Source organism: Erpetoichthys calabaricus, chromosome 14 (genome assembly GCF_900747795.2).
Source record: "Erpetoichthys calabaricus chromosome 14, fErpCal1.3, whole genome shotgun sequence".
Classification (NCBI taxonomy): domain Eukaryota; kingdom Metazoa; phylum Chordata; class Cladistia; order Polypteriformes; family Polypteridae; genus Erpetoichthys; species Erpetoichthys calabaricus.
Window position 1 is genome coordinate 18,546,726 of NC_041407.2, and position 72,089 is coordinate 18,618,814.

Sequence of the window (72,089 nt, forward strand, 5' to 3'; positions counted from 1 at the left end):
GGGCTCTGTGATGAAGTGATGCTGGCTGTTTCTGACTTGTGCTCAATGCTGACAGGTAAGGCTACTGAGTTATCAACCTTACTAACTGACAATTAATAGCTTAGTTCATATGTTCATATGTGATAGAATGTAAACGGTACCAAGTCAAGTCAAGTTTAGGAGCATGCACTGGTACAGCACATTGCTGCACCCACTACACGACGAAACAACTCGGGATACCGGTTTACAACCCCCAGGCAAACACGCAGTCCAGTTCCACCCTCCGGACATAACCCTCTATGTGCCGCAGCCAGGTGTTACGTGGGCAACCCCTTGGCCTGGTCCAGCCACTCGGGTCCCCAACAATGAGGATCTTACGAGCCGGATCACCTTCGGGGAAATGCGCCACATGGCCGTAGTGCCGTAACTGACGCTCCCTCACAATGCAGGTAATGTGCCTTATACGGGACTCCATGAGCAACACAAAGTCAAACCAACGGTACCCAAGGATTCTCCGAAGAGACGCAGTACCGAAGGAGTCCAGTCTTCGTCTCAAGTCACTGGATAGCATCCATATCTCGCAACCATATAGCAAACAGTAAGCACCAGGACTCTAAAGACGTGGACTTTTGTCCTTAATGCAGAGATATCAGGAGTGCCACACACCCCTTTCCAGTGACCTCATGACCTCCTGTGCTATCCCAATCCGTCTATTGACTTCATAGAAAGAGTCACCAGAGACATGAATGTCACTGCCAAGGTAAGTAAACCTCTCAATGAGGTCAACACTCTCTCCGCAGACAGACACCCTGCTGATGGCCGTGCCCAAGAGGTCATTTATGGCCGGGATCTTGGTTTTTATCAAGACCCCTCACTCAGTCTCTCGAGATCCCCGATCAGAGCCTCCATTGACTCCGCAAAGATCACAGCATCATCAGCAAAGTCAAAATCCATGAATCTTTCTTCACCAACAGATGCCCCACAGCCTCTGGACCCCACGACCCTGCCCAACACCCAGTCCATATAAGCATTGGACATAGTAGGAGCAGAACAGACCCCTGACAAACCCCAGAATCAACTTGGAAAAACACAGAGGTTCTGCCTCCACTCTGCACAGCACTCACAGTACCAGTGTGCAGGCTGGCCATGATATCCAGCAAACCTCAAGGGGATCCTGCGAACCTTCAGGATGTCCCACAGGGCAGCTCGATCAACTGAGTTGAATGCTTTACGAAAATCAAAAAGGCTGCAAAGAAGCTCTGCCGATATTCGCGTCTACGCTCCATGAGAACCTTCAGTGCCAGGATGTAGTCGATGGTAGACTTCTTAGGCGTACAACCAGACTGTTCTGGTCACTGGTAAGTGAGCAAGTGATCACGGATCCTATTGTGGACGACCCTAGCAAGGACCTTACCCAGCAATGAGAGCAGTGTTTTCCCCCTGTAGTTGCTGCAATCCAGGCAATCACCCTTCCCTTTCCAGATAGGGATGACAAGTCCCGTTTTCCAGTCAGTTGGGATGATGCCAACCACCCAAATGGAAGCAAAGATTGCTTGCAATGCCAGGAGGACAGCCTTACCACCAGCCTGGAGAAGTTCACCCCAGATATCACATATCCCTGCAGCCTTTCCTCCCCTTAGCTTGTTCATCACCTGTGTAATCTCCGTGAGATTGGGTGGTTCACAGCTAATTGGAGGATCATCCTCAAGAACCATGGACCCAGAGATATCCAACGTTCCGATCAGCTTTGAACAACTGCTCAATTTAGCCAGCCCAGTGGATCACAACTGCAGTGTCATCCGTAAGGACCGTTCCATCAGCCACCCTGGCTGCAACTCTCTGAGGAACAGATTTGGATGTGCGTAATGCTTCGATTCCTCTGTAAGCAGGACGTGGGTCGCTAGACCACAGATGGTGTGTCACATGCTCACAGATTCCTCTAGGAAACTCCTCTTTATCTGCCCTCAGAGCCCTCGCGGCCATCCTTCTCAGTTCCCGGTACAGACCAGAGTTTCCACTGAGCCGTGTGCTGCGACTCCTCTCAATGATATCTAGGGTGCCCTGCGAGATGAAACACCTCCTTCTGGGAACACCGGTAACACCAGCACAACACTCAGCAACCTTCAGGGTCTGGTCACGGAAGGTCTCCGACATCACATTAGGATCGGCAGTTGTTCACAAATCTGCAAGGAACTAAACGTTACCAAAGAACAATATACAGTGGACCCTTGACTTACGAACTCAATTCATTCGCGAGGACTGGTTGTAACTCAAGTTGGTTGTAAGTCAATACTATTTTTCCCATAAGAAATAATGGAAATACCCATAATGCGTTCTGAACCTCCCACAGCAACACTTACTTAACCTTTTCATAATAGAAAAGGGTTGTATAATGTGCATAATTTACCAAAACACCAATAATTTTTCTAATGTACTAACCAAAAAGTTATAAAAAGTGCCTAGCCTACCAGAAACAACAATTTCATACTGTACTCACCACATCTTTGGGCTGCAGGAAGGGAGGAGGAGGAGAATGAAATGGAAGGTGGTTATTGTTTGGAAGGAGCCTCCTTATACAAATCTTTTCTTTGTAAAATTGTCGAGATGGTGGATTTCGACATGCTGTACATATTAGCAACATCGGTCACACGAACGCCACTCTCATATTTCCGCACAATTTCCTTCTTCGTTTCGATTGTGATCGCTTTCTTTACCTTCGTTACCTTCTCTTCCTTCCTTAGCAATTATATCATATAAATCACTGCACTGACCGAAATTGCGTCCACAAACACATGTATCTGGGCTCTGACTGACGCTTACAAACGCACTCGGCTGTTTGTTTACAATCGCACAAGCGGATACACGTGACCGCATTCAGGTCGTAACGCAAGATGTTGGTCGTAAATCAAGTTGTTCGCATGTCAGGCTGGTCGTATATCAAGGGTTGACTGTAAAATAAAAATTTGAAAAATGTCAAGGCTATGCAGTTGATGATTGGAGTTTCTTCCTTGGGATGAGACTCGTATAAGCTGGTATCACTGGCCTGAACAACAGCAGACTCCTTCATTTGTGAGTTTAAGTCAATGATCAGCTGATCAGTACTTAACATAAAACCCAGCAGCCCCACCATCTTGTCTCACCTCAGTAAGCAGAGCCACAACCTGAAATATCATCGTAGTCCTGGCTTGATGGGAGGAGCCACAGCCTACTCAAATCCTGATTGGACTCCCATTTTTGCACATCTCCACACTTAGTCAGAATGATCCGATGAAGTCAGGGGGGCCCTTCATTGCAAAAGCAGGTTTGAGAATGTTGTTGTACGTTGCTGATTTTACACTACAGAAATGAGGAATGAATTACACTTTGGTGTTACGAAATGGTGGACCATTTCAGAAATGTTAATTTTACACTTTTCATTATGGTGTCACTGTGGTGGGTTGGCACCCTGCCCGGGATTGGTTCCTGCCTTGTGCCCTGTGTTGGCTGGGATTGGCTCAAGCAGACCCCCGTGACCCTGTGTTCGGATTCAGCGGGTTGGAAAATGGATGGATGGATGGATTATGGTGTCATAAACAGCAAAAAACAGTGAGAGTTTATGCCAACTGCATTGATGTAACACTAATCAATGCAAAAAGCTAAACAATGTGCCATCCGCCTTTGGTCAAGCGCTTATGGACGAGTGCACACAACTTCTCTGACAGCTGCACCCTGTCTTAAGAGAGTCGTCATCGACATCCAAGTGGCACATCCAATTCCAACAGAACAAGCCCTGATGACTTTGGAGGGGCTGATCTTTGACCCCTGTGGGGTTCTACTATAGTTGATCTCTCCGAGTGATTGGTGGAGAAGACCACAGGTTGCCATGGAAAGTCACAGCTGTCTTGATCTAACGTGGAACCGTCCTCAATAAAATTAGTTCTGCTCAGCATCAGCAAAAACCCAAAAGGGCTCTCTGGCTTTTGAAAATGAAATGCAGCCTCTGTACCATAATGCACAGCTGCATTTAAATTCACACATTTTGTCGTAAGGGTGACCCTGTGCAAATCATAAAGGGTGACAGAGGTGGCAGTTGGGACCCACGGGTTAAGAAAGCATGTCTGGGCTAAAGAGAATTATTTAGAGCAAGAGCTCTCACATGCAAATCAGTGACCTATCAAAGCTTAGCTCCTGTCCACCATGGCGGCGGCGAGCCAAGTCACCCCAGGCCATCGGCCGTGTCAGCTCTTTAATCCCAAACTCACACTGATGAGACATGACTTCATCCTCAGTGCAGACATGACATAGACGTCAGCTCCCTTTTTTTGGCGATCTTAAGACTAAGCTTTTATTTAAATGACACATTTGGACTTTGGACAACAAACCCTGAGGTTGTGGGTTCCAATTCTGCCACTGACACTGTGTGGCCACAAGCAAGTCACTTCATCTGAACAGAAGAAATGGAACCAGTTGTATCTCAAATGTTGTGGTTGCCTTGAGTAAAGGCATCAGTGAAATAAAAAGAAATAATTTGAGCTTCCATGCAGTAGGTCACATACAACGATATGCCACAACATTAACACTAGTGGGAGGTGAAGTGGTTCCATGGATTATCTCCTTACAGTGGGCCGGGATGTATTAGGCAGCAAGTGGACAGTCAGTTCTTGAAGGTGATGTGTTGGAAAAAAGTAAAAGTGGACAAGCGTAAGGATCTGAGTGACTTTGACTAGATGACTGGGTCAGAGCACCTCTGCACCGGCGGTGTTCCTGGCATGCAGTTGTTAGTACCTACCAAAAGTGGCCTGATGAAGCACAACAATGGGCCCAATGATGCACGTGGAGATGCCTGTCTGGTCCGATCCCACATGACAGGTACTGTAGGACTAATTGCTGAAAAACATCCAGCTGGCCATGAGGGAAAGCTGTCATTACAGCTTGCTGTGTAGCCTCAGACTGGTCAGAGTGCCCATGCTGTTCCCATCCACCGCTGAAGCTCCTACAATGGTGTCATACATGTCAGAACTGGACCTTGGAGCAATAGAAGAAGATGGCCTGGTCTGATGAATCACGCTTTCTTTTAGATCATTTGGATGAGCGGAAGAGGTGGCAGCAGGGTGCACTATGGGAAGAAGGCAAGCGTTGCTGAGGATATGTGATGCTCTGGGCAAAGTTCCTACTAGGAAACCTTGGGTCTTGGCATTCATGTGGATGTTACTTTGACACGTACCACCTACCAAAATATTGTTGCAGACCGTGTACAATGGCATTCCCTGATGGCAGTGACATATTTCAGCAGAACACAAATTGTTCAGGAATGGTTTGAGGAACATGGGAAAGAATTCAAGGTGATGACATGGCCTCCACATTCTGCAGATCTGTGGGTTGTGCCGAAAAAACAAATCCAATCCGTGGTGGATTGCTGCCTCGCAACTTACAGGGCTTAAAGGATCTGCAGCTAAGGTCTTGGTGACAGACACCACAGGACACCTCCAGGGGGGCCTCAAAGGGTCAGAGCTCTTTTCACACAATGAGGGGAACCTTCACAGTTTTAGGCAGGTGGATGTTAATGTTATGGTTGATCAAGCAAATTATTAGAAACACCTGCACAACTGTTTACCCATGCAATTATCTAATCAGCCAATCATGTGTCAGCAGTGCAGTGCAATGCCTAAAATCCAGCAGATCCATGTCAGGAGCTGCAGTTAATGCTCACATCAAACACCAGAATGGGGAAGAAACAAATGTGATCTTACTGATTTCGACTGTGGCAGGATTTCTGGTGCCTGGTGTATTCTGCTTTAAGTATTCCTGGAACTGTTGACCCCCTGGGGTCTTCACACAGAGCAGTCTCGAGAGTTTATTCAAAATGCCGCAAAAACACATCCAGTGAGTGGCACTTCTGTGGATGGAAACACCTTGATGATGAGACAGTTCAGAGGAGAATGGTTCAAGCTGACAGAAAGGCTACTCTGTACAACTGTGAGGTGCAGAAATACACAACACATCAGACTACAACAACAGAAGACCATGTCAGGATCCACTCCTGTCAGCCAAGAACATCAAGCTGAGGCTGCAGTGGGCACAGACTCATCAAAACTGGACAGCTGAAGTCTTGAAAGACGTAGATTGGGCTGATAAATCTTGGGGAACACTGATGGTAGGGTCAGAATTGCTCACCAACTCCACGAATCCAAGCATCCAGCCTGCCTTGTGACAGCAGTCCAATCTGGTGGTGGTGGTGGTGTGATGGTGTGGAGAATGTATTTTTGGCACACTTTGGGCCTGTTGGCACCAATCAATCATCGTTTGAATGTCATGGCCCATCCCATGACCTTCATGTTGACAATTTACCCATCTTCTAACGGCTACTCCCACCATCATGTCAGAAACCAAAACTTATTTCATGAATATGACAATGAGTTCAGTGTTCTTGAATGGTCTTCCCAGTCACAAGATCTGAATCCAGTAAAACACCTTTGGGATGTGGTAGAATGGGCTCAGCTGATTAATCTGTAGAAATTGTGAAGATTTCAACATGGACCAGACTCTCAAAGAACCGCTTTGCAACATCTCGTGGAATCCATGCCATGAAGAATTAAAGCTGGATTGAGAGAAAAAGGAGACCCTACCCGGTATGAGTACAGTGGTCCTAAGAGTTTGATGAACACCTCTGAGATTCTCCCATCTCGTCTTTCTTCTTTTTGATGCTTTACAATGTCACCGGCTGCTGTTCTCTGGAGTTCACTGGGTATGCGCAGTCAATTGTAAGTTGTGACTTTTCTTGTATTACTGGTGTCACTAAGAGCACCACTAGAGGTCATTTATGGAAGCAGGTGTGGACAAACAAAGTCTCAGGGTCACCAGGCCACAGTGCCGCTGAAACCGCAGTCACCTTAGGCCCTTTTCCAGCTTTTAAAGTGCTCAGGGCTGCCTGCTGTTTTGAATATTCATCAGGGCCCCATCTGTTCCTGTTAGAAGCCATCTAGTGCCACCTTCTGTCCAGGAAAGGTATCACAAGCCTTCTGGTAGCCCCCAGTGTCCTACGTTTGTTTATTAGAAAGTCGGACACTGGTCTGCCTACAATCTGCCAAAACCTGGCTGGTCTTTATGTTGCTCTTTGGTGTCTTGGAGGGCATTTGAGGTACCCGCTGTTATGAGTGGGTTCACCAGCACTACGTAACCACCACCTGCCCACAGAGGTATGAAGTGAGGCTCTGCAAGTGCCAGTGCGAGTTTCTCTCTCTCCGTCCCTCACATGTGTTCAAAGAATTATTTGAAAATTGCAAGAATATACTTCTTGAGTTAAATAATAAAAACATATTAACAAATGAATTACCAATTTGCCAAGTTCAGTTCAGTGTTCAGTACTTTTCTTCATGCAGTGTTTGGTAGATCTTTCAAAAAACTGTAGAAAGTCCCTTTTACACTTAAGTGTTTTTTTCTCCCATCAACTCAAATGGATCAGCACACTGTTACTTTAGCCTTGACCTTTATAACTTCTGTTGCATCTCGTTAAAAGATTTTTTGTCAGGGTAATCATTGTCCCATTGTGAGCCTGCAAGTAGTCCATCCAAAGCCTTCTAGAAATGGCCAAGGAATTACTTGACTTGCCGTTCAGACCTCACACCCAGGAGAGCTGTTAGGAGAGCAGGCGTCTACCATGCATCAGTGTGGTCATCTGTTAGATGGAAAACCTTTGTAAACGTTTTATTGATAATGATATTGACAACATGATTCTAGCATAAGAGAGGAAATCTTAAGACGTTATTCAAAGTTAGAGCCTCCTTTATGAAAGAAAACAAAAATTAATCCAGACATAAAGTTGTTCTTTTCAACTAACTAAGCCGTTTTTAAAATAAGGATTGATAAAACTTTGGCAAAGATGATAAAGTTAATTTAAAAGAATTGAACAGAAGTGGATAACTATCAGATTTCAAGTCATTTAGCTTATGCAAAAGTACAAAAGCCAAAATTGTTCACGGCAAGGGGCTCCAGTGTAGTAAATCATCCTGTGACGAGACTGGGGTCAAATCCCCTCGATCTTACTTTGTAGGTCAATCGGGCATCACTGGTAATTGTAGTGCACCCTTTTGGACCAAATACATGCCAACCCAGATATGAATGGCACTATAGATATGAAAGGCACTATATGATAGATAGATAGATAGATAGATAGATAGATAGATAGATAGATAGATAGATAGATAGATAGATAGATAGATAGATAGATAGATAAGAAAGGCACTATATGATAGATACATTTATTTTAATTTTAGTATGATAGATAGATAGATAGATAGATAGATAGATAGATAGATAGATAGATAGATAGATAGATAGATAGATAGATAGATAGATAGATAGATAGATAGATAGATAGATAAGGCACTATATGATAGATAGATTTATTTTAATTTTAGCATAGTAGGTAGGATAAGATAGATAGATAGATAGATAGATAGATAGATAGATAGATAGATAGATAGATAGATAGATAGATAGATAGATAGATAGATAGATAGATAGATAGATAGATAGATAGATAGATAGATAGATAGATAAGAAAGGCACTTTATGATAGATACATTTATTTAAATTTTAGTATGATAGATAGATAGATAGATAGATAGATAGATAGATAGATAGATAGATAGATAGATAGATAGATAGATAGATAGATAGATAGATAGATAGATAGATAGATTTATTTTAATTTTAGCATAGTAGGTAGGATAAGATAGATAGATAGATAGATAGATAGATAGATAGATAGATAGATAGATAGATAGATAGATAGATAGATAGATAGATAGATAGATAGATAGATAGATAGATAGATAAGAAAGGCACTTTATGATAGATACATTTATTTTAATTTTAGATAGATAGATAGATAGATAGATAGATAGATAGATAGATAGATAGATAGATAGATAGATAGATAGATAGATAGATAGATAGATAGATAGATAGATAGATAGATAGATAGATAAGAAAGGCACTTTATGATAGATACATTTATTTTAATTTTAGATAGATAGATAGATAGATAGATAGATAGATAGATAGATAGATAGATAGATAGATAGATAGATAGATAGATAGATAGATAGATAGATAGATAGATAGATAGATAGATAGATAGATAGATAAGGCACTATATGATAGATAGATTTATTTTAATTTTAGCATAGTAGGTAGGATAAGATAGATATCATTATGTTACGACCAGAGTTTGTGTGATTGTGGTGATTTTCCTTTTTGTTGGTATTTCTGTTATCTTCAAATATTATTTTTCATGTATTATTATTTTTCATTATATAGGTTTGCTTATATTGCTATACCTGAATATTTTTCATTTTTAGAGAGCTGTAAAACATGCTGCCATTAGACTCTGGAGCAGTGCAAACATGTTCTCTAGAGTTTTTAATTGCAGTTCAAAATCTAGCAGTCAGATGGATGAAGTTCTGTAGAACGCTGCCGTCCGGACTGCAAGGTGCCTGCTGTAAAGTCCGGTGCAGGTGGGCTAATGTCAAGGTTTGAATGAGTCTCAATGGTGGAGTGAAGGGTCCTGTTAATGGTGCGACATTTTAGATGACGGTGTGTCTTCCTATTGTGGGGGCCCTTTTTTTGGTCTCAGCACGACTTTGCCCCTGTGCACAAGGCGAGGTCCTTAAAGACATGGAGGAATTCAAGTAGCCTGCTGTTTCAGTCCCAGCCACCATCTCAGCACTTCATAGCGAGTCACTTAACTTGCCTGTTCTCAGAATGCATAAATAATAATTTGTAGTCTAGATGTTACAATATTAACCCAGAAAATGGAGAAAAAGTTTGGCGAAGATCTCACTTAATGTCATCATTTTCTTTGGACCAAGAAATGCATTACTAGTCGATGCCACGGTACGTATGTCTGGACTGCCATCTACCTACAGGATCATCAGACTATCAGATGATGGAACGAGGACCCCTTTTTGGTTACAGCAGTGGGTAGCTTCAAATCAGAATCACGTCTCTTCTTATGAGCTGACAAATAGGCACATTGGTCCATTTCCAACACCCCCTTCTGTGTTTCCTTAGACTCCATTAGGAATTCACAGATTGGCCAGAAGTCTTTCCTCTGTAATGTGAAAGCATTTCCAAAGAGTTCTGGACATTTGAGCAACTGCGACAAAAGCTCTCAGAAGCTCCACTGAAGACTTCCACATGCTGCTCCACATGAAATAATCTAAAAAAAATAACAGGAAGTGAGCTGGAGCGTTAATTCACTTTGGTGGCCCATAACAAGGAAACAAGAACGAATCTGATAGCTTAATTCATTTTCAGAGACCACCTATTACGACTAATGCAGGAAGGGCGATTGAGAAAGTCATATCAGGTCTGGCCCCTCAGCACTAACATGGAAGATACAAGAACAGTGGCAATGACATTCAATGAACTTCACAATATTTTTTTTTTGATAAAATGCTTCAACGAAGCAATGTGGGCTGCCATTCCCATTGAGGGTTGGACCAATAGCTCTGGTGCACCTATGGCTGCTAGGGTAGGCGTCTGGTCTGACCATGAATTAGGTTAGGCAAGTTTCAAAAAAGAAATGGAAGGACAAGAATAGGCACTCTGGCTGAAGACATGTCCTCCATTTTGGAGAAACTGGCATTAGTTTGTGATCATTTGGGGTCTTCACCCTTGCTGGGTAAAAGCCAAGGCCAGGACTGGGAAGCCTGATCAGATCTGTTAAGCAAAAAGTACAATAAAAATAACTGACAACTGAGAGGAAACCATCAAGCCCATTTGTTTAGCTAATAGCTGGGCTGTCCCAACATCCCATCCAGATTCTTCTTAAAGGTTGTCAAGGTTTCTGCTTCAACTCCATGTCTCTTTGTGTAAAGATGTGCTTCCAGGGTTCAGTCCTAAATGCCCCTTCACCTTGAATTCCCACTGGTGTCCTCGAGTATGGGATTCACAGTTAAGTTGAAAGAATTCTACTGGAGTGTGCATCACAATCTTCAGTGTATCATCGCCATGCCAAACAGACTGAGACACAGACACGCCTGATTCACAAAAACACTCTCCTGTGTAAGGACATGCTGAGCCAGTTGCCCGCCTGAGGAGCACAGCAAGCTGGGAGTTGGTAATTGTTTGGCAAATTAGAGTGGCAGACGGAGCCCAGACAGCCGCAATGGCCTTTCCTCCCCCGGGCGCCCACACAAAACCAAGCAGAGACTTGAGGAAGTGAAGAAAACACATAAACGCCTGCTGGAGGAGACTGCAAGATGGTATCAAGAGATGCAGTAAATGTGTCAGCCATACCATGTGAAGAGGGGAGCAGATCAAGTCAGCACTTCCCACCATGGGCCCATTTGTGATGTGGGAGGAAAACCAGGGAATAACTCTACAGAGACACAGGGAGAACATGCAAACAGAAAAGAGAGAGCACCCGGCCACCTTGAAGTTGCTTTGCCTTCAGACATTTAGCAAAGTGAGGAGTACTGACTAAACCAATGGATAATAACAATAAGTATATGCACAGTTCAAAAAAATTAAGGGAACATTTCAATCAAACATCGGACCTCAAACAAAAAATTCAAGTGGAAAACCTTTACTGAGTAATACTGTGTAATTCGTTGAGAACAAAATGATGTAACAACGGTCAGTTTAAACCAAAATCACCAACCCATTAAGGGCTGCATTCAATGTTATACTGAAAATCAAAATCTTCAGTTTGCCAGGGAACATCCCAGGAAATACACGTACCTTCTTGAGCAGGGGGAGCTTGTGGGTGCTGCAAGATTTCAATCCATTATGGCATAGTGTGTTACCAGTGGTGTTCTTGGTGACTGTGGTGGTCCCAACTGCCTTCAGATCTTTAACAAGTTCCTCCCGTGCTGATCCCTCACCTTTCTCATGATCATCCTCACCCCATGAGGCAAGATCTTGCATGGAGCTCTAGACAGAGGGCGATTGATGGTCATTTTATACTTCTTCCATATCCAAAATAATCAAACCAATAGTTGTCACCCACTCACCAAAATTCCTGGTGGTGGTCTTGTAGCCCATTCCAGCCTTGTGCAGGTCTACAGTCTTATCCCTGACATCCTTTGACAGCTCTTTGGTGTTACCCATGGTGGTGGAGAGGTTGGAATGGAAGAAATTGATTCTGTGGACAGGTGAGCTTTATTTACATAACAAGTTGAGATCAGGAGTATCTGTAATTGACTGATTGATTGATTGATTGATTGTAATCTGTGGGCCACATGGGCACACAGCCAATCTGCGGGAGCCAGAATTCTGGCTTTGTTGTAGGAGATCAAATATTTATTTCTGTCAATGATATGCAAATCAATTTATAACTTTTATGTAATGTGTTTTTTCTGGATTTTTGGTTAATATTCTGTCTTTATCCATTAAAATTAAACTACCATAAAAATTAGAGACTGTGCAATCCTTTGTAAGTGAGCAAACTTTCAAATTCATCAGGGGATCAAATACTCAAATACTTATTTCCCCCACTGTATATATATACCGAGGATTCACGGTGAGGCTGTTCCATTTGTTCCGAGAAATACAAACACTCCACATATCTGTTAACCAGTCATCCGCATTCAGGACAATTGTATACTCGGACTCAAGTTCACAACCATTCATTTCCGTATCTCATTTATTGTTGTTATTCGTGTTGTGTGTTATATGTTATAAGGACAAGGGAGGGTTTATTGTTTGTATATATACATATGGTGTTGTCACATTGTTGCTTTGGTGGAGGGATATATATACAGTGCATCCGGAAAGTATTCACAGCGCATCACTTTTCCACATTTTGTTATGTTACAGCCTTATTCCAAAATGGATTAAATTCATTTTTTTCCTCAGAATTCTGCACACAACACCCCATAATGACAACGTGAAAAAAGTTTATTTGAGGTTTTTCCAAATTTATTAAAAATAAAAAAACAGAGAAATCCCATGTCTATAAGTATTCACAGCCTTTGCTCAATACTTTGTTGATGTACCTTTGGCAGCAATTACAGCCTCAAGTCTTTTTGAATATGATGCCACAAGCTTGGCACACCTGTCCTTGGCCAGTTTCGCCCATTCCTCTTTGCAGCACCTCTCAAGCTCCATCAGGTTGGATGGGAAGCGTCGATGCACAGCCATTTTAAGATCTCTCCAGAGATGTTCAATTGGATTCAAGTCTGGGCTCTGGCTGGGCCACTCAAGGACATTCACAGAGTTGTCCTGAAGCCACTCCTTTGATATCTTGGCTGTGTGCTTAGGGTCGTTGTCCTGCTGAAAGATGAACCGTCGCCCCAGTCTGAGGTCAAGAGCGCTCTGGAGCAGGTTTTCATCCAGGATGTCTCTGTACATTGCTGCAGTCATCTTTCCCTTTATCCTGACTAGTCTCCCAGTCCCTGCCGCTGGAAAACATCCCCACAGTATGATGCTGCCACCACCATGCTTCACTGTAGGGATGGTATTGGCCTGGTGATGAGCGGTGCCTGGTTTCCTCCAAACGTGACGCCTGGTATTCGCACCAAAGAGTTCAATCTTTGTCTCGTCAGACCAGAGAATTTTCTTTCTCATGGTCTGAGAGTCCTTCAGGTACCTTTTGGCAAACTCCAGGCGGGCTGCCATGTGCCTTTTACTAACGAGTGGCTTCCGTCTAGCCACTCTACCATACAGGCCTGATTGGTGGATTGCTGCAGAGATGGTTGTCCTTCTGGAAGGTTCTCCTCTCTCCACAGAGGACCTCTGGAGTTCTGACAGAGTGACCATCGGGTTCTTGGTCACCTCCCTGACTAAGGCCCTTCTCCCCTGATTACTCAGTTTAGAGGAAGAGTCCTGATGGTTTCAAACTTCTTCCACTTACGGATGATGGAGGCCACTGTGCTCATTGGGACCTTTTCTGTAACCTTCCCCAGATTTGTGCCTCGAGACAATCCTGTCTCGGAGGTCTACAGACAATTCCTTTGACTTCATGCTTGGTTTGTGCTCTGACATGAACTGTCAACTGTGGGGCCTTATATAGACAGGTGTGTGCCTTTCCAAATCATGTCCAATCAACTAAATTTACCACAGGTGGACTCCAATGAAGCTGCAGAAACATCTCAAGGATGATCAGGGGAAACAGGATGAACCTGAGCTCAATTTTGAGCTTCATGGCAAAGGCTGTGAATACTTATGTACATGTGCTTTCTCAATTTTTTTATTTTTAATAAATTTGCAAAAATCTCAAGTAAACTTTTTTCACGTTGTCATTATGGGGTGTTGTGTGTAGAATTCTGAGGAAAAAAATGAATTTAATCCATTTTGGAATAAGGCTGTAACATAACAAAATGTGGAAAAAGTGATGCGCTGTGAATACTTTTCGGATGCACCGTATATATATATATATATATATATATATATATATATATATATATATATATATATATATATATATATATATATATATATATATATATATATATATATATATATATATATATATATACAGTAAACCCTCGTTTATCATGGTTAATCCGTTCCAGACTCTACCGCGATAAATGAATTTCCGCGAAGTAAGATTCTTTATTTATAAATGAAATATTTTCGCAGTTAGAGCATAGAAAACCTGTTTACTGCTTTCTAAATACGTTTTTTAACATTATTAGAGCCCTCTAGACATGAAATAACACCCTTTAGTCAAAAGTTTAAACTGTGCTCCATGACACGACAGAGATGACAATTCCATCTTACAATTAAAGGAATGCAAACATATCTTCCTCTTCAAAGGAGTGCGCATCAGGAGCAGAGAATGTCAGAGAGAGAGAGAGAAAAGCAAACAATCAAAAATCAATAGGGCTGTTCGGGCTTTTAAGTATGCGAAGCACTGCCGGACAAAACAGCTACAAGGAAGGGAGTAATGTGAAGGTAGTCTTTCAGCATTTTTTAGAGGAGCGTCCGTATCCTCCAGGCCAGTGTGCGAACAGCCCTTCTGCTCACACCCCCTCCGTTAGGAGCAGAGAATGTCCGAGAGAGAGTGAGAGAGACAGAGAAAAGCAATCAATCAAAAATCAATGCGTGCTGTTCGGGCTTTTAAGTATGCAAAGCACCGCGTGGGAAGCATATCGTATATCATTGAGGAGTTTTATTTAATACGTAATACGCGCTCTGGTTGGGTAGCTTCTCAGCCATCTGCCAATAGCGTCCCTTGTATGAAATCAACTAGGCAAACCAACAGAGGAAGCATGTACCATAAATTAAAAGACCCATTGTTCGCAGAAATCCGCGAACCAGCAAAAAATCTGTGATATATATTTAGATATGCTTACATATAAAATCCACGATGGAGTGAAGACGCGAAAGTCGAAGCGCGATATAGCGAGGGATCACTGTATATAAAAAAGCCAAATACCACTGACTCACTCATCACGAAATCTCCCGAACCATGAGGACCTGGGACTTGAAATTTGGAAAGTAGGTTACCCTTGGCCCATAGGAGCTCACTAAGAAACAGTTTCAAAATGCCGGGGTCCAAGCATGAAATTTCTTATAATTTTTTACACCCGTTTGTATGTCTGTCCACTTTTCACGAGACAACTACTTAACGGATGTAGATAGTTTTTTTCTATAATTTGCTTGTACATTCCGTTGATTTTGCGACTTTCTCATCACGCTAAGTATCATAGTTTGCTTGTGGTACCAATTTATTAGCGCGAATCTGAGAGAGACTCATTGGGCTGTGGGGAGGGGGGCAGGGCCCTCCTCACTCACGTGTTAACCTTAACTCCGCTTATTTAGCAAACGAGAGAATTACTTAATGGATTTAGATCAGGTTTTTTTTTCTAGAATTTGCTTGAATATTCCGGTTGATTTTGCAACTTCTCTAATCACGTTGAGTATTATAGTTCACTTGCGGTACCGATTTATTTGTGAGAATCCAACACATAGTGGGCTGCGGGGAGGGGGGCGGGGCCATCCTCACTCACACATCTGCCTTGGGGTGTAACTTAACTCCGTTTAGTTAGGAACGAGAGAACTACTTAACAGATTTAGATTTTTTTTTTCTATAATTTACTTGATTTTACTTGATTTTGCAACTTCTCAGAGAATCACAGTTCACTTGCAGGAGCGATATATTATTGCTAATCCAAGACAGAAGCTGCGGGCCGAGGGGAGCAGGAAGCGTGACATCAGGAGTGGAGAGCTGGGCCGGGCCCTCCTCACTGTCTAGTTTCACTAATACGCGGGCGAAGCCACGGGGAATGGCTAGTCTATACAGAGTGAGTCAAAATTATGTTAACACTAATGGTACTTCTATATATATTTATATACAATTTTTGTGGACATATATTATTACATTTATTATTACATACTGTACTGCATGTGGGATGGCATGGCGGCACAGTGGCGCTGCTGCCTCGCAGTTGGGAGACCTGGGGACCTGGGTTTGCTTCCCGGGTCCTCTCTGCGTGGAGTTTGCATGTTCTCCCCGTGTCTGCGTGGGTTTCCTCCGGGTGCTCCGGTTTCCTCCCACAGTCCAAAGACATGCAGGTTAGGTGGATTGGCGATTCTAAATTGGCCCTAGTGTGTGCTTGGTGTGTGGGTGTGTTTGTGTGTGTCCTGCGGTGGGTTGGCACCCTGCCCTTGATTGGTTCCTGCCTTGTGCCCTGTGTTGGCTGGGATTGGCTCCAGCTGACCCCCGTGACCTTGTGTTCGGATTCAGTGGGTTGGATAATGGATGGATGTACTGCATGTGTAACAACATGTACAGTATATGCCCAAAATAAATTTAATTAATCTAATTCAGCTCTCAAACATAATGATCTCCTCATTGAAGGCATCAGTTGTGAAGTGTGCTGTGCCATCTAAAGGGCACAGGGCCCTCAGGAACACAAGCACTGGCTGTATTTCCCTGCCAAGTTACTGCACATAGGATTGGCGTTGAGTAAAAGTCAAAGCCATGCAGCTTCATTATTAAATGTAGACAGCATAAGAAGGCATGGCCATCTGGGATTGCTTTTAAATTATTTTGTTGCTGTAAGTGCATGGGCAAGGAAACGTAAAGGTGTTTGGATTATCACCACATGATTATTGTTAGCATTTTAAAATAATACAGCATAACATTCCCAAACCTGCCTAATCCAATTTAGAAACACAGAAGGTGGCAGAGCCTACCTTGCCAGTGCCAGGCACAAGGAGAGAATAGACCTGGAAGGGTAGCCAGTCCATCACTAACATTAAAAGAAATGAAATAATTCATAAAATAAATCTCACTAGAGAGTGCATTTTTAGAAGCCACAAATAAAACCCACACTGAAAAAAATAAAATATGAATAATTGTTCTCTCTTTTGTCTGGAATTCTTTTGCAGCTCCTGTGGAAAATTCTGCCTTGTAGGTATTTGCACTAAATGACAAACTCACAATAAGAAAGACTAATTAACAAACCAGCACATTAGAGCCGCTTCTTACCATAAAAAGCTTTTCAAAAGTCTTCATAATGTATCAAATAAACTGTAAATGGTATATTTCAGCCAGGATTCCTCTGCTAGCTGGGGTTCCAGTCCTTATTTCATGTCCTGTTTGTTCATTTTTGAGTTATTTATTTACCTGTCAAAGATTAATTTAAAACTATTTGCTATCTCTTGCCTGATGGGTACCTTTGGTGCCTTTCCTTTGCATTTGTGTGTGTTTGACCAATTCTTCACCGGCGCTCCCTTTCTCGAGTGCGTTCTCATAAAGCCTGCTTCTCAGGTGCCTTTCTCACCTCCTGTCCAATTTTATATTTTCTGCCTCTCTCAGTGTGCCTGTTACTCCTTTACTGCTCCTCGTACATCTCACACACACACTTCCTCTTTCATTGTGTCACCAAAAAACTGACCAATCACAACAAAGTCAAACTGACCAATGAAATTGCATGGAGGGACTGCACACTCAGACCTTAGTGTTTTTATTATATAGTGGATGTTAATGTTACTTTTGTTAATTATTTGCAGTATTCCTTTTTTTGTTTCCTCTGGACATCTGTTATGTGCCATCTTGTGGATGGTTCCCAAATAAGCTTGGGTGGTGGGGGGCACAGCTCCTGGTGGTTCATTCATATGCACTATGGAGTTGGTGAGTTTCCCTTGTGTTTTCAATGCTTTGGTTACTTTTGTAATTTTATGGGGAATCATGTATAAACAGTGCGTAAGCCCGTTTCCATGCTCACACGCACGCACATTTTCACACCAGCTAAATGCTTGGCGTACGCAAGTTCTTCGCTCGGTTTTGCAAACTGGCGGCACCCAGCGTTAAAGCAGTGCTTTTCTACCAGTGTGGTTTCCTTTTCTTTTTTAGATGCACATCCCTGACGCGGTTTTATCAAATACACTGAAATTAACTGCATATTGTTTATTAGTTTAATTTGATTGTAATTAACCTGTAACAATATAATGGTCTACAGAATGGCCAAACTATTCCAAATACCATAGCTGCTTTAGCGTTGTTACTCTTAGTGCACCACTCAGAGTATTCATCCCACTGTACCTGAGTGTGGAATCACAGCTCTACAACAGCTGATCGGAAAAAGAATTATCGGTATACAGCATCAAGCATACGTTGCCTCAGCCATGCGCACAGTCTATTTCAACTGCTCTCATATGGCAAACGCTTCAGAGCCTTTCCTGTATGGACCTCGTGGTTCAGAAACAGTTTCATCCCAAGAACTATAAACGCACTCAATCAGTCCATCAAGTGCTCCTTATAGAACTGTTTGTACTTATAAGTACAATCACCTCACTGTAAACTTGCACTACAGTTATAATACTGCACAACCTGAGCCACTTTATAAAGCGCATATTTACATATCATGATGATATCATTTTTAATATGAAATGCAGCAAAACATGTGTATTATATTATACAGATAAAATGTTAACATCATATAAATAATCTATATTGTTAATAATTAAACATGTGAGGACACGGTGTTGCAGCACTAGCTAGTTCACGGATTGTTCCTGCCTTGCGCTGTATTCTTGCTGGGGCTGGAGCGACACTGGAAGAATAGACGGATTGAATAATTAAACATGTACTACAAAGATATTTCAATGTTCCTTAAACGTTTTGAAGAATCGCTGTTCTAAGCTTACAGATGGCTTAACATCTATTACAGAGCTGATTGTGTGGCGAATGGGTATTTGGAGAAAGAAAAGGAAGGACAGGAATTGGAAGTTAGTATGTTTGAAAGAGACAGTACTGCTGCAATAAATTATTTCATCGAAGGTCACACACGGCGCAGCAAGCATCTTACAGGAGGCAGGAACAATCTCTGGACGGGGCGCCAGCTCGTCTCTATCACTGCGCCACCGTGTTCCCATGTGTAATAACATGCTTTAATTCTTATCATCATGAAAATGATATCAAGTATTGTCGCAATAACGAGACATTACACCAATAAAGATTTGGGGCAGCCACCCGTATAATGAGGTATCCTGGCTGCAAAGTCGTTTTTTCAATAAAGAGCACTGATGTGCATACAACAGAGTCCACAACAAGACTGACACATAGGGGAAACGGTTAGACTTTTAAAGGGGAAGACAGGAAGTGAGGTCATATGGGTCTGGCTCAGGTTCATCTGCCATTGGTTCAAGCCCGGAGGTGACATTACAGGGGCCAGAGCCGGTAAGGTCTTCTTCCATTGGCCCGGTCCCGGAAGTGACGTCATGAGAGCCAGGTGAGATCTCCCGGGAATGGTCTACAGGCAAGGGAAAAAAAGAATCAGTGGACTCTGCCACATCCCGGCATGCCTCAGAATTGCCTTCCCTCGAGCCCTTTAGCTGCCTCCCATGCGCATGTGTGTGACATATACAGTACATCTCAGTATTTTAATTATTCAGAGAGCTGTAGTATCATGTAATGTAATGGATTCTGTGTCCTGTCGGAATGAAGAGAAAACCCATTTAAGAAGCACATAGTGATTCACACACATAGAGCACATAGAAGATCAAATACAAAACAAAGCATTTAACATGCTACTTTAGTTACGATGGGATTTGAGAAACTAGTAAATGAAACGTATTTAAAGATGAAGTTTATGATGTTCTACTTTAACGACAAAATAAACAATGTGATTAAAGTGGAAATTTTGAGATTAAAGTTGACATTTCGAGTGTTTTTCCCACTGTGTGTTTATTTTTTTTTCTCTGTACCCTAATAAGCTTTCATATGACTCTCAGATGGTGGGCTACGACTCACCTTTTCATGGCGACTTTGATGTCTGACAACTTCTTTTTTATTTCGGGCACTGTGTGACTTTGTGAACTTGAGCTTTTGAGTTTCTCTGACACTCTATGTCACTCAATCAACTTCCTTTTGTTGTTTATACCGCTGTTTAAACCAACAGATAGTACATTTTCCTTGGTATTCGCTGAAATTCTTCTGTTTTCCTCTGTGCTTTTGCCATTGCCTTTTCACAGAATGCTGAGCTTAAGGGCTATTTATATTGATTTGCATATTCAAAGGGGAGTAATTCTGGGAGGAGTTGGAGTGTGGCAGCAGGCATGTGCACGTGCATTGCTTTTCACGTTGACCGAGATTTATGGAGCGGAAGAACATGGAAGTTGGCGAACGCACAGATTTATGCATCTGGATTTTTTTGTGCATACACACATTTCCGCTTTTGTCCGTACGTCATGTTTTAGTGTGAATTCTATGTGCAGCGTTATGCATGAGGCCCCTGGACTCTGACCTTCTTACTCTGTTTTTCTGATCACTCGATTGAGTGCCTCAGAGCTGGGAGTAGAAATATATTGCATTGCAAGGCCAATTGCTTAGATAGCCCACCACAACCCATTACCATTACCAAGAATAGGAACTCACAACCCATTTTTGGTTGACCCAATGGGTGAGAAACACTGGACCTACAGTATATAGTGAAGTCCAGTCTGCTTTACTTTATTTCATTTATATGTTGTGTTATTGTTGGTACCGGTGGGGCTGCCATGATATTTTATTCCCTAAAATGAACCAAAATTACAGAGAGAACAGTCTTAACTTTAAACTTTAAAAACCATGAATTTGTCACCTTAGTATCACCTGAGGATCACCCATACACACAAAATAAAGTCCACAGGCAGTTTTTATCCCCAGACAGTCAGACCTGCATTGACTATCAGCACTGACACAATCAGCCAACACGTCCATTTTTCTGGCTGGGGTTTAAATTCATATTTTGGGTCTATTTTGTCTTATTTTACGTTAGGTAACAACATGCACTTGGACACTTCATCAGTGATGTAACCTGGGGTCATTGCGTGTTTCGGGTCTTTCAACATCAGATATTCTTGCCCAGGCAACCCAAAGAGGAGTGATCAGTTCCTGGCTTGTGCCCAAGTAGCAAGTGAGCACCGTTCACTCCTCTTCCTGCAGAGGCTTTTTCCGCTGCCTCGGATCTTTAATGGCTTTACTTTTGAGCACACCTATGATGCCTTACACAGAAACTGGGCTGTAAAACCTCTGCAGCCCACCTCTATGAGCAAACATCAGGTACGCCACCCCCATCTGCGGAATTCTATAGCATACTTTTCCTTCTTACGCTCGTGGGCTTCCACCATCCTCCTCCTCCCAAGGAACTGTAAGTTCCAGCATAACCACCTATAATAATAATAATAATAATAATTCATTACATTTATATAGCGCTTTTCTCAGTACTCAAAGCGCTATCCACACAGGGAGGAACCGGGAAGCGAACCCACAATCTTCCACAGTCTCCTTACTGCAAAACAAGTCGATGTCTGGCCTCAAGGTGGTCTCTATGATGTTATCTGGAAATCGGAGCTGCTTCCCCAGATCTACCTTTACCTGCTAGTCTGGTGCTGTTCCCAAGAGCCATTATCAGTTACTTGTAGTTATGTTTATTTTATTTATTACTAGCTGTCCCTCGCAGCTCCATCCGCGTAGTAGTCAAACAGGACAAACTTTAAAAATCAATCAAAAAATTTAAAAAAAAATGTAATAATTTGTATTGAGAAGAATTTATATTGATAGCTTTTGCATCCGAGGGCCTCTTGATATGCAATATTTTTAGTTTTGCTATCAGGGGCGAGAATGTAGCTATGATCTCTTTACCAAATATGTTAAAAGTTGGCAAGGTATCTCTGGCTAAGCGGAACGCAGGTACGCTCCAACGTCGAACATTGCCACTGTATCTGATCGTGTTCAGCTCTGACGGGAGAGCATCCCCCACGTGGGGAGAAAAGCACGTGGCCATGATATCTCTGCCAATCACCAGGTACCCTCTAAAACACATGTACTGTACCTGTGATCTCTCTCTCAAAAACGTCAAACGTTACTCTTTAACAATCTCTAGATGATAATGTCTGCTGAAGAAACAGGTATCACTAGCTAAGCGAAGACAAGGTCCACTTCAACACGTGGCGAGATGTAGAGCGACTCGAACAGAGGCTGGCACGTGATTGAGGAGGGCCCCGCCCCCCAGCTCCCTACTACTGAGGTCCCACTTCCCCCTCTCCTCAATCCACAGCCTGTCTCTCTCAGATTCGCATGAATAAATCGGTGGTGCAACTGAACTATAATACATAGCACAATGAGAGAAGTTGCAAAATCAACTGGAATGTTCAAGCAAATTATAGAAAAAAACCCGATCTAAATCCGTTAAGTAGTTCTCTCTTGAAAAGCAGACAGACACATGTTGGATTTTATACTGTATATTTAGAGATGTACGTTTTTATGTTTGTATGTTGGAAAAGGGGAAGAGCCTTAATTATGTCTCTTGGGGTTTGTGGGTGTTCCTACATGGGGCGGGGCCACCTGCCCATCACCGGCAGGAACAGCCCACCTCCCGATTTAAGGGAGGGCCTCCCACAGTTCCCGGCTTTTTATTGAATGCACTGCGAGTGGAGGGTATTTTGGTGAGTTTATGTGCTACTGCTTTGCTTTGTGTTTTCTGGAATTTCAACTCTCGACTCTCAACAACTCTGTTTTTTCATACCGTGTTCTATTTTTCTACCACGCCTTTTGAGAGCACCTTGCCATCTCAGGTATCTCCTTGTGCTCTTTGTAGCTGTGGGGTTTGCGTAGCTCTTTTGGTGAAAATAATCCTTTTATTTTTATCAAGGTTCATTTCCTCCATTTTTGTTTCTAGTCGGGGTATTCTGACGGTGTTTCCACCCTCTAGTGGGCTACTTTGGAACTATTTTTGCAGCTGTGTTTTTTTTTTAACTCGGGCAACTTCAAGACAGCTTTCATTGTATTACTTATCAGTTAATTATTAGTTACATTATTTTTCCACTTTTATGTTGTCAATATTTTGCACTTTATGTCCTTCAATGTCCCCTTACTGTACTGCCAAGTCCAAGATCTGTCATTTATCTGTGAGCTATGTACTGTGATCTGTATTCTGCATGCACTGTTTTAGTTTATCTGCCCTGCACTTTATTTATTTTTATCCATCCATCCCTCCATTTTCCAACCCACTGAATCCGAACACAGGGTCACGGGGGTCTGCTGGAGCCAATCCCAGCCAACACAGGGCACAAGGCAGGAACCAATCCTGAGCAGGGTGCCAACCCACTGCAGGACACACACAAATACACCCACACACCAAGCACACACTAGCACCAATTTAGAATCGCCAATCCACCTAACCAGCATATCTTTGGACTGTGGGAGGAAACCGGAGCGCCCGGAGGAAACCCATGCAGACACGGGGAGAACATGCAAACTCCACGCAGGGAGGACCCGGGAAGCGAACCCAGGTCCCCAGGTCTCCTAACTGCGAGGCAGCAGAGCTACCCACTGCACCCCTATTTTTATCCATTTATTTTAATTTTTTTTTTTGATTTCTGCCTAATTATTACTTTTAGGTTAACTTCTATTTAATTTATTGTTTGGTGTAAGGGAGACTGGCAAAGTAAGAATTTCATTGCATGGTTTGGACCATTGTGTTTTTTTACTGTGACAATAAACTTCTTGAATCTTTATTATTACTATTATTATTGTTTTTATTATTATTATTACTATTACTATTATTATTATTATATGGAGCCGAGGGTCACCTTCCGGGCTCATCAGAGGTAAGCACTACCACCCCGGGACACTAGGGGGAGTCGATCACTAATTCTCTTATCTCTCTCAGCTGAGAGGAGACGCCCACTGAGGGCAACTGACCCCGCCCCTTCAGTTCCAGGAGCTATAAAAAGTGAGGCACTACTGAAAAGTGGCGTCTCATTCATGAGATGAGTTCACCATGTTATGGAGCTCCAACCCTGTGACTGGCCCATTTTTTGAGCTTATCAAACTTAAGAATGTTTTTTGTCATTTTCAGTTCTTTTACTTTACAAGTAAACGTGGTAGCCCGGCAAGCACCCCAGCATTTCTTTCGAGTCCTGTCCTTCCCTCGACCGATGATGTATTGTTGTCATTATTTTTACTGAATGCCACAACTGTCACTTTATTGCTTAACTCATAACTGCTCCTCATTTATGAGAGCTCCTCTTTTGGCACTTGTCACTTTATTCCGTTGGCCTATTCTACCTTATTACTACTCCAGGCTGCATGTTGTTAGCTATTGCACAGTTTTCTTATTTTTTAGCTCATTTATCATTCTGTATTGTTGCACTACTGCACTGGTAATTGCCCCAATAATGGTGATGGTTACATTCTACAAGGTGGGCACTGAAATAAGAATTTCATGATACACTGTACTCACTATATACAGTATGACAATAAAGGTTGATTGACTTGTGAGGGTAATCTAAAGGTGCATCGGACTTTCTCCAAGACTCATAATGGCAAGAAGACTTCTGCTGCTGATATCCAGTTAGTAAAGGAAGATGTGGTGAACAAACAAGTGAGTGTTTTAGAAAGAATCCATGAAACTTGAACTTCTGGCTTATCAGAAGTGGGCGCCACCCTTTCTTCACTGCTAATCAGCCTCATTCAGACATTCAGAGCAAAGTGAGGCCAAGGTGGACCAAGGAGACCTGTCACCAGCCTGAAACCCGGCCCACCTGCTCTTCTTTGTCTCTGTCTCTCTGTCTGAGGAGGCCACCCTCGCCGCGATGAGAGACGTGGGTGTCGGGTTCTGCGACTCACAAAGGAGGTCAAAGGGAAATCCAGGGGGACGTCTTGAAGGAAGAGACTCGATCGTCTTCGGCTGTCTTTAATTGTGAATGAACTGCGGGTGGCATTCAAGTTTCCCACAGTGAGCTGCCAGGCAGCGAGAGCAGATGGAGGCTTCACTGAAGGCGTTCACATTTTTATTTTCAAGGCTCAGATAATAAGGAGTAAATTTAAAAAATCTGCTGGTTACATTCTTTGCTTATTAGTTTAAAGTGACTTTCATCCATCTGTATTAACCCAGCAGCTTTTTTCTATTAAACTATGGTAATATGATGAGATAAATAAGATCTTGTAGTGTACAGTAAGGGCAAAGATTAGCTGAACTATGAGCTCACCAGAGGGTGTGATCCAAAACAATCCAAACGTTAAACTCTTAAATTAATCTTACTGGTTTATCAGCCATTATTAGGTTTATCCTGTTTGGCCAGTTTCCACCTAAATTTAACTTCTTACAACTTCCAAGGTCACCAGTCTCTGTATGCCAACTGTATGTTACAAGATTTCACCTGAATGCTCCCCCAACTTTGTAATTTCTAACACGTTTTCATGATCCTAGATCTATAAAAGCCTTGCGCCCTGTGCTGGCTGAGATTGGCTCCAGCAAACCCCTGTGATCCTGTGTTAGGATATAGCAGGTTGGATAATGGATGGATGGATGGATGGATAGATCTATCCATTCATTGGAATCTATTCCTTCAAAGACATTCTGCCAGCTTGACACTTTTGCTGACACTTTATTAGTATAAGAAATGCTGTGACCAAACCATTGACCACATCGTCCACCTAACATTTAGTCAATGCCAGGCGTTTGGCATGCTGTTGCCTGGCAGCAGTAATTACATTGTAAATGAACCATCTCTTGTGTTTGGTGCTTTATTTATCTCCATGTTTGATACCCATTGTCACACACGAGCGAATAGGAGACAGCTAAAGGGCCTAAATAATAGTAATTCAATGCCAGACCAGGGGGCCCAGTTCTGGCACCTCTGATGACGTCACTTCTCGTCCCAGAGTTATTGATGATACCACTTCCAGTCCGGGTGCTGCAGATGATGTCACTTCCGGTCCCAATGTCGTCACTTCCTCCACCGGCCTTTAAATCCGTCATCTGACCTCCACATCATCAGTTCTCTTTTGGACTCAGTCTTGAGAGCATCTCACAATTATTCCTATTTGCAGCCAAGGACCATTATACAGGTGGCTGCCCCAAACCTTTACAATGTTTTTGTGTCGTTCTTGTGATACCGTCTACGATAATCTTCAAATTCTGTCATAATCTCATTAGGGATACCCTTTATCCTTTTCTGTGACAATCCCATTCCATCTTCTCATTCCTTTTTGAATTATTTTCAGATAGGTCCAAGGGAATGGGGTCAAATAGTCCATCATAGATGTTAGGGGTTTCTATTGAATAGGTCTCCAGTCACCTGAGGGGGGAAAAAGGAGTCACCATTGCCTCAGCTGCTTGCTGCGATGTCTACTTCATCTCCCTCTTCTAAGAGTAGGACTCCAAGAGTTTTGTCATTTTTGAAGGTTTTGGTTTGGATTTCTCATGGCTTGATTGCTTTTTGGTCTCTTCAGAGATGTTCAATTGAGTTTAGAGTCCTGGTTCTGGGTAGGCCACTCAAACACCATTCCCAGAGTTGTACCTAAGTCACATCTGGGATGCCTTTGCTTTGTCTTCTTTGTGGTGGTTGATATGTTTGATCAACCTTCTCCATACAGCTCAGTCCAACACGTTCAATCCAGTCAAGCCCTTTTCCTTCAGATCTTCTTTTCCCATCCACCTCTGTTTAGATCTCCCCTGGTTTCCCGTCACTCTTCTGCCCACATATTTATTGTCTCTCCTTGTCACATGTCGATACCACTTCAACTTACTTTCTTGTACTTTCTTAGATTTCTCTCCCACTTTTGTTGTACCTCTGATTGTCACATTTCTTATTCTGTCCTTTCTTGTAGCTCTGCAAATCCACCTCTACATTCTCATTTCGGCCATCTAACTTCTTCTCCTGCACTCCCATTACTGCCCGTGTCTCAGCTCCACACATCATCACTGGTCTTACCACCGTCTTAAAAACCTCACCTTTAACCTTCGATCACACAACACTCATGATACCTTCATCCAATTGTTCCATCCACACTGCACTCTATGAGTTATCTCTGCATCTAATTTTCCATCTTGGGTTACCACTGATCCCAGATATTTAAACTTATCTAGTCTTTTTAGTAGCTATTCAAGCAGCCTAACTTTAAATCTCAATCGTCATTAAACCTTGTATATTCTGTCTTCTTCCTCTTTATCTTCAACTCTGTATCTTCCAAAGCTCTTCTCCATTCTTTCAGCTTCCTCTCCATTTTCTTGGTGTTATACAACACAATGTCCTCAGCAAAAAGCATGCGTAACAATGATAATCCCTACTTCCTTATCGTTTGCCCTAAAGGTAATGTATAGATGCTGATCAAAAAAGGCCCCAAAACTGAACCCTTTGGGACACCATGGCGCACTGGGGCAGGGCCCGGATCACAGACAGGAACAGGACATGCAGAAGTCCCAAAACACACATGTTTATTTTTCTTTGGTTTTTATGGCAACACACAGTGCACAAACCCCACAATGCTTAGTCCTTTTCCTTTTCTTCTCTTCTCTTTTGCTGTGTGCCTCCACTCCTCTCCCACAAGCCCCATCCTCTGCCTCCCAACTCCTGCCTCTTTTATATTGTACCCGGATGTGCTCCAGGTGCTCATTGATGGTTTTCCTGCAGCACTTCCTGGTATGGCGGAAGTGCGGCATGGGCACCCAGAAACACTCCCGGTGTGCCTGGATTCTCTTTCAGCAGCACCTCCTGGTGTGGCAGAAGTGCTGCCATCCAGGGCTCCGTAATTATCCAGGTGCCCCCTATCGGTGACCACGGGTCCCAACAGGGCTGAGCTTCCAAGCCCATGGTCCCAGCATGCTGCAGAGGGGTCACCATCTCGTGTTCGGGGGGAGGTATTGTACCCAATATGTCACCTCCCCCAGTCCTTCCATCATAGGGGCATCGTGATGGGGCAAGATCCCCAGTCGTCTGCCACATAGTATTATTAGTATTAGTATTAATACCCTTGCAAACAAACTGAGAACGGTCTCAAGTCAAGTTGGGGAGCATGCACTGGTACAGTGCGTTACCACACCCACTACACGATTAAACAACTCGGGATCCCAGTTGGCAACGGTCCAGTCCCACCCACCGGAAATTACCCTTTATCTGCCACAGCCAGGTGTTACATGGGCGACCCCTTGGCCTGGTCCAGCCACTCGGTTCCTCAACAATGAGGATCCTACGAGTTGGATCACCCTCGGGAAAATGTGTCACATGGCCGTAGTGCTGTAACTGACACTCCCTCATAATGCAGGTAATGTGCCTCATTCAGGACTCCATGAGCAACACAAAGTCAAACCAGCGGTATGCAAGGATTTTCTGGAGAGACACAGTACCAAAGGAGTCCAGTCTTCATCTCAGGTCACTGGATAGCATCCATGTCTCACAACCATATAGCAAGACAGGAAGCACCAGGACTACAAAGACTTGGACCTTTGTCCTTTTGCAGAGACATCAGGAGTGCCACACACCCCTTTCAGTGACCTCATGACCCCCCCATGCTCTCCCAATCCATCTACTGACTTCATAGGAAGAGTCACCAGAGACATGAATGTCACTGCCGAGGTAAGTAAACCTCTCGATGAGGTCGACACCCTCTCTGCAGACAGACACACTGCTGATGGCCGTGCCCAAGAGGTCATTAAAGGCCTGGATGTTGGTTTTTATCAGGACACTCGCAAGTCCAAACACTCAGACTCCTCACTCAGTCTCTTGAGCACTCCGATCAGAGCAATTGACTCCATGAAGATCACAGCATCCTCAGAAAAGTCAAGATCCGAGAATCTTTCTTCTCCAACAGATGCCCCACAGCCACTGGACCCCACGACCTTGCCCAACACCCAGTCGCAGTCCATGCAAGCATTGAACAGAGTAGGTCTGATAAACTGAAAATTCTCAAGCACTGTACCAGATTGCCCGAGCCACTTTTCCAACTGGTCAGTTAAAAGGGCATGGCACAGCATGTCAAAGGTAGCACGGTGGTCAAGTAGTAATAAGAGGTTGAATTTCCATGAATCAGCAGAAAAATGGAGGTCATTCATACAGGGCTAGGCAGTTGCCTGGGGGCCCCATGCTAATCTATGTATGTTGTGACTTGCTGTCAATAAATTAATACTATCCATATTACTAACCGAAGGTTATGGACGCAGGCGCAGGGCGTATCGAAGCGCACGTGCACTGCCACACTGCAACAAGCCCACCCATAGCTAACGATACAGCCACAGAAAGGTTAGTAATATGGACGAGAAGGTTGTACACCGGATGTCACGCGCACTGCCGCACTGCAACGAGCCTGCTACCTGTAAACTAGACTTGCTCTAATACACTGTGCCAGTAATGCAGATCACATAACGGTCATTCAGTTTGTCGCCCGCTCCAGAGTCCAGAGTCAAACGCAACGGCGTCCCAAAACGCGGTGGCGCCCACCCCAGAGTCAAACGCAGTGACTTCCCAAAACGCAGCGGCTTCCCAGAGTCAGTACATGGCACCCAAACAACACAACCTGTGAGCTACACTTGCTCTAATCCACTGTGCCAGTAATATAGATCACATAACGGTCACAGACTCTAACCCAGCGGCTTCTCACCCAGACGCACCCACCCTCCATGATATGTCATCCATCCAGACATCGGACGGAACAGAAGCTGATTGCCATTCTTGGATTTCCGATTCGCTAGCGAATCGCGGGCTTACTTGTACTATACTAAATTATAAATATTTGTTATTGTGTTACAAGTGGACATTGGCATTCACCTCTGATTTAGTATCACGGTCACCTCTGCCACCTCACGTGCAGGTATGTGTACGGATCTCACGCACTACATCACGTAAAAGTGTATATATGTTAATGTCATTTCAACTCAATTCTCTGCAAAGAAATTTCGCAAATGTTTGTGTTGAAAACTTGATTAATAATGAATAATTCATAATAATAATAATAATATTATGAATAATAATTAATAATAAATAATTTCATACTGTGCCATCTGTATGGTTTACCAATTGAATATCATTTATATGTCGATTTTTGTGCTTTCCAAGGCTCATGTTATATTCTTCAAACATTTGTGTTGATTAATCTTTGCTGTACAGCATGTTTTTTAACGTTTAAACCCTGATTTGGTTGGAAGAACCAATGCAATAAATATATGTTTCATTTTATCGACCATTTCCATTTTTATTTCTGTGAGTGATTGTGTAGGTAGGAGCCCCAGTGCACAGCTCTGCCCAGGGGCCTATAATGCTATTAAGATGGCCCTGCATTCATAACCATAAGTAGAAGCAAAATATCCAGAATCCATAAAAAAGCAATCCTGTCAATGATACACACTCCTCAAACGCCAGTCAATGAACCAATAGGGCCGTGAGATCAGGGTGACCCCACCCCTGGGGAGGTCCCACCCACAAAATACAAGCAACACAGGAGAACATGTCATACACAGGCAAGAATATTTAAAAAATACATTAATACCTGTAAAGCAACCCTTAACAAGAAACAAAGACAAACAGAATAGGAAAATAAACTTAAGAAAAGGAACTCACCCTGGATGAGACTTAACATCTTCCCTTACCCGAGTTTCTTTTCTGCAGCATTGTTCACTTTGCTCTGAGCTTACTGTATAAACCACAAACCTTGGACACTTCAGACTGACACATCTTGGTACACAGGAGCTAAACTTTGGCCACTTGTAGCGGGGCTACATAGTAGTAATAGTGTTGTCAATGTTTGTGCTAAGTGCGTTTTGTTTTCATCGTCCCATTTGCTGTTTAATGTGTGCATCAGTGAATGTCGTCCCCGTAAATTACAAGGGGGATGGATGATGGAAAGAGACCGCAGCCCCAAATTGGAAAGCACCTGTTTTCAATCAAAATTAATTACATCCGCCAGTACTATTTAAGCAATCAGGAAGAAACAGAGAGAGAAGGAGGATCATTTTTCACTACAATGAATCAACTTACCTGCTGTTTTCCACATCACGCTTTTGCAACCAGTTTGTTTTTTTCATTCCGCCTGACTTACTTCAATACCCTCATCACGAGAGACCCCGGGGTCGGATTACATCATCCACCACATGCCGAGGATTCACGGTGAGGCTGTTCCATTTGTTCCGAGAAATACAAACACTCCACATATCTGTTAACCAGTCATCCGCATTCAGGACAATTGTATACTCGGACTCAAGTTCACGACCATTCATTTCCGTATCTCATTTATTGTTGTTATTCGTGTTGTGTGTTATATGTTACAAGGACAAGGGAGGGTTTATTGTGTGTGTATATATATATATATATATGGTGTTCTCACATTGTTGCTTTGGTGGAGGGATATATATACAGTGCATCCAGAAAGTATTCACAGCGCATCACTTTTTCCACATTTTCTTATGTTACAGCCTTATTCCAAAATGGATTAAATTCATTTTTTTCCTCAGAATTCTACACACAACACCCCATAATGACAACGTGAAAAAAGTTTACTTGAGATTTTTGCAAATTTATTAAAAAAAAAAAAAATGGAGAAATCCCATGTACATAAGTATTCACAGCCTTTGCCATGAAGCTCAAAATTGAGCTCAGGTGCATCCTGTTTCCCCTGATCATCCTTGAGATGTTTCTGCAGCTTCATTGGAGTCCACCTGTGGTAAATTCAGTTGACTGGACATGATTTGGAAAGGCACACACCTGTCTATAGAAGGTCCCACAGTTGACAGTTCATGTCAGAGCACAAACCAAGCATGAAGTCAAAGGAATTGTCTGTAGACCTCCAAGACAGGATTGTCTCGAGGCACAAATCTTGGGGAGGTTACAGAAAAATGTCTGCTGCTTTGAAGGTCCCAATGAGTACAGTGGCCTCCATCATCCATAAGTGGAAGAAGTTCGAAACCACCATGACTCTTCCTAGAGCTGGCCGGCCATCTAAACTGAGCAATCGGGGGAGAAGAGCCTTAGTCAGGGAGGTGACCAAGAACCCGATGGTCACTCTGTCAGAGCTCCAGAGGTCCTCTGTGGAGAGAGGAGAACCTTCCAGAAGGACAACCATCTCTGCAGCAATCCACCAATCAGGCCTGTATGGTAGAGTGGCCAGACGGAAGCCACTCCTTAGTAAAAGGCACATGGCAGCCCGCCTGGAGTTTGCCAAAAGGCACCTGAAGGACTCTCAGACTATGAGAAAGAAAATTCTCTGGTCTGATGAGACAAAGATTGAACTCTTTGGTGTGAATGCCAGGCGTCACGTTTGGAGGAAACCAGGCACCGCTCATCACCAGGCCAATACCATCCCTATAGTGAAGCATGGTGGTGGCAGCATCATGCTGTGGGGATGTTTTTCAGCAGCAGGGACTGGGAGACTAGTCAGGATAAAGGGAAAGATGACTGCAGCAATGTACATAGACATCCTGGATGAAAACCTGCTCCAGAGCGCTCTTGACCTCAGACTGGGGTGACGGTTCATCTTTCAGAAGGACAACGACCCTAAGCACACAGCCAAGCTATTGAAGTAGTGGCTTCAGGACAACTCTGTGAATGTCCTTGAGTGGCCCAGCCAGAGCCCAGACTTGAATCCGATTGAACATCTCTGGAGAGATCTTAAAATGGCTGTGCACCGACGCTTCCCATCCAACCTGATGGAGCTTGAGAGGTGCTGCAAAGAGGAATGGGCGAAACTGGCCAAGGATAGGTGTGCCAAGCTTGTGGCATCATATTGAAAAAGACTTGAGGCTGGAATTGCTGCCAAAGGTGCATCGACAAAGTATTGAGCAAAGGCTGTGAATACTTATGGACATGGGATTTCTCAGTTTTTTTATTTTTAATAAATTTGCAAAAATCTCAAGTAAACTTTTTTCACGTTGTCATTATGGGGTGTTGTGTGTAGAATTCTGAGGAAAAAAATGAATTTAATCCATTTTGGAATAAGGCTGTAACATAACAAAATGTGGAAAAAGTGATGCGCAGTGAATACTTTCCGGATGCACTGCATATTTGTTCTTTTTATTTATTTTGCATTTTTTCTTGTTATTGTTTCATTTAATATAATTAATCACCTATTTTTACATATCATCTGTTTTTGTGTGCTTGTTTATTTAGATTCAGCTTGTTATTTAGATTCAGCTCAGTAGTTTATCCAGGCCACAGGTCTTGGAAGTGTAGCTGCCAGCCAGGTAAGAGGTCGGCCGTTACACACTAACATGGTCCACACCACAAAATGGCCCTTTCAAGTTCAGGCTCAAAACTTTGTGAAACATAGCTGCGAGTTGATAACATCGGTTCTTTACAGTAATAATCTGTTCAGTCGGTTCCGTCTTATACAGTACGTGCTGTCACGCATACGCCTCGCAGGATCTCCTGACGGGTGCGATCAAAGTATGTGATAACCTGCCAGGGCGAGAGGGGACTCTGTCATTAATATTCGCTTCTCCTTCTCTCAGAAAGCATCCAGTGAAGGCACGTAGACCCGCCCCTTCCAGTTATGCAAACTATAAAGAGCCCAGCAGTCTGGAAGGAGGTGTCATTTCCCCCTCAGAGTGGCTCCACAGAACAAACCCATCTTTTGACAGCCTTAAGAGACCTTGTAATTTTGCTACTATGCCATTTCCTTTGCCACCCAAAGCTGCAATCTTTTGTTTGGACAATTAAACGGGACGACCCGGTTGGTGTCCTGGCATGTTATTATTGCTTGATCTGTCATTCCTGCACTTGGCCACACTACTTATGTAATGTAATGTCTTTCCCCTTCCATTTATTTCCAGAAATTTCTTTTTTTTCGTGCCTTCCCATACTTCACTTTCCTAAAGCTGCCGGAGAAGGCACTGCGGTGTGAGCTGTTTGCGTGTGTGCATTCACCCCGCCATCTGAATCACCCCCATTGGGCATCCAAGCAGCTATTTGATGAGTAAAAGAGACACATTTACAAAATGTATAAATTAAAACAACTACTCTTAAGGTAAAATTATAACAGCAATTGACGTCGCACAGAACGTTTCTCCGTTTTAAGATGGACAAGATTACAAAATCGCCAATGGTTTTCAATGGGAAGTTTTGACATTTTAAAACTTAGGTCCAATCTGCTCAAGATATCTGAATGAAAATTTAACAAATTTCTTTGAAGGGTTAATGTGCTGCATCTCAACAAAATTGCTCCGGGGGAACCGATTTGTTTCATACGGACATATAGACAGAAAGACATGGACTACTGCAATAGGTGCTTCGTGGATTAAATGCGAACGGCCCAAAAAATCCTTCCGGTAAATCTTATCAGAATGCAGTGACTTTACAGAGTGTGTTCAGAATTTACAGGATCGCCTTAAAAATTAAACAAAAATGCAAAATCACTGGAAAGTTCAGACCTATGAGGAAATCCATTTCAAGCAATGTCACCCATCTGCTCCAGTTTAAGTAATGGTGTCTGGTCAGCTTCCCACATCCTTCACGTTTTATCCCCATTCATCTTCCTTTGTGGCTGTATCCTCTGTTCAAAGACACAGAGTACCACGATAGTACCTTGAAAAACGCAGAAGGATTTGCACCTTACAAGAGATCTTCCTTTGAGCAGCAAACACAATTCCGACTCATGTTTTCAATCTAAGGAATGGCGTTTGCTTTTCATCAGTCTGATGGCTAAGCCGAGCACCAGACGACTAACCACTGGGGCACGCTGGGCCAAGGAGCTAACCTGATGATGGACTGGATCACACCTGAAAGGCTGCTGGAGGCCAGTGCAGCTTGAACACAGGAGCAGATAAGAGTGTAGACAGGAGAGGCGTCACAAAACGGTCCAACATGTTGGTGAAGATTCATTGCAGGAGCTCGGTAGAGCGCTGCCAGCCAGAGAGAGTCCTCGGAGACCTTGTAACAGCAATCCTTTTCACATTCACTTTTGGAAGTGTGAGGGAGACGATGCACAGCCCCGGAATTTGCTTTGCTTTGGCCTGGTCTCTGCGGGGCACACTGCGGGAGCAACATTCCTTGGTCAGTAATTCCAGCATTAAGACAAACTTCAGGGATTTTAAAAACTTGTGTTTTGAAAAGGCACATCAATCAGAAAATAAAACCTTCTATATCCACTGAAGCATGATTTAGGATCATTGGATAAATTCCAGTAATAAGTTCTGAACAGAATGTCACCGTCCAAGCAGTTCCCATTTCTTCATTTTTCACCACATCCATCATGTAGCTCCTAGTCCAACTGGTGGTCATCTTTTGGCAGCTTTACTGTCCCATCAAACTACTGTAGCTGATCTGCTTCAAATTTAAAGTTCTGGTGTTGTCTTTCTGGCCACCAGAAGAAAGAGGCCTAGGCTGTGTACTTCCACAGCGCACAGTCATGCCATTAGACATTGTGTGGGTGCTGTAGTGCAGGGGTAGGCAACGTCGGTCCTGGAGTGCCACAGTATGTGCAGGTTTTTGTTCCAACCCAGTTCCTTAATGAGAACTCAATTATTGCTGATGAAGCACATATTGCTTAAGTGACATTTTAATGCTTTATTTTAGTGGTCTCGCTTGTTAAGGTTCTCCAACCTTAATTGCTTATTTCAATCTTAAACTGCTGCATTCAGTGTTTTAATTGCTCCTTATTAGCAATAAGATGTAAAACAGGGGTAGGCAACGTCGGTCCTGGTGAGCCGCAGTGGCTACAGGTTTTCATTCAACCCAACTGCTTAATTAGAAACCAATCATTGCCAATCTCAGATCTTATTTAATTTTATGGCTTGTTAGTCTGTGCAATGTAAGGCTCTTATATCGTAGATTTTTTTCCTTTCCAAGGATATCATCCAAATGATTTGAAGCCTAAAACAGATCATTTTCAGTCTGTCACATTTTTCTATTAAGTGTTTTATTAAATCAAACAGTGCATGATGAACACACACAGATGTAATTGGAAAAAAGCTAGCTGGAGAACTGCTGGCTGCTTTGTCTTTTACATCTTATTGCTAATAAGGAGCAATTAAAACACTGAATGCAGCAGTTTAAGATTGAAATAAGCAATTAAGGTTGGAGAACCTTAACAAGCGAGACCACTAAAATGAAGCATCAAAATGTCACTTAAGCAATATGTGCTTCATCAGCAATAATTGAGTTCTCGTTAAGGAACTGGGTTGGAACAAAAACCTGCACATACTGTGGCACTGCAGGACCGACGTTGCCTACCCCTGCTGTAGTGGCTCGAAACACAAAGATGATGTGATGCCCATGTTGTCTACAGCTGTCATTTCCTCCTTGTACCCAGGTCTTCAATAGTCATGAACTGAGGTGGACTAGGCTGAAAGAGGGCTCATAACAACAGGAGGTGATGCGTAACAGTTGTCACAACTTTAGAGCTTAACAAGTGGCAATACCATTCCGGGTTGAGGGTTGGAATAGTCATTTACTGTCCTTCTTGTCCTTTTATCAGAAGATGAGAAGATTGGTGACATTAACAGAAATAATGTCACTTCAGCTTCTGGTCACCTGAACACACCTCTTCCCTCTAGACTGGCCTAAAAAGGACACCACTACAAAAGGGCAGCTGGTATTTGGATATTTCGTATATTTTCTAACACATTTTTCCATCCAATTATATGGGGTCCACAATCTGGTGTGCCACCACTTTATTGTTGTTTGTTATCTTATTTTACACAGTACATAGCTCTTTTATTCACTTCAAACAAATCAATGTTCAAAAATACCATGCAGTCTAAATCTATTTATCTACCATTTTATATATATATATATATATATATATATATATACATATATATATATATATCCATCCATTTTCCAACCCGCTATATCCTAACTACAGGGTCACGGGGGTCTGCTGGAGCCAATCCCAGCCAACGCAGGGTGCAAGGCAGGAAACAAACCCCGGGCAGAGCGCCAGCCCATCACAACTATTACCCTTTTTAATAAAATCCCTGTGTGCGTCCAGGTGTCCGTGTGTGTGTGTCTTCTGGTGAAGTGCGCATGCGCGGGGCACGGTGTAACGCACGAAATTACTGTCAGAGAAAGTTGCAGGCGTTTTACGGAAATACAAACCAGTATTACTGCGAGAGGAAATTAAAGGTACACAATACATTGACGCATATTACAACCACATACAAGCCAGTATTACTGTCAGAGGAGATTAAAGGCATATTACCGACGCGCACGCCTGTATTACCGCCAGAGAAAATTAAAGGTATATTACGGACGTACAAGACGGTATTACTGTCACAGAAAATTAAAGACACACAATACACGGCGGCAGCCCATGAAGAACCGTCAGCTCAGCAAGTAAACATCAACAAAAGAAAGGCTGAAAGCAAGAAAAATACGACCAACAAAAAGAATGAGGTCAAAGTCCCTTGCCATTTAATATAGACTGTTCCTACTAATGTTTATGCACTACTGTTCTAGCGCCCGTTATTGTAACGGGCTAAATGACTAGTATAGAATAAAACGCTAAAGTCCCTCAGAACAATCTGATTGGTCAGTTTGTTTTTTTTTTGTGATTGGTCAGTTTGGATATCGTAATGCGATTGAAAGAGGATGTGTGAGTGTAGGAAGCACACTGAGAGTCGCCTTTGAAAGATGAGAAATATAAAAACAGACAGGAGGTGAGCAAGGAGCTTCAATGACAAAATCTGAAAGGCAGGCTTTACCGGAACTTTGGATATGAGCGGGAGGTACATGTAGGGTAGAAATATCAAATATTTTTTAATATTGTGGCTAGTGATCATATTATCTATTGTAATGGATGGACTCCCTTCCCGTACCTGGCCAGAAGGCCCAGGTGGCAAATGGACAGGAAGAGTGGCCCTACCTTAGCCAGGAGGTTGGCAGAAGATGATAGTGTAGAAGTGGGGTATGCTGGCATCTCGGTTGGGCTGGACCAAGGAGCAATACACATCCAGGTGGCCTGTGTGATGGAAGGACAGGGTGAGACAACCAGTCAGGGATACTTGCTTCCCCGACATGCTAGGTGGCAGCATCCATGGGTGAAGCTATTAGTACAGACACCCGCAAGGCATGCTGGGAACTGTAGTCCCATAGGGTAGTCTTATCATGTTGCCACCAGGGGGTGCTACAGGTGTCCGTGATCTCTGCTTTGTGGGGTGTCCACTTGACATGGAGGTGTTTCCCACTGACTATGCCCTAACACTGAGAGTATTAAGATTAAAAAAAGCTGCTCGACCTCATCTAGATGAGTTGGAGTCAGATGGAAGATTGCCTGATGGTGTTGGAGTAGAGGGGAAAAGAGCCTTTTGTCAGACATTTTTGTGTGAATAATCCTTTTATTTTGAACTCGGAACCAGTGTTGTGGTGGCTGGGTCTGGTGCTTGGGGTGCTGTAGCACCCCCTATTGTCACACCATTAAAAATCCATAAATGCAATGTCTTTTTGTGGGAGTAAAAACCATAAATAAATACATTAGATCCCTAATTACCCACTCCCCGATTTACCGAGGTTCTGTATTATCCGAGGCAAACCTGTAAGTGTATTACGCTACTTTTCTTATAATTCATTAAAGCCTTGCCGTGAATGCTGTGCCGAGTATGTAAATTCTATACTTTTAATCTCCGCTTTACAGAGTGAGAGGTCAAACAGCTGGTGGCTGTGGGAATGTGGGCCTGTCTCACTCTCCCCTCCCTCTGCTATTGTCAGTGTGTCACCAGCGTGTCGCCAGCGTTGACCATGTACACATGTGCTGCTGTTGCGTTCAGGATGTTTGAGTTTGTACATTTCAAAGCGCTGTGGTGAACTGCCACTGGAAACTGTGAATCCATGTTCTCTTGATCAAACGTGAGTGCTTAGTGGCATGAGCTAAATGAAGAGCTCCATCTCCCGTTTCTGACCGCTGTGAGTGGTTTGAACTGCTGGTGACGTCGACTGATGTCACTCTGTGTCTCTGTGCAGCATCGCCACTACACTCCATCGGTCCACAGTTCAAATCCCACCCTTATCGCTAGTTGAATTGCTGTGGACTCGCATCACGAAGCATCTCATTTTGAAGATTTGCACTGTGGTGAGCTCTGGGCTCAGAGGCAAGAGTTTTGCTTGACTCCATTAGTCAACCACGCAAAGCCCATCTCTGACCGCTATGAATGTTGCACTTCCCTGGTGACGTTAGCTGATCTCTCTCTGTGTCTCAGATACCCACTTTCTCTGCATACTGGCACCACTACACTCCACCCCTCCACAGTGCAAATCCTACCCTTATTGCAAATTAAATTGCTGTGGACTCATATCACGAAGCACCTCATTTAGAAGATTTGCACTGAGGTGAGATCAGAGGCAAGCGCTTTGCGTAAGCTAAATGGATCACTCCATCCATCAGCCTCTCAGAGCCTACCTCTGACCACTGTGAGTGGTTTGCTTCCTTGGTGACGTCAACTGATCTCTCTCTCTGTCAACCCCCACATTCTCTGCTCAGTGGCACCTCTACACTTCACACGTCCACAGTGCAAATCCCAGCCTCATCGCCAATTGAATTGCTGTGGGCACATTTCATGAAACATTAGAATTAAAAGTTCTGCACTCTGGTGAGCTGTGAACCCACGGTCTTTGGCTCAGAGGCGAGTGCTTTGTGTGAGCTCCATCAGTCAGCCACACAGAACCGGTCTCGGACTGTCATGAGCAATGCACTTCTCTGGTGGCGTCAGCTATCTCTCTCTGTGTCAGCCTCCACCTTCTCTGCGCAGTGTCACCACTACACTCCACCCCTCCACAGTGCATCCTTATTACCAATTGAATTGCTGTGGACACATTTCATCCATCCATTTTCCAACCCGCTGAATCCGAACACAGGGTCACGGGGGGTCTGCTGGAGCCAATCCCAGTTTCATGTAGCATGAAAATTAAAAGTTCTGCACTCTGGTGATCTTTGAATCCACGGTCTCTGGCTCAGAGGTGAGTGCTTTATGTGAGGTCCATCACTCAGTCACACAGAGCCGGTTATAAAATGCTGTGAGCGATGTAGTTCTCTGGTGACATCAGCTATCTACCTCTGTGTCGGCCCACACCTTCTCTGCGCAGTGTCACCACTACACTCCACCCCTCCACAGTGCATCCTTATCGCCAATTGAATTGCTGTGGACTCTCACCATGAAGCATCTCATTTCAAAGGTTTGCACCATGATGAGTTGTGAACCCACAGTCTTTGGCTCAGAGACGAGTGCTTTGTGTGAGCTCCATCAGTCAGCCACACAGAGCCAGCCATAAACTGCCGTCAGTGATGTAGTTCTCTGGTGATGTCAGCTGTCTATCTCTGTGTCAGCCTCCACCTTCTCTGCTCAGTGTCACCACTACACTCCACCCCTCCACAGTGCATCCTTATTACCAATTGAATTGCTGTGGACACATTTCATGTAGCATGAAAATTAAAAGTTCTGCACTCTGGTGATCTGTGAATCCACGGTCTCTGGCTCAGAGGTGAGTGCTTTGTGTGAGGTCCATCAGTCAGTCACACAGAGCCGGTTATAAAATGCTGTGAGCGACGTAGTTCTCTGGTGACATCAGCTATCTACCTCTGTGTCAGCCCACACCTTCTCTGCACAGTGTCACTACTACATTCCACCCCTCTACACTGCAAATCCCATCCTTATCGCCAATTGAATTGCTCTTGTCTCTCACTAGTGTGGTGGGCTGTGAACACGTGGTCACTGGCTCAAAGGTAAACGCTTTGCATGAGCTAAATGGAGTGCCCCATCAGTCTGACGGTGCAGAGCTCAAACTAACAAGTGTCACACACGTGCGCATGGGAGGCAGCTAAAGGGCTTGAGTGAAGGCAGTTCTGAGGCATGCCGGGATGTGGCAGAGTGCACTGACTCTTTTTCTCCCTTACCTGTAGACCATTCACGGGAGATTCCACCTGGCTCTCTTGACGTCACTTCCGGGACCGAGCCAATGGAAGAAGACCTTACCGGCTCTGGCCCCTGTGATGTCACATCCGGGCTTGAACCAATGGCTGAAGAACATGAGCCAGATCCCTATGACCTCACTTCCTGTCTTCCCCTTTAAAAGTCTACACCTTTTCCCTATTCCCTCAGTCTTGTTTTGGACTCTGTTGTAAGCACATCAGTGCTATATTTAAAGAAATGCAATTTTGCAGCCAGGAGAACAGATTATACGGGCGGCTGCCCCAAACCTTTATCTGAGTATGTCTCATTATTGTGACACAAGACTAACAGGTATGAGCTGTGACAAGACATTGAAGGTGCTGAACCTATATGTAGGACTGAAATGTTTATATTACGAAAAGAATTAGGACATTGGATCCCAGCCATTACTTTAAAATGAATTCTGTAACAAGAACTTGTTGAAGGCAGGTTTCACGCAGATGTTAGGAGTTTTCTCTTCACACAAAGAACCACAGAAACATGGCACAAGTTACCAAGTAGTGTGGTAGAGAACAGAACTTTAGGGACTTTCAAATCTCAATGTGATATTATTTTGGAGCATCTAGCTGAATAGGATGGACGAGCTTGTTGGGCTGAGCGGCCTGTTCTTGTCACAATTTTCTAAGACAACTCAGCAAGGAACATCACAAAGACGGCAGCTAGAATTTTTAAGAAACAGTGGAAGTGAAAAGCACTGAAGGGTCAAACTAGACCAAAAGGAACAAACATAAGTTTAAAAAAAGTGAAACCGCCTCTTCTGCTGAAATCAAGGCTCAGTACCACTCTACAACCGAGGGCCCATAAAGAATTTGAAGTTCCTTCAGCGTTATACCTTGCATTCATTATAACCGCCTTCACTTATCTATAAAAAAAAAAAAACTGAGAAATGCATTAACCCAATGGCCCTTTGTGCAGACATTTAAACAAAAATGGTTTTCTGGCACGCGGCGACACTCCAAAAACTCACATTTCACAAGACGTATGTGCTTGCCATAACTCAGAACTGAATCCAGCTTTGTCTCCCAAGATCAAACTATGTACAATTTACGACCGGCTGCCGCTCTACAAAGCTTCTGAAATAATGTTTGTTTCTCAACTTGCCAGGCCATCAATAATCAGAGACCTGAATGAAATGTTTAAGTAAAGCGCCTTTCTTTTTCTCTCTTCTTTTTGCAAAATGAGCAAGTTCCTTAGCATTTCATGAACTTTAGACAGACCTGCCAACTCAGAATGCTGCCATCCTTACTCATTTCTCCCCCATTTCGACTCATCTTGTTTTAATAAGTGTTCCGAAAGCCTTGAGAATGCATTCTTTGGCCGGGCCAGGAAAAGTAATATGTTTCTCTCACACAGTCTTTAGGAGTCTGGCCTGGTTTAGTCCATCCATCCATCCATCCATCCATCCATCTTTCCAACCATCCATTCATTTCTTGAACACATGCAATCTATTGTATGATGAAGGTGACATGAAGTCAGTGCCTTTCCCTTCAAAATCAGGTGCCAAACAGAAAACAATCCTGGACAGGATGCCAGTTCATCAGTGAGCACTTCCATTCACAGACCTCCGCTCATTCATACAAGGTGCCAATTTATAGTGGCTAATTAGCTTAACATATGCATTTTTGGAAATGAACCTGTCTTGCTGAAACTGTGAGGCAGACATGTTAACTGTTACTGTTTGTGGTGAAGGGCACAACATAAAATCAAAAAGCTGTTGGTCTCATCTCCAACAATAAATCACAATCCAAAAACAATTTTTCTGTATCTGTAAAATGGTGTTCCATGCTCAGTCGTCTTCTAGGCACTCCACCAGCCCTCCTCTGTCCAGCCGTCCATTTATATTGGCCCTTGCCTGGATGGGATGGGACTTCATTGTCCCCCTCCCCTCGGGGTGGGGCTAAGCATCTTCTCCTTGTGAGTGCTGTGGAGAAAACAGGAGATACAGTAAGCAAGGGGACTCCCTCCTGCCTTGGTCTGGTATCAGTGGAACTACCAGAGCCTTCCAGGTGGTCCCTAGGCACCCTTAAGCATGACAATACATAGACTTCTTGACAGAGAAAGCCCCAGTCAGTTCGGATGGGCTGCAACACTTCCAGCATCATCACACTGAGCACTGGAGCACCGCAGGGTTGCGTGCTTAGTCCACTGCTGTTCATCCCTGCTGACTCACAACTGCACAGCCACACATAACACCAACCATATCATCAAGTTTGCGGATGATACAACGGTACTGGGACTGATTAGCAGGGATGATGAAACAGCACTCAGAGATTAGGTGGAACAGCTGTCTGCATGGTGTGAAGACAACAATCTATCTCTCAATGTCGACAAGTCAAAAGAGATAATCGTGGACTTCAGAAAATCACGTCCTGCCCACATCCCACTTAGCATCAACGGTTTAGATGTGGAGACTGTTAGGAGTACCAAGTTCCTCGGTGTGCACATAACTGAGGAACTTATGTGGACACATAACACCTCACCATTAAACAAGACAGCCCAGCAGAGACTACACTTCATCGAGGTGACTGAAGCGAGCAAGTCTTCCTCCTTCCATCCTCACCATGTTCTACAGAGGCACCATTGAGAGTGTTCTGACCAGCTGCATCACGGTCTGGTATGGCAACTGCAACATATCCGACCGCAAGTGCCTGGAAAGGATAGTGAAGACAGCAGAGAACATTATTGGTGTGGCTCTCTCTTCACTACAGGACGTATTTTACAAACACAATGTCCGCAAGGCTTGCAGCATTGTGCAGGACCCTTTACACCCCTCACATGGACTTTTCACACTTCTGTCATCCAAGATAAGATACTGCAGCATCAAAGCCAGATCTGCCAGGCTGCAGGAGAGTTTTTACCCCCAAGCTGTTAGACTCCTTAACACCAGGCTGCCCCCTGGGACCTTTCACACGGCCTCAACCTCCTCGAAAAACAGAACTTTTATACATGTGAGCCACTGTCCTGCAAAGACGAGTGTGCAGGTAGAGAAGAACTGAAAACCTCATACTGACCTTTAAGGATTTTGACACTCTTGTTATCCTTCTGCTGTGAAACATTCTGACCTGTCATTGTTTACACGTCTTAAACAACTATTATCATACACTGGTCATCTCTGTATCATTTATAGCTATTATTTATTATTTATCCACATTACTAACCGAGAATGCTAAACCGGATGATGGACGCAGGCACATCCGGCCATGGGCCGTAGCTGCAAAAAGACGTACTGCGCAGGCGCAAAAAGAGTCCGCGAGAGTCGGCTGAGGAGCCGAGAAAGGCGGACAAAAGAGGGCGAGAGAGGCGGATGAGGGGCCGCGAGAGGCGCAGGCGCAAAAAGAGTCCGCGAGAGTCGGAGAAAGGCGGAGAAAAGAGGGCGACAAAGGGCGGATGAGGGGCCGCGAGTGGCGGACAAGACCACAGAAAAAAGGAGTGAGCACATACAAAAAGGAGAAATGAGGCGCAAAGTCAACGCAGGAAAAGCACGAAACACATTGCACACGAAACTAGACCCGGAAAAAAAAAAAAAAAAAAAAAAAAGAGGCCCCCGCACAACAGCAAGGCACCCCCCCCCCCCTACAGGCACCGGACGGAACACACACCAAGAGGGGGATTCAACAAGCCCATGGAACACAAAAAAAAGAACACAAAACCACCCCACAGACCCTACAAGCGAGGGACGGGACACACACAAAGAGGGGGATTCAACAAGACACAGGAACACAAAAAGAAAGAAGACGCTCGCGCAACAACAATATTCAAACAATCCCCCCCCCCCCCCCCCACGCACATCCATAAGAAGTCACACCCAAAGCCACATATTCTAAAGTGAACATCAACACCTTCACACTAGACAGCATAGGTGTCAGCATTGGTGGATCTCCTTACAATAAAGCACTATTAACCGTTCAACTGCAGAAAAGGAAACATATTAACAGTGACTGCGACCCTCCTTATTACTTATCCATATTTCGGATGCTGAGAAAGAAACAAGTCATGAATACACGGTCACGGGTACAAAACGAAAAGGAAAGGATAACAGGAACAAACACACGAACACGAAAGAAACAACAAAATAGACGGCTATGCAGCATAGGTGGATCTCATTACAATAAGGCACTATTAACCGTTCAAACCGCAGAAAAAGTCTCCATATTAACAGTGAGTGCAATACTCCTTATTACTTATCCATATTTCTAAAAGAAAAAATGTCTCGACTCCAAAAACGCAAAGCTCAACTAAAGCTTCTAACTAACGATGTACCTAAAAGTAAAAACTTTATGAACTGCGTTAGATCCTACAATAGTTCATTTGCTTTTAGTAAATATCAGGCCACCAAAAGGCAATGGCCATACTGCTTTCCCATATGTGCACAAATACTGCATCGCATTGGAACAGTGCACCCTGAAACAAATCAACAACGCAAATATGCACAAATCTACATCCTGGATCCACATGACGCAAACTATCAATCAAAGTGCTGCATCGCAACAGGCACGGATTCAAAACGAAACACCTCCCGTCTCAGACATACGTTAATGGCAAGGAAGGCTACAACGGGCGTCTCACACAGCACAGGCAAATCGATTACAGCTCCAAAACAACACGTCCCAAATACTACACATGCAACAACGCGCCTCTCAAACGGCACAAGCAAAACATACACCGGGAAAATTCATTCGGATTAATGAATGTCATTTGCAATCATTGTCATTCAGTTCACTTCCCTGAAGAAACAACTGGCAATACGAGTAATACATTTTGACGTTGTTGTCAAAAGGGTCAAATTAGACTGCCTTCTTTACATTCATATACTGAATATCTACAGAAGATTCTAACTGACGATGTACCTGAAAGTGAAATCTTTATCAACTACATTAGATCCTACAAATCGGTATCCACTATGAACATTAACGGTAGCACTGCACGTGACATCCGTCTTCAAAAAATGTTGTTTATTGATGAATGTTCAATGGCATGAAGTCACTTACTCAACACCATTCATAAACTTCTACAAACGTTTATGAATAATAATATTCGATTTGGAGGAAAGGTACTTTTATGAGGAGGAGATTTTAGACAGTGATTAGCTATTCTTCCAGATGCCATGCACTCAGCTATTGTTCAGTGCACCTTAAAATACGCAGACAATTGGCATTGCTTTCAAAAGATACAGTTAGTAAAAAAGATACGATGTCCAGAACCAGATCATAACAATTGCTTATTACAACTGAGAGATGGTACACTCACCAATACAGATGGACTTCAGCCACATATTATTACAATTCCTCAAGCCTTTATATGCAACGACTTAGTTACAGAGAGATTTGGAACAGCAATCTCATTAGACCAAATGCCCCTTTTAACACAACGCACTATATTATGTCCAAAAAATATTAATGTGGAAAACATAAATACCCAAGTCATTCCATTACTTCCTGGAGAGACACAACTCTTTCTAAGCTCTGACAAACTTCACTCTGATCACGATAATGACCATCTTCATTGACCTTACAAGTTCTGACCTGGAATTATCTTTTACACTTAAACGGCGTGTACAAAGAAATTTTCCAATAAACCTTTACACTGTGCCACACACTTTATTGTTTGCTTTCTATTTGCATCATCTACACCGTCACACTATTCTATATCTCATTCATACATCACGCTCTTTGTCATTCCCAACACCAGGGGTTGGCGAGCGAAGCGAGCAGGGGGCGGAGCCCCCTAGTTTATTATATTACATATCTTACACATCAATATTGCAGCTACTTCTTCGTCTTTGTCTTGTCTTTGTGCAATGTCTTGTTTGTGTTTTAATTTTAATTTAAATTTTAATTGTATTTTTAAATTATTATTTGCACGTCATGTTGTTACACTGTGGACCCTGAGCTTCGCAATTTCATCTATCTGTATACTTGTATATGGTTGAGATGACAATAAAGTTCACTTTGACTTTGATATATATTTATATATATATATATATATATATATATATATAGGGCGGCACGGTGGCGCAGTGGTAGCGCTGCTGCCTCACAGTTAGGAGACCCGGGTTCGCTTCCCAGGTCCTCCCTGCGTGGAGTTTGCATGTTCTCCCCGTGTCTGCGTGGGTTTCCTCCGGGCGCTCCGGTTTCCTCCCACAGTCCAAAGACATGCAGGTTAGGTGGATTGGTAATTCTAAATTGGCCCTAGTGTGTGTGCTTGGTGTGTGGGTGTGTTTGTGTGTGTCCTGCGGTGGGTTGGCACCCTGCCCGGGATTGGTTCCCTGCCTTGTGCCCTGTGTTGGCTGGGATTGGCTCCAGCAGACCCCCGTGACCCTGTGTTCGGATTCAGCGGGTTGGAAAATGGATGGATGGATATATATATATAGTATATATAATATACATAGATTGTCACACACATGCGCTTGGAGGGCAGTCTTGGAGCTTAACTGAGGGCATGATGAAAAGTTGGGGGTTGACGAAGTGCACTAATGTCTCTTCTTCCTCTTCTACAGATCGCCAGAACAGAAGCCCACCTAAACTACAACCAGTTCCTGCATCCCCTTCCTAACCACGCCCTCCTACTGACTTCACTTCCGTCGAGCCTCCTTATGGACCCTCCTCTTCCTTTCCTCCACCTATAAAAGTCAACATCCTCACCTTACCAGTCAGTCCTGTTATTTTGACTTAGAAGTGATTGTGTTACGATATACAGGTGGGATACTCAAATCTTTCCTTGTTTGTTTTCTTGTCTTACAACTTACATATTACAGTATATATATATTGTGAGAGATTGCCGGCAGTGTATCTCGGCCAATACCCCCAAGCCACTATGTGGAATCCTCCCTGCAATATGGAGGTTCCCCGAATTCCCGCAGGGCATCATGGACATTGGAGTTTTCCTTCACAGCCCTGCTGGATACCATGGGGGCCGCCAGGGGACGCTGCAGGGAGGCACAAGGAGTTATATTTTCATTATAGCCCGGAAGTACTACCTCGTCACAAGGACGGAAGAAATGAAGTATTTCCGGGCTGAAGAAAAAGAAGAGTTTTTGATCTGACCCGGAAGTGCTGGGAAGTCACGTGGACTGATTGACAGAGGCATTTCCGGGTCAAGGACTTTAAAAGGACTATGGGAAACCCCAGCAGACTGAGCCGAGTTGGGAGGAAGGGTGACTGAGCTGCTAGGAGTGGAGGATTAGTGTATTGTGTTATTGAGTATTGAATTATTATTGAGTATTGTGGAGAGGAGGTGCTTTGTGCACATTATTATAAAAATAAATAATATTGGACTTTTACCTGGTGTCTGACGTGTGGTCTGAGGGTTCAAGGGGTCGACAGAGCCCCTATCTGTCACAATATACATATATATATAATTCATATATTTAAATATGTATTGTCACACACGTGTGATTGGGAGGCAGCTAAAGGGCCTGAATAATAGTAATACCACGCCAGACCAGGGGGTGATGAGCTGCACTGACTTTCTCTCTCAGTCCTCTGCAGACCATCAATGGGAAATCCTGTTCGCAACCAGCGCCTATGATGATGCCACTTCCGGTACCAGTGCAACTGACGACATCACTTCCGATCCCGACAACATCACTTCCAGTTCTGGTCCTGATGACGTCACTTCCTGTCCTGGCCTTTAAAGCTTCAGTTCTGTTTTGGATTTAAACCTTTCAAGAACTCAATACGATTTACCCGTTTTGCAGCCAGGGCACAACATATGGGTGGCTGCCCCAAACCTTTTTGATATCTTTGGACTATTCTTGTGACAATATATAATATGTATATGTATGTATGTATGTGTAGCTTGACCACCCAAACATGTGAGAGATGAGGCCATATTACATAGAATGGATGCTCCTTGGCAAACAATTGCCCTCTTACAGTTCTACTATACTACAAGTGCAATGCCACCTACCAAGCTGCTGGTACAGAAGGTTTAGGCATAACCCTAACAAAAATGCAGTTTCCAAGTTTTAAAATGATATCCTTCAATTTGTTTGGGGGCATTTTGGTTGCAATGTAGTTATGCATAAGTTGCAGGGTGTATAAAGGGCTTAGCGATGGCATGTTCTATATAAGGCACTATATCAAAGAAACTCTGACTCTTATATAGACCGGCATTTCTTTTTAGACTTTGCATCAGAAGAAACAAACCTTTTATAGCCATCTGTCATTGTTGCAGTTCAGGTTGTCGTGAACATGAACACTGTTGTAGTCACTGCGCATTAAACTGCAGTCATTTGCAGATTACCTAAATCCTTAAACATTCCAGAACCCAGGAAACAATTCAACATAATTGTCACCCTTCAGCGTTCACATAACAACATTCGATGTCAATAAAGATCTTGCTTCAAAAAAAGACTCCGAGATCCAATGAAAGTGCTGCTCTGGTAAAGTGTGTGTGATGGACACACTGCAGCCTAAACTCTTTGATAGCTCGGCTAAGATACGCTTCTCAGATGACCAGATAGCATTCTAGCTAAACAGCTGTGCAGGAGCCATTGCACTGAGCTGGGGGGGGGGTTATGGGGTTGGGGGAGATTTGAATGAGGAGGGCTTCAGAAGGCAACAGGTGGAGGCGTGTAATTTCATTGGCTGGCCAGCCGCCACCAATTGTTATTCCTCAGTGTCGGGAGGCTTTGCTGTCGATTCTGGAGCGTGGCCAGCTCTGCGCATGTGTTTCTGTTACAGAATAATTCGAGACTTGTTGCTATGTCTCAAGTTTATCCAGGCGATCGTAAGGTTGGGATTCCTGGCACTTCCCAGAGCCAGAACACATGTTTGTGGGATACAGGGAACGATTGGAGGGAGAGTCTCGGGGGAGACATTAGAAATTCAATATTAGCTTTGTGAAATTGGTATTAATTAACCACAGGGCTCTCTTTGAATCATACAGCTGGTGATTGTATTTATTTATTTATTTCACCTTTTTTTATAACTGTATTTTGTGAGGAAGACTAAATCTAAGGAAACTGTTCTTGTGAAGGTCATCAGGATGTGATTTAAATCGTTTTCTTCAAAAGAGATAAACAAACGGTACGACAGCTATAAATGATGACTGCCTGACTTGTCCAGTTGTCAGACTGGGCACGGCAAAACAAAGCCATTCAATCAGTCTTAAAATTAATCTGTTAGCTTAGCAGCTGCTTGTTTTACAACGTAGAAACAAATCGGGTTTGTGGAACAACCTAAAACAAAAGGGCCGAATTCAGAGAGCCAGTGTGGGAAAGCTAACGTTGTCTGAGCTGCGCGTTTTTAGCGGTTTTCTTCAATTGTGTTCATCTGATGGTTTTCATTTGCAGTCACCTTATCGTTCGCAAACACTTTTATCAAATAACGCTATAAGAATTTGAAGTTGTTTACAGTAGAGAGCAGAACCCTTTAGGAGTGAAGCATCATTGGCTTGTAAGTGGCATTACCCAGGGTGCATCAGACTCCTTGTGTCTATCTATCTATCTAGATGAACCTGTGGAAGTATCATTACTGAGATTCGAGGGTCAAGTGCATCTGCCAGTCCCTGTCTTCCCCTGCCAGTCCTCCCCCTGACTCGGAGTGCCCCATTTTTCCCATTGGATCAATACTTCATTTTCGGGAACATAAACTCCAAATATAACAAGAATTGATTGTATATTTATATAAAAAAATTCTGGGACAAGACGAGACTTTTTCAGAGAGATACTTTCAAGTCCCATGCGACAAGATTTTGTGCCAAGAGATGTAACCACAACCGGGGCCGGAAATAAAAGACAATGAGTAGGTGACAAAGTAGAATGCCGTAAAGAGGTTTAAAAACGTTGACGCGATACGCATGCAGAGCAGGTTAGAGATAATGAAAGTACGAAAATTCGACAGTCTCAAAAAATGATAATAAAGATCACATTAGGGCAAACAAATGGAAATTATTACTCGGTGAAATAACGGAACAGCGAAAAGAGATTGAATATATTGTTTGCATTTAAACGTTAAGTCGGAGACTTGTTGATCGTCTAATTTGAGTTGCCATCAGGGAAAAGTAGTGTTTCTTCCCAATGAAGAGGCGTATCCATGAGAATTTGAAGATTTGTTGTTTGGTGAAAGTGAAATCCACATACGCGAGCGGCAGAGACGTAAAGTGGCTGGGGCGTAGCGCACGCCAGAGAATTGGTAAGCGAAGCGAGCAGGGGGCAAAGCCCCCTAGTACTGTATAAATATCTATCTATCTATCTATCTATCTATCTATCTATCTATCTATCTATCTATCTATCTATCTATCTATCTATCTATCTATCTATCTATCTATCTATCTATCTTATCCTGCCTACTACGCTAAAATTAAAGTCTATCTATCTATCTATCTATCCTATCTATCTATCTATCTATCTATCTATCTATCTATCTATCTATCTATCTATCTATCTATCTTATCCTGCCTACTACGCTAAAATTAAAGTCTATCTATCTATCTATCTATCTATCTATCTATCTATCTATCTATCTATCTATCTATCTATCTATCTATCTATCTATCTATCTATCTATCTTATCCTGCCTACTACGCTAAAATTAAAGTCTATCTATCTATCTATCTATCTATCTATCTATTCTATCTATCTATCTATCTATCTATCTCTATCTATCTATCTATCTATCTTATCCTGCCTACTACGCTAAAATTAAAGTCTATCTATCTATCTATCTATCTATCTATCTATCTATCTATCTATCTATCTATCTATCTATCTATCTATCTATCTATCTATCAACTCATTCAATATAATTTAGGGATGCTCAGTTAAGACTGGTTTCTGGTGAATTGGCTCCATAATTAAACCTTATTTTGAAATGCAATAATAAAATGAACAATAACGACAGGAAGTTATTATTTTTTCCAACTTAGTATTGAGGTTATGCTCCGTGAGATGTGGCAATTACCACCTAACAGACTGAACATGTTCTCTCAAATTATTAAAAACCAGATATCTTCAGTGTAAGTGATTTCATTCCATTGGTCCAGCACATCACAGAAGGTATCATCAGCAAAAGGCTATGAAACAGCTGGTGCTTTAAGTAATCCAAACAGCATTAACAGGTACGCATAGTGCCCGGCAGCAGCATTGAAAGCTGTTTGTATTCATCCTCTTCTTAAATTTTAATTCAACCATAAGCACTTAGTATTAGCAAAATCTTTTACTTGGTAAGAAAGGGTTCTTTAGTAGTAACGGGTCTCCATACATATAGTGGCACTCACTCCAATAGTGACAAAGTGCTTTGAGACACTGGTGAGGTGACAAATTAAACAGAATATTCCAGATAGTTGTAATCCCTTCAACTTTTATGTATTTGTGTGTTTTCTTAAGTTCCTTGTGTTTTGTGGGTGGTACCTCCCAAGAGGCGGGGCCACGATGACATCACTGCTGCTGGGACCGCCTGCATCTTATATATTTAGATGAAGGAGAAGGTCATTGAGAGTGGGAGTGTTGGAGTGACTACATTACTGTGTCATCTTTCAGCCAGGGTTTCTCTCTTGGCCAGGGTTCAAGGATATTTTTCATTTTTGTTTCATTTTTTTATGTTATGTTGCTTTTGTTGAGTATGTGCATTATTCTTTGTATTTGATCTTGTATATATGCTGTCTCGGCTATTTCCATGTGTTTTGTGGGAGTGGGGCTACCTGCCAATCATCGCCAAGAACTGCCCATTACCCTATATATTTGGGGGGTCTCCCACAGTTGCTCTTGTTTTTTTTATACCCCCGCACATTTTTTTTACCCATTTTTGCCTACTTTGCTCCATGAACTTTTTGTTCTCTATGATGGACTGGTGCCCTGTCCAGGGTTTGCTCCTGCCTTGCCCCCTATGCTAGCTGGGACAGGCTCCAGCACCGCCCCCCATAACCCCATTCAGACCTAAGCAGGTTTGAAAGTGACTGTCTGACTGATGTTTTATTCTGTTAAGACTCTTCAAAGACCTTTTTCTGTCTAGCCAAGGATTTTGACAGCATCCCAACGTTGAGCATTATCAGAAATGTTTTTTGGAACTTTTTTGGGACTTATGTGCTTTGGGTCTCCTAATTCACAACATATTGCAAGTGTTGCATTGTTTTGTCTGGTTTCTGATTTTGCTCTTGATTTACAGATTTGGACTTGTTTGCCTTGGGCTGCATATCCCTTTTGCTTAGTTTTTTGCATTTTCTTTGTTAGTTATTTTCTTCTTGATTATTCTTGAATAAATGGTTTATTTATAAAGGTTCTGTATCTGTAAAGTCAAAGGTTTACCAACATTTTCTACCTTGAAGGACATTTTTGGAGTATGTCCAAATATTTAAAGTGTATTTAAACTTTAAAAGCCAGTTCCCTATTTTGGGCCTGTATAGGCCAAAGCCTGGCTGTGGAGCTTGGGGTCTGGCTGCCTGAGGTGATCCCCATATCTAGGCTTTGAGGGTCTTTTTGTAGGCCTCTCATTGTTCATATTGTGCATTTGTCTCCCTATACATAACCTATAAAGGATGAAGAGAGAATATGTTGACTAAAAACAAATAAATAGTTGCAAAGTTAAACATTTCAATCAGGTCAGGGGTGACTTGTCCTGCCCTTTCTCCACACAGCAGGTAAATAAATATTTGCTTCTTATTTGGACCTTAATTATGGAGACTTTGTGTATTGCACATTCCAGCAGATTTTCAATGCAGCGCTGACCATTGTCGGGAATAACAGGGCTGACCTAAGCAAAGCTTGCATTTAGGAGCACTAATTAAAGGAGAAATGAGCCGATTGTACAGGTACGTAGCTGCATCCCCCTGACCCCGGTATTGCTCCACAGTGACTGTAGGTTTGCCCTGCTAATCATCCAGCATGCCAACGCATGACAAAAGATGTCAGGGTTCATAACATGAAGTTAAAGGACTTGCCCCACACTATAAATGGAGGTCATCATAAAAAGGGTCCAAGAAGCTCCTAGAGATTACCAGAGTCTCTGTTCAAATAAGGTGCTCATCTGAGGTCAGGAGAACTGCGGATCTCATCACCGCTATTGATTATGCCAGACCTCGACTCATCGGCACCTTTCACACTTCCAGAATAGAACTGAGGATAAACGTTTGCATGTAAAAAATACAAATCAGCCCATACCGGCAAGGTGGCCTGGGGTCATCACAGAGACTTTGATAGTGGACAGAGCAAGGCAAATGAAACGATAGCTTAGTCTGAATCACAGGTAAGAGTACTGCATGAAAAGACCCCTTCAAACATCTATACATATTTAAATATCTTCTAGGGACCTTAAAATTGAATTAAGCATGTACAGTAAAAGAAAGAATGAATATTTATATCTCTCCATCCTTCCATGCCTACTTCCTTATTCATGATCACAGGGACTTAAAATCTGTCACGGCAGAAACAAATACAGCTCAGCTTTTCGGTGACAATCCACACACTCACCTGGACAAATTAGGGTCACCAGTCATGGAATGAAGCTGACGCAGACGCCAAGAGAACTTTTGACATCCTCACTAAAAGCGTTTCATTCTGGAAGTGGGATCCAAGCACTGAATATGTTTACAAAGCAACCCCAAAACCGGGAGAAGGTGAGTAACTCAGTTAAAGCAGAAGTATGTTTCTGGAGTTCTCCTTTGCAAAAATGCTGTAATATCATTAATGTGCATAGAAAAGAGTTAAACCTCATCATCCGAAATCTGTTTACCTTATCCTGCCTACTACGCTAAAATTAAAATCTATCTATCTATCTATCTATCTATCTATCTATCTATCTATCTATCTATCTATCTATCTATCTATCTATCTATCTATCTATCTATCTAGTTACCTTATCCTGCTTACTACAGTTAAATTAAAATCTATCTATCTATCTATCTATCTATCTATCTATCTATCTATCTATCTATCTATCTATCTATCTATCTATCTATCTATCTATCTATCTATCTATCTATCTATCTATCTATGGTTGGCTCCCTCGAATTGGCTTGGACCAAGAGTCTGTAGTGGAATAATGGATGGTGCCATCGCATCCATGTTGAGTATCAAGCAGCAATGCACATCTCAATAATACACAGTCACTGTAAATGCTACATGTTTGGTTTTTGTGCTGCCAAATATGGATAAAAACACATTTATACGTGTGTGTGTGTGTGTGTTTGTGTGTGTGTGTGTGTTCATCCTGCAATTGGCTGGTGTCTCTGCCTAGGATTGTTGCTGTCTTGTGCCCATTTTTTGCTGGAATAGGCATCAGCTGCCCAGTGACCCTGCTCTCTCTTGAATTTTTTAGCTTATTGCCCCATGGAATATGTGATGACACATCAGTAACCGGTAATGCAAGGCAAGCCATTGGCCAGAGGAAGCATGCCACTGCCCCATGACACTGTTGATTGTGTATGTGACGAGCTAGTGTGCCATAAACACGTAACAGTACAGTACACCCCATGCTCTAACTACTCCTGGCTATATCTTATATATGGCAGATATGGGTTTAGTAATGGATACTCTATACCAGGGGTGTCCAACTCCGGTCATGCGGCCTCATGCATAACGCCATGCGTAGAATTCACTCTAAAACATGGCGTAAGGACAAAAGTGTAAATGTGCGCACGCACAAAAAAATCCAGATGCATAAATCTGTGCATTCACCAACTTCCACGTTCTTCCGCTACATAAATCCCGGTCAGCGTGAAAAGTAACGCACGTGCACGCGCCTGCTGTCCCGCCCCAACTCCTCCCAGAATTATGCCTCTTTGAATAGGCAAATCAATATAAATAGCCCTTAAGCTCAGCGTTCTGTGAAAAGACAATGGCAAAAGCATGGGGGAAAATCGAAGAATTTCAGAGAATACCAAGTGGAGGCAAGGAAAAAGTACTATTTGTTGGTTTAAACAGTGTTGCAAACAACAAAAGGAAGTTGATCGAGTGACATAGAGTCTTGGAGAAACTCGAAAGTCGTACAGTGCCCGAAATAAAAAAGAAGTTGTCACATATCAAAGTCGCCATGAAAAGGCGAGTCGTAGCCCACCATCTGAGTGTCATATGGAAGCTTATTAGGGTACAGAGAAAAGAAAAAGAAATAGGCATACTGTGGGAATAAAAGCTCAAAATGTCAACTTTAATCTCAAAATTTCCACTTTAATCACGTAATTTATTTTGTCATTAAAGTAGAACATCATAAACTTAATCTTAAAATCGTTTAATTTACTAGTTTCTCAATTTCCATCGTAATTGAAGTAGCACATTAAATGCTTTGTTTTGTATTTGATCTTCTATGTGCTCTATGTGTGTTAATCACTACGTGTTTCTTAAACGGGCTTTCTGTTCCTCCGACAGGACACAGAATCCATTACATTTGTGATATTACAGCTCTCTGAATAATTAAAATACTGAGATGTATACGTGATATCATTTTCATGATGATAAGCATTAAAGCATGTATTAAATACGGGAACATGGTGGCGCAGTGATTGTTCCTGCCTCCCGCAAGATGCTTGCTGTGCCGTGCGCGACCTTCGATGAAATAATTTATTGCTGCAGTACTGTCTCTTTCAAACGTACTAACCTCCAATTCCTGTTCTTACTTTTCTTTCTCCAAATACCCAATCACCACACAATCAGCCCTATAATAGACGTTAAGCCATCTGTAAGCTTAGAACACCGATTCTTCAAAATTTTTAAGTAACATTGAAATATCTTTGTAGCACATGTTTAATTATTCTGTCCATCTATCCATCCAGTGTTGCACCAGCCCCAGCAAGAATACAGCGTGAGTCAGGAACAATCCGTGAACGGAGCGTCAACTCCTTGCTAACACTGCGACACAGTGTCCTCACATGTTTAATTATTAACAATATAGATTATTTAAATGATGTTAACATTTTATCTGTATAATGTAATAAACATATTTTGCTGCATTTCAACTTAAAAATGATATCGTTATCATATGTAAATACACACTTCATAATGTGGCTCAGGTTGTGCAATATTATAATTGTATTGCAAGTTTACAGTGAGGTGATTGTACTTATAAGTACAAAGTGTTCCACAAGTTGCACTTGATGGACTGATTGAGTGCGTTTATAGTTCATGGGATGAAACTGTTTCTGAACTGCGAGGTCAGTACTGGAAAGGCTCTGAAGTGCTTGCAGCATGACAGCAGTTCAAATAGACTGTGCGCATGGCTGAGGCAGCATGAGCTAGATGTTGTATACTGATAATTCTTTTTCCAATCATCTGCTGTAGAGCTGTAATTCCCCACTCAGATACAGTGATAAAAATTCTCAGAGTGGTGCAGTGAGACTAATATGGAAAAAGATGATCCGCTGTGGCAACCCCTAACGGGAGCAGTTGAAAGAAGAAGAAGAAGGTGCAGCGAGAGTAACAATGCTAAAGCAGCTATGGTATTTGGAATAATTTGGCTATACCATGGACCATTATATTGTTATGGGTTAATTACAATCAGATGCCAATATGTAGTTAATTTCAGTGTATTTATAAAGCCGCGTCAGGGATGTGGATCTAAAAAAGAAAGGGAAACCACACTAAAATAAAGGTACTGTTTGATGCTGGTTGCCGCCAGTTTGTAAAACCGAGCAGAGAACTTGTGTACGCCAGGGTTTTAGCTAGCGTGAAAATGTGCATGGCTTTATGCCAAGTTTAGGTTTTTTGCATCACAATTTGAGCGTGGAAACAGGAGTACGCAACATTTTTGTGTGTACGCAACATTTATACATGAGGCCCCTGGTGGGCTGCAGTGGCTTAATTAGTGGCAATCAGCTCACTAATTAAGAAGATGGTTAGAATGAAAACCTGCAACCACTGCGGCCCACCAGGACCGGAGTTGGACACCCCTGATCTACACAGCATATCAATTGAATGGACATTCAGAGCCACTACAAGGCGCCCATATTCCTCTGTTTAAAAATATGACTCCCTCTTTTCAGGGTACATCTCAATTTTTATTTTATTTTTCATGATGACATCTTGATTCTGCTCTATTCATAATTAAGAGCCCAATGCTTCACCCGACCCAACACCGTTTATCATAACAGACATCACCAAAGCTGAAGCCCCCACTACTGTCGGGCAGCACAGTTTCAGTGCCATCTGTTTGACAGAAGGATTCTGTTCTTTCAGTTTATTTTCTGCTCTTCCCTAAATGCCAAAGCACCTACCCTCATCTGCAGAATCCTGGCTCGTCTCTTCTCTCCGCTGCCTTCTGCTTATTTGCCTTGCCACGTGTGATTACCCCGATAAGACCCCCTTGCTAATTAGGTATTCATTTTTTTATGTTAATGAGCTAAATTAGAGACAACCGGCTCCATGAGGAAGTGAAATGCAGAAAAGTTCATCTCTCAAACGCCACTACCTTGGTTATGGGGGCCCTAAGGGAGCGGGGTCCGAGCAGACAGAAGGCTTTTCCGGTCTGTGTTTAAACTGCTGCTTATTTGCCCCTTGGGTTTAATGTGACTGATGGACCGTAAAGTTCACCTGCTGCTGGTCTGCCTACTTTCCAGTTTAATTTACTTATTTATTTTCTTTGGCTTGCATTTGATTGACCAGCAACAGCCCACAAAGCTCTTGTCTCAACTGTACCATGGCACCATCCTGATCAGTTCCTGCTTATTATTAATGCCAGCCTGGATGGAAGCAGTGCAGACTTTCTCAAAATTATGACAGTGAACAGCTACACGCATTATTAAAATTTCTGCTGTTATTTTTAAAAGAAACCTTACAATTCAGGCTGAAAGCCATCTCCATTGCAAAGTCTTCTTCTACCTGACCCCATACTTGGGACCACCTGCGATCCAACCAGTGGTCACTTATCTTAGCTAGACTATTATCACAGAACCCTCAAACATCCTCCATAATTCAGCGGTCCATAGAGAATACAACCTTCAACTGTTATCAGATTTGACACTTCAGCGGATTTCCTCAGTAAGCCCCCTTCTGTGCCTGGCATCCGACTGAAACCCAGGAGTGCCTGCACATTCCGACACAATACATACTGCAGACAAGCCAGATGTCCATGGTCAGCCTTGCTTGGACATCTCAGTGTTCTACTGATGAGGATCAACAAATATTTACCTCACCAGGTCTCTCACCAGGCCCTGGAACAGTCCATCCATTATAACTAGAAGAGCCATTTCCCATTACAGGTTTGATAGGCACCACCATACCCTATACCCAATACTTAGGGTGGACAGCAAGAATCAACTGTGAATGGTGACTTCAGTGAATTTCTGGGCACACACATCTACACAATGACACAGTTAAGAGTGTCCAACCAACCAAACTTGAACCTTTTCAGAAAATGGAAGGAAATTGGAGGACTCTGAGAAAGCAAATGTGGTGAGCGGAAGAACAAGCAAATACTGTCGAACAGACCATTGTCAGGGAATTGAAACTAAGTGCCTAGAACTGTGAGGTAGGAGAGCTAAGCTGTGTGGCACCTTGGACCTCTTCAGGTTTGAAACCTGACAGTCTGCATGTCTGCTTGTCACAGGAGAGTATTTGTGCTGAATACTTGTCATTTAATTTTGTACACATCACTTTCTATATAAATTTAAATAATTTTTCCCAGAATCCTAAAGTGGTTAAGCAGTACAAAAAATAGATGGAGAAGTAATGGATATATTTAATGATGTTTCACTGGTATTGTTTTAATGCTATCTTGTATCTCCTTTTAGATAGATAGATAGATAGATAGATAGATAGATAGATAGATAGATAGATAGATAGATAGATAGATAGATAGATAGATAGATAGATAGATAGATAGATAGATAGATAGATAGATAGATAGATAGATAGATAGATAGATAGATAGATAGATAGATAAGTTAGCATAGTTGGCAGGATTACATAAATAGATAGATAAGTTAGCATAGTTGGCAGGATTACATAAATAGATAAACAGATAGATTTTAATTTTAGCGTAGTTGGCAGGATTAGATAGATAGATAGATAGATAGATAGATAGATAGATAGATAGATAGATAGATAGATAGATAGATAGATAGATAGATAGATAGATAGATAGATAGATAGATAGATAGATAGATAGATAGATAGATAGCTGTGTGTTCCAGGAGCCCCTGGCACATTCTCATTGCACCTTATGAAACTGGCAAGGCTCAAGAGGGGCAGGTGGAGACTCACAGGGAAATTGTAATAAGGCAATAACAGGGGACGATCAGGGACATGACATGCGACGTTGGACGGTAAATGAACACACTCGTTATTGGGCTGTGTGTGAGAAGACAAGATAAAGATTTGGGGAATCTTCATGACAATCCCTGTTTAATGAATAAAGAAAAAAAATGAAAAGAGTTGTGAAAACTAAAAGAAGTAAGCCTGGACCATTAGGATCCATCCATGAATTCAAGAGCTTCTGTCAAGGAGTAATAAATGTGTCTCATAGACGTAGCTTCTCAAATGAATGCTGGCCTCACATCTGGAGGAGGAAGAGGTGGGGGCTTCTGAGCTTCAGCAGCAAGTGACATCACGACCTTCCAGTGTTTCTTCAATATGTCTGCATGTGAAACAGGAGAAGGGGTCTGCCAGTGCGCCCCCTCTTGGTTGACAGTAGGAGTAACGTTCCCGAAAGGGCCCTGAAAATACTTGCAGCATTTCAAAACTTGTATGTATCTTGCTATTGAAGAAAAAAAGAACCTCATCCAGCCTTGTCTAAAACATGGCAAAGTTTTGAAAAAAGTGGTTTATTTTACATTTTTGACTTTAAGATGATTAACTACTTGTTAGCTGCCTCACTTATCTGTGCCTATATGAGCCTAGAAATGTCTTTGTCTAGTGGCTAAAGAGGAATGAGAGTTCACTTGCCCCACGCTCCAAAGTAAATATATACAGTATATATTCAGGATATACACTGTAGATAGATAGATAGATAGATAGATAGATAGATAGATAGATAGATAGATAGATAGATAGATAGATAGATAGATAGATAGATAGATAGATAGATAGATAGATAGATAGATAGATAGATAGATAGAATTTCTAAACCCTAAGAAAGTGCATACCTTTGCGCCACAGCTTGTATTGCCTCCTGTAACAGACATGTACACCAGAATTCTAGCTGAGTAAGTCTCCTGAAAATTCAAAGATTTTCCTCTCACAAGTACAGTTACCAAATAAAAATAATCCCTAAATGTGATTCAGTATTCAAGCACCAGTGTGTTTAGTTATTGTCAGATGAGTACTGTGCATATACAGTGTACCAAATGCCAAAACTATCAGCTATCATGTGCAGTGTGTTTAAATGTAGAATCTCTACTCACTGACAAGTTTACATCAAAATTAGTTAATGATCAGTGAACAAAAATAGATAAAATCTGGGTCCCAAGGCCAAAAAGGTTGAGATCCCCTACACTACAAAGATTTAATGCACTGGGCCCAGCTTATTTCTGATTAACATGCATCCTTTATTAATAATAATAATAAAAATAATAATAATTCCTTATATTTATATTGTGCTTTTCTCACTACTCAAAGCTCTTTAGTGAGTGGAGAGCGACTTTAACCACCAGTAATGTGCAGCACCCACCTGGGTTGATTTGACAGCAGCTATTTTTGTGCCAGTACACTCACCACACAGGAGCTGTTATGTAGTGAGGTGGTGAGAGAGATGGCCAATTAGAGACAAGGGGGATGATTATGGGGTCCAGAATGATGAGGCCATGGAGGGCAATTTAGCCTGGACATTGGGATACACGCTACTTTTTACAAAGGATGCCCATGGACCCCTTATGACCACAGAGAGTCAGGACCTCAATGTTACATCTCATCTGAAGGACAGCACCATTTTTACAGCACAGTGTCTCCATCACTGCACTGGGGTTTTGGGGTCCACAATCGGACCACAGGGTAAGCGCCCACCTACTGGCCTCACCAACGTCTCTTTCCACAGCAACCCAAACTTTTTCTAGCATCCCAGTACTGGCCCAGGCCAAACATGCTTAGCTTCAGGTGGGTGATCTCTCCTGAAGTGCACGTGGTAAGGCTGCTGGCTATTAAATTATTTCTTCACACTTCACTGTGTGCAGCTCAGCCCTGGTAGTCATGCCATGACTGGTGCCCAACTAATTCTATCTGTTGACATTTTTAAATAGAATATGAGGTGCTTCTGGCAGCAGGCAATCCTAGACTAGAGTTTTCGTGTTGTTTCTATGGTTGTCCACAAATGTGCGTACTGTGAACTGGCAGTGTGGCGCAGTGGTTAAGGCTTTGGAATTCAAACCCTCAGGTTGTGGATTCAGATGCCCCTACTGTGTGACCCTGAGCAAATCCTTCACCTGCCCGCGCTCCAAATGGAAAACCAAAAGATATGGAGCCAATTGTTTTATTAAAAGGAGTCAGCCACATAATAAGTGTTGTCAGTAACTGGCCCACCATGTGTGTGTGTGTGTGTGTGTGCGTGTGTGTGTGTGTGTGAATGCTTCCCTGAGATGAGATTCTTGCCTTGCGCCCATTGTCACAATTATGAGCGCCTCAACCCTGGCTTTTAGACCCCATTTCAGGACATGATCTTAATTTAATGCTTCCAGGGGCTTCAAGCTAACCAAATATATCGGAGAATACAGCTCACCTAGGAGATAAGCCATCTGTGAGAAAGCAGCCCCCGGAAATGCGACACATCCTGAGCAGCGTGAACCCGGCCTGCTATTAAATAACCAGATGTCTAATTTAGAGCTATACCTTTAACCCCCGCCCCACCACCAACATTCAGATCACACAACATGGCCCCTCCAGCTTCTCCAGCTTTCTGCATTACAGGCCTCAAAGGCCTTCTTAATTATTTCAGAGAGCCTTCTTTAATAAAAGAAGGTGAGGTGAACTTTTCAGAACGTGATCGCACTCCTGATAATAGAAGTGCTAAACTTCGCTTTGTTAATAAACAATGCCGTTTCCTCTCGGCTTGTACCGGCTCCATGAATGACGAGCGGGAAAGTGCAAACAGCTGTCTAAAGCACAGCTGTCTAGACTGGAGTGCGAAGTTTTGGGGGGATCTGGTGCATAAGACCGCCCTACCTGGCCCACTTTTGTTCATTTGAAGCCTGGAAAACTGCTTAACTCTATAAAGTACCGAATATCATTTTTCCTCAATTAGAGGATCTTGCGCTAGGCAAGAAAAGGCTCAAGGGTGCTAATTATAATTTAAAAAGTTTAATTTGAACGTTATTCAGCTTTTATATCTCACACACAAAAACGAAGTAATGATTTTTCCAACAGGCCAACCACATAAAGCCATCAATAAAATAGCGGCACAGGGGTGTCAACAGAGCAGTGCCTCCCCTGAAGCCCCCTTTCAAAGACTCCATATCAGCGCCTTGGAGCTCGGAGGTACGGCTAATTCCAGAAGTGCACCTCGGCCCGAAGCTGTAAAAATCAAGCTGCATCCAGTGATAATGAGGTGACTCTCTGGCGGCGCCTACACACACACACACACATACACACACTTGACGTATCTGAGTATTTGGATTAGCCTGCTGGTTCATTAGACAAACAGAAATATCAGTCAGACAGCTGCTGCAACATCTGCAATTGGCAAAACTTCGTAGAACGCCTGGAGACACTCGAGCAAGCAGCACGAGGCCTCACGTTCGTAACCGAGTTCGAAAACAGTAATTAAACGTGGCAGCAGTTTATAATGTGATTAGCTCCTTGTGTAATTAACGTTGATTCGAAATCCAATGCAGTTTTTTCGGGAGAGAATGTATAGAAGATGAAGCTGGGTGACGGGGAGCCTGCAGCCATTTTATTGGTCGAAGGTGTGTTAGAAGAGTCCAAAATGCCTGATGTAACAGCTTGACGTGTGAAAGCGCCCAGTCTCGTCTGATCTCAGAAACTAAGTACTCGGATGAGAGACAACCCCAACCCCCCACCCCACCCCACCACCAAACCCAGGTGCTTGAATCCGTTGAACCGTTACAGATGGACTTGGACAGCATCCATGCTTCGGCTAGTCTCATGGTCTTGTAGGGAAGAGAGGCAAAACCCAGCCCTGCAAAAGGCCTGAAACACCCGACCCTAAGTCCTCCAGTCCATGCATTTTTAAAACATTGCCGGGGTTTCAGGGAGAGAGCAGAAAATACTGAGCAAAAGATGTGATGCTGAGAGAAAAGCTAAAATGGCTGTTATCTATTTGGAAGCTCAATAGGATGAGGTAAGTGGAGCTTAATAATTTGATTTGAACATTTTGATGAGTGCTGTGACAGAGAAGACAGAGAGACACAAACATAGACCACTGCAGCTATTAATGTGCTTCTGTCTGCTATGAAATCTTTCTGTCATTTTGACTCTTGTGTCACTATCTTATATATAAACGTCTACACGTGGGAGTGTGTGTGTGTCTGTCTGTCCAGCCCGGAAATGAGAGGTGGAGTCGGGGTAAGGGCTCCACCTCTGAGGAAACAGAAACAGAAACTCACTTAGCCGCTAATACATAAGCGAGGCGAACACGTCGGCAAAATGAATCCTCCTAGGAGAGAGACACCCAGAGTAGTTCCTTTCAATTACAGTAAAACCTTGGATCACTTGGTTTGTGAGTGTTTTGCAAGATGAGCTAAAATTTTTAATACATTTTAACTTGATAAACGAGCGAGGTCTTGCAATACATGTAGTATGTATACGCTTTGTTTGCTGAGCGTCATGTGATCACAACTGAGCTGATGGTTCTTCTCTCTCTCGCTGCGGGATTGTGGGTAATCATCTCCCATGCTCAGTCTCAGTCGGCGTGCCTCACTCGTATAGTCAACATCTGTACACACGTATACTGTTTACTACAGCATTGTGACCATGTGTGTGTGTTGTAAAGTGTGAGTACCCATCTTGCACCCCAAAACACGAAACTGAATCTCAGTACTTTAGCAACACCAACTTTATTCAACTTGCAACAGGAACAGCACGGTGTTAGGTAGTGAGGTGGTGAGAGAGATGGCCAATTAGAGACAAGGGAGATGATTATGGGGTCCAGAATGATGAGGTCATGGAGGGCAATTTAACCTGGACATTGGGATACACACTACTTTTTACAAAGGATGCCCAGGAACCCCTTATGACCACACAGAGTCAGGACCTCGATGTTACATCTCATCTGAAGGACAGCACCATTTTTACAGCACAGTGTCTCCATCACTGCACTGGGGCTTTGGGGTCCACAATCAGACCACAGGGTAAGCACCCACCTACTGGCCTCACCAACGTCTCTTTCCACAGCAACCCAAACTTTTTCTAGCATCCCAGTACTGGCCCAGGCCAAACATGCTTAGCTTCAGGTTGGTGACCTCTCCTGAAGTGCACGTGGTAAGGCTGCTGGCTATTAAATTATTTCTTCACACTTCACTGTGTGCAGCTCAGCCCTGGTAGTCACGCCATGACTGACGTTCAACTAATTCTATCTGCTGAAATTTTTAAGTAGAATATGAGGTACTTCTGGCAGCAGGCAATCCTAGACTAGAGTTTTCGTGTTGTCTCTATGGTTGTCCACAAATGTGCATACTGTGAACTGGCAGTGTGACATTGTGACCGTGTGTGTGTGTTGTAATGTGTGAGTCCCTGTCTTGCACCCCAAAACACAAAACTGAATCTCAGTACTTTAGCAACACCAGCTTTATTCAGCTTGCAACAGGAACGGCACGGTTATTTATTGTAGCGGAATCGGCCACTCACTCTCTTATACCCAGACACAGCAATCAGACAGGGTTGTGGACAGGTTAGTGGTCAAGTAATACTGTGCCCTGCGCATTTATAATGTTCCTTGTATCACCCATCAACGGCAGGTGCTTTTAGCATGTCCGCGATCAGCTCGGATTCGCTTTTATGGCAAACTGCTACAGCGCTGGGTGCCTGCGGTTGCTTTGGGACCCTCTTCCACGTGTCGTCCAGTTGGGTGGAATCCCAAAAGAGTTTAGAAACCTTACAGTGCGTAAAGAATTTTTTGATTTTGTGTCCAAGTGTAGTGACTCTGCAGGCGAAAGTAACTGTCATTGGAGAGGCTCCTTGTTAAAGGCGCAATAAAGAAGAAGATTCCAGTGAGCCGACAGATAGCAGGGATTCCGTTAGTTAGAGTGAAAGTCGTCCTACACGATAACCCTCCTCTCGTCTCCCTCACGCCAGCCATGATTCTTTTCAAAGGTAAAGTGCAAGTTAATTTGTTTTATGTATTTTTAGTTTATATTTTGTATTAATCATTTTTATATGAATATTTTAGGGTTGTGGGACGAATCATCATTCCATTATTTCATATGGGGAAATTTGCTTTGACATACGAGTGCTTTGGATTACAAGCACGTTTCCGGAATGACATATGTTTGCAATCCAAGGTCCCACTGTACCTGACATCTCTACATTTCAATTTTGTTCTGACGATTTCAGTAGTTTCTTTTTACAGCACAGGCTTACACAGCCAGCATGTCATAACAGCTAGCAGAGTCCAGAGAAGCGTTGTGGTCTACATGCTAAACGACGTTTTGTTGTGGCGTGAGCTTGTATGGGACATTTTTAATTGTCGGAATGGCAGAGGGCAGCCCCCCCCAGGTGGCTTGGAGCTTGGATGCTCAGCTCTGTTGGGGTCCATGGTGACCACCGAGGGGGGCACATGGAGAACTGTGGAGCCCTTTATTGTAGAACTTCCGTCAACAACGGTGCTGCCGGAAGGAAATCATGGAACACCTGAAGCCTCATCACTCTGTTTATGGAGCTAGAGCCGGGAGGGAGAGGATGATACTTGCCTGAGGAGGAAGAAAGAAGGAAAAGAAAGAAGAAAAGTGTCATATTGTGCTGCCTATTTGTGTTTCTACTGAGCTTGGTGGTTGTGGGAAACTTGGGAAACGTTTCCCACTGAATAAAAAGCCTTGTGTTGTGCTGGGGCTTGTGGCTTGTGTTTGCTGTGTCAGGGGTTTGGGGGGCTGGTGTTTCCCCCATTGGTCACAAGAAGTAGATTGGGGTCCCCACAACTCTTTGCTTGGGAATAGTACTTCCTCACTCGCCTATTCATTCAAATTCAGAATGCTGGAACTCTGCCACCATGCTACTCTAGATAGTTTATTTTGAATGATGAATATATTAATATCCAAACTAAGCTATCAAGACATAATTCACTTACCAACGCTTTATGGAGCGGTATATTTATCATAAGATTTTGTCAGCAGAGAGTTAATGACATAGTACGATCTGGGCTTTCTCATTTGTACTTATAAATATTTCATCATATAATAATTCTGTATTATTTTGCTCTACAGGATGCATGCTTTATTCTAAATGTTCTATAAAATTATTATAAGGGAGTTTGTGACATGAGTGAGGATAAGCCATTCATCAAAGCGCAATCCGAGCTCACTTCATTGTTACTCAATACATTACATAGAGAATGGTGTTAAAATGGTGATGCTGCTAGCAGAGCCCTGACGCTCACAGGGGCTGAGCGTTTGTAGACTCAGCTGCACGTCTTTCATCAAATCTTAATTCACAAATCGATGATAAAACAAACTTAACACACAAAGATGCTCATTCATTCTTTTACCCAAATGTGATCTAACAGCTTCTGGGTGATGTGCTTAGTGACCAGAAAATCACCTTAAAGGTAGGCGGGGCTGGACAGGTGATTGACAGGTGTGCTGAGCTGTGTGTTCCAGGAGCCCCTGGCACATTCTCATTGCACCTTATGAAACTGGGAAGGCTCAAGAGGGGCAGGTGGAGACTCCCAGGGAAATTGTAATAAGGCAATAACAGGGGACGACGAGGGACATGACATGCGACGCTGGACGGTAAATGAACACACTCGTTATTGGGCTGTGTGTGAGAAGACAAGATAAAGATTTGGGAAATCTTCATGACAATCCCTGTTTAATGAATAAAGAAAAAAAATGAAAAGAGTTGTGAAAACAAAAAGAAGTAAGCCTGGACCATTAGGATCCATCCATGAATTCAAGAGCTTCTGTCAAGGAGTAATAAATGTGTCTCATAGACGTAGCTTCTCATATGAATGCTGGCCTCACGTCTGGAGAAGGAAGAGGTGGGGGCTTCTGAGCTTCAGCAGCAAGTGACGTCACAACCTTCCAGTGTTTCTTCAATATGTCTGCATGTGAAACAGGAGAAGGGGTCTGCCAGTGCGCCCCCTCTTGGTTGAGAGTAGGAGTAACATTCCTGAAAGGGCCCTGAAAATACTTGCAGCATTTCAAAACGTGTATGTATCTTGCTATTGAAGAGAAAAAGAACCTCATCCAGCCTTGTCTAAAACATGGCAAAGCTTTGAAAAAAGTGGTTTATTTTACATTTTTGACTTGTAAGATGATTAACTACTTGTTAGCTGGCTCACTTATCTGTGCCTGTATGAGCCTAGAAATGTCTTTGTCTAGTGGCTAAAGAGGAATGAGAGTTCACTAGCCCCACGCTCCAAAGTAAATATATACAGTATATATTCAGGATATACACTGTAGATAGATAGATAGATAGATAGATAGATAGATAGATAGATAGATAGATAGATAGATAGATAGATAGATAGATAGATAGATAGATAGATAGATAGATAGATAGATAGATAGATAGATAGATAGATTATTTTAAAGTTCTTCTTGAAGTGCTAAATAGTTATATCAAAAATAAAGAATAACGTGAAAGTCATTAAAATAAAATCACTCAACTCAGCCCAACTGGCTGTAATTAAAATCACTACGTAACTTAGCATGACTCACTGGTTCATTCTGAGTGAGACCACCACAAACAGATGAATAATTTGCACATTGCATATAACATCAGTTTACTTTAGTTTAATTTAGTTTGGTGTATCAGTTTATATTAGAAAAATCAGTATAATAACTAGATGGGAATTCTTAATTACAATTGTGTTTATAAAGCCTCAGCAAAAAATATAAAGAAAGAAGTATGAGCTAAAAGAAAACGTACAGTGTAAAAATTGTTTTTCACAATATTCCAAAACAATCTGGTAGGAAGGGCATATTAGAAATGTAATTAATTGAGCATGTATGGGGAGCAAAGCGGTTAGTGCAGCTACGTCACAGCTCCAGTGTCCCTGGTCCCAGGCCTGGTTTATTCACAGCCTTTGTAGATTTCTTGTTTTCCTTCCATATTAACAAATTTTGTGTTTTAAGTTAGTTCATGATTTTTAATCACCATGGCATTAGTGAGTACAAGTGTGTGTATGTGAGTGTGCCTTCATACAAACTGCCATGCCACCCAGTGGTATCTCCTGCCCTGGGCCTTCAGCAGCTCCCTGAGACCCTCAGCTCAAGTAACAAAAGGATTGATGAATAAACAGAAACAGTGGGAGCGCTGCATTAGGCCCAGAGTCAGCGAGTTTTGAAGACCAACCTTATGGCTGGAATGATCACATAACTCTACATAATATCTTATCTGCTATGAAAACAGGCCTCCTTTTTATAATTTAGGCATCACCATTATGGTTTGAAGGTACGAGCATCCTCATCCTGTGTTGTGGAATTAGAAGTGCTGAGATATTAAGATAATGTGAAGTTCTCTGGTGGCTCCTTAGTTTTAAACCCTATGTGAACACCTGATTAGTGTGTTTCATTGGTAGACAGACAGACAGACAGACAGACAGACAGACAGACAGATAGATAGATAGATAGATAGATAGATAGATAGATAGATAGATAGATAGATAGATAGATAGATAGATAGATAGATAGATAGATAGATAGATAGATAGATAGATAGATAGATAGATATGGATAAACATTTTGACGATTCCTCTCAAGGCAGAGGGTTTGACCGTAACCCACAAAAAAATTCAAATTATGTCTGAATTAAAATATTTTGCTTGATTGGAATTTGGTTTAATATTTTGTAAAAGCCCTTGTAATGATTCTTACCATCAAAAGCACTACATAATAAAGCAATTTCTTCTGATATTTTTCAAACAACTGCCAAAGAGAGCCAAAAGATTTGTGCCAAATCAGATTGTGGTCTGGTTCATAAAATCTGCCGGAGGTTTTGCTTCTGTCTAAATATCCAGCGATTCAAGATAAGCAGAGAGAAGATGTTCACCTTATGAAAAAGAAAATCCCAGTTGCCCACTGTGTCCTCTCGGGCCACTGGGCAGTCTCCTTGGCACATCTCTATTCAGCTTTTGGCCTCCACTGTAGCCAGTCAGTAGACATAAGCATGAAAGGCGTCAGCTGCATGCCCAGCACACCAACGGGATCCAAGTGGAAAGTTGGAACAGAAATTTGGAAAGGTGACAACCTCCTCTTTGGAAGGCAAGGGACCTTAGAGGAAAGATATGTGCTTTCTTAACTTTGTACTGCTGTGTGCCTCTCTGCCTTGATTTGCAGACCAAAGTGAGGTTTAGGATTAGGCCGCCAGTGCCATCACTCCTGGTCCCATCTACAATGTGTGAACCAGGAATGCAGAAGGGGTCCGAAGTGTGCTTTGAGTCATTTGAGGTTTCTTTCTAACGTGGTCAGTGCTGTGAGCCAATGTCTACAAAGAGGGGAATTCAATTGAGCAGAGGACATAAAATAAAATATCCTCCAGAAGACGATAGATGTGGCAGGTGACAAGAAGACATCCTAACCAAAGAGAACAATTCCATGTAGCAGTTTAATTGAAGATCTACAGTATAATACTGATAATATTTTCTACCCTTGAATTGTCAGATGGATGGCTGTCGCCTCCAATTCTGCAGATTATTCATCAAAACTCTACTCATCTGGTGTTTCCTGTAAACAAGAAAATGCCATGTTGGTGGTTAGACTTGTGTGCTGGATGTTATTTTTATAATTCTCTTTCCTACATTCCACCCTCAAGGCCTTTCGAGTTTAAATTTTGCAACAAGCACATTCATTAGTCATTGAAACCTTCAATTAGTCAATCAATGGATCAGTGAGCCAATATGTTATATGCCATCTTTCTTATGAGTCACCTTTGCAACATTATCGACGTGGCCTTATGTTTACGGTAATGTTAATGTGACACGTCTTCAATTAATTTTAATCACACTCAAGGATCAGGATATGGGAAGTTGGGGGTCAGTGAATTGAAAAACAGCCATTAGTATCATAGCAGTAACCTCAATGTTCTTTTATCTGTAAAAATCCATTATAGAAACATCTAATGATCATCAGCTTTCAATTGTCAAATTGTGTCACCTGCTCTTAAACACGATTCTAAATTAGTATCTGTTATGATTTGCCACCTGTTATGAAGGACACCACACCTGTGTTGTGATTTTGTCAAAAAAGGACACAGGCCTTGAAAACCAAATGCTAGACCTGCTGCTCAATCCACACGTCTGCTGCAGACATTTAGGCCTCACCACCTCAGGCAGCCTGGCCCCAAACTCAAGAGGAAACTTTAAGGCCTGAATAGACCCAAACATGGAGCAAAGTTTAATAAAGATTCAAAAGGATAAAGAAGATAAAAAAATAGACCAAAGTAAAATGCAACAAAACTAAAAGGTTTACCCAGACCTGAAGTGAGCAAACCCAAGATGGACAGAAATGCGAGACAGTACCTTAAATCAATACCAGCAGGTCAAAGGCAGGGAAATCCAAAAATTATCACACAAAAAAGGAACACAAAAAAATCCTTAGTGCTGGAGCACTCATCCTATTGGCTGCTTCTTCTGAAAGAGCAGTGGATTGGCTCCCCTGTTGCAGCACTAGTTAGCCCCCCCCCACCCCCCAGGTCAACATGCAGACTACAAGAAATAAAATTTAAAGGGCAATGCACCACAAAACTAAATTAATTCATGGACATAAAATGATGAATAAATAAGATAATATTCATCAAATGAAAAAACAAACAAAAGGAAACAATAGTATTTAAAAAAACGACAATAAACAGAAAACACTCCTTTGACATAGGGATAAAACCCTCGCTGAATGATGACACCCTGACCAGAAAATCAAACCGTGAATTACTTGACTAACTTTTTTAGACTAAACAAATCAAAATGAAAGCAAATTTAAAGCTTGTATTTACAGAAACACAAAGATCAAAAAGAAAAGGAAAATTCAAAAATAACTAGGGGGATCCGCACCCCTGCTCGATTCGTTCACCAGCCCCAG